At 40.0% G+C, this 72,089-nt stretch overlaps 3 protein-coding genes across 6 annotated transcripts; all 3 read left to right on the top strand.

The window, feature by feature from the left end:
• Positions 1-28,000: 28,000 nt before the first annotated feature.
• LOC138894872 (uncharacterized) lies at positions 28,001-28,633 on the top strand. Its single transcript, XM_070179606.1, has one exon. The coding sequence runs from the start codon at positions 28,001-28,003 to the stop codon at positions 28,631-28,633; it is 633 nt and encodes a 210-aa protein (XP_070035707.1).
• A 16,282-nt stretch (positions 28,634-44,915) lies between these two features.
• LOC104085478 (ylmG homolog protein 1-2, chloroplastic-like) lies at positions 44,916-46,043 on the top strand. Its single transcript, XM_009589521.4, has one exon. The coding sequence runs from the start codon at positions 45,172-45,174 to the stop codon at positions 45,829-45,831; it is 660 nt and encodes a 219-aa protein (XP_009587816.1). The 5' UTR covers positions 44,916-45,171; the 3' UTR covers positions 45,832-46,043.
• A 6,567-nt stretch (positions 46,044-52,610) lies between these two features.
• Positions 52,611-64,313, top strand: LOC104085457 (AUGMIN subunit 3). Of its 4 annotated transcripts, none has more exons than XM_033653257.2 (18): positions 52,611-53,117; positions 54,501-54,537; positions 55,141-55,244; positions 55,847-56,042; positions 56,447-56,510; positions 57,151-57,251; positions 58,279-58,363; positions 58,548-58,602; positions 59,252-59,383; positions 60,367-60,436; positions 60,700-60,757; positions 60,845-60,900; positions 61,135-61,287; positions 61,860-61,971; positions 62,040-62,181; positions 63,128-63,203; positions 63,688-63,783; positions 63,977-64,313. In XM_033653257.2, exons 1-18 carry the CDS (start codon positions 52,942-52,944, stop codon positions 64,106-64,108), a joined length of 1,845 nt encoding a protein of 614 aa, XP_033509148.1. In that variant the 5' UTR covers positions 52,611-52,941; the 3' UTR covers positions 64,109-64,313. The 4 variants fall into 4 exon arrangements, with proteins under 4 accessions (XP_033509148.1, XP_009587797.1, XP_033509147.1 ...); XM_009589502.4 differs by having other exon boundaries at positions 57,148-57,251; XM_033653256.2 differs by having other exon boundaries at positions 56,447-56,513.
• Positions 64,314-72,089: the final 7,776 nt, after the last annotated feature.

Here is a 72,089-nt window from a genome sequence, read left to right as displayed (position 1 = left end):
ACCAAGTCTCAATTCATACGGTGCACGCCCACACGCCCGTCACCTAGCATGTGTGTCACCTCCAAAATACTCACATAATCCAATAATTCGGGGTTTCATACCCTCAGGACCAGATTTAAAACTGTTACTTACCTCAAATCGCGCAAAATCCTACTCTGCAATGCCTTTGCCCCTTGAATCAATCTCCAAACGCTTCGAATCTAGCCATAATCAGTACGATATAATTAATATAGGCTAAAAGAATCAATTTTACAAAAAAAATACGAAATTATAAGCCAAAATCCGAAAGCGGCTCAAACCCGACCCCGGGCCCACATCTCGAAATCTGATAAAAGTCACAAAACCCGAAAGCTCATTCACTCACGAGTCTAACCATATTAAATTTATCAAAATACGACCTCATTTGGTCCTCCAAATCCCCAAAAATGCATTATCCAATTCTCAAGCCCTAAACCCCCAAATTTCACTTCAAAATCTCGTTAATTAGGTGGAAAAATCAGTGGGGAATCAAGATTTATGATAAAAAATGAGTACAAGAAGCTTACCTCAATAATGCAAAAATCTTCTCCAAAATCGCCTAAGTCCGAGTCTCAAATGGTGAAATAAGACTAAAATCGCGAACCCTTGCTTTTAAACATTCTACCCAGACTTTTCGCATCTGCAGACCTACTGTCGCACCTGTGATGCTGTATCTGCGGTGAAAATGCCGCTTTTGCGGAAGTCACTTGTACCTCCAGGGCCCGCACCTGCGCTCCAGGTTCCGCACCTGCGAACACGCATCTGTACCTCGAGGCAATATCTCCTAGCTGCCCCCGCACCTGCGCCCACTTGTCCGCATCTGCGCCATCGTAGGTGCGGGAAATTCTTCGCATCTACGACCCCTGTCCTTCATGGCCTTGCCCGCATCTGCGATTCATGCCACGATTCTGCATGCTTGCACCTGCGGTGCCCATTCCGCATGTGCGGTTACACCAGTAGCAGCAGCTTTTCAGCTCCTTCATAAACTCAAAAAAATCAAGTCTGTTAACCACCCGAAATCTACCCGAGACCCCAAGGACCTCAACCAAATATGCCAACAAGTCATATAACCCAATACGAACTTATTCAAACCTTCGAATCACTCAAAACAATATCAAAACAGTGATTACACCCGGATTCAAACCTAAAGAACTTCTAAACTTCCGAATTCTACGAACGATGTCGAATCATACCAAACCACACCCGATTGACCTCAAATTTTGTACACAAGTCATATTCAATATTACGGACCTACTCCAACTTCCAGAATTGAAATCCGACCCTGATATCAAAAAGTCAACCCCCCAGTCAAACTTTCAAAAATTCGACTTTCGCCATTTCAAGCCTAAATCAGCTACAGATCTCAAATTCGCAGTTCGGACATGCTCCTAAGTCCAAAATCACCCAACAGAGCTAACGGAACAGATGAAATTTTATTCCGGAGCCGTCTTCATACCATTCCAACTACGGTCAAAGTCCTAAAACTCAAGCTTCCGTTTTAGGGACTAATTGTCCCAAAGCACTCCGAAACCAAAACAAGACCTCCCGACAAGTCACATAAGCAAAAACAGATACGGGGAATGCAGTAAATAGGGGATCAGGGGCTAATACGCTCAAAATGACCGGCCGGATCATTACAAAAAAATAGTAACTATATATAATCGATTAGATGGCTCTTTAAAGTTTTTAAATTTTAACTACATGGTCTATCTCAAAATGTTAGCCGTACAAATTGTATTTCTCTTTTAGGCGGCTTTTGTTCTTTTTTATCCTTATGGTGAGGAATGCAAAATATTCATATATTTTAAGAGCTTCCAATATATATATATATTCAAGCAAAAAGAGTTAAATCCTGAGACAAATGAGGTGGTTGGAGTTATTGAAGTACTATGACATAAACAATCTATTTAATTTTCATATCTGGAAATATTAAGTTGATAAATTGATTATTATAGGAATTTACTCATGTTTTAACAACTGTGCAAAGTGCGGTAAGTTCACTAACTAGTTCTACATAAAAGTATATGCTACTAATTTTTTTTTTCATTTTTTAGAGATGCCTACAATTTGTTGGCATCTAATACTTTTAGAAATTTAATTGATGTGAAAAAAGTTACATGTAATAAAGTAGGATTTCATCTAACAATGGTTTTATACGCGCAGAATTTAACATATCTAATTTAAAAACAAACACCGCCAAAGCAATCAAAGGAAAAATAAAAATAAATGTAGAGTGCGCGAATACCACATTAAAGTAAATTATATTTAGAGATAAATAATACTCCTTGCTGTTCATTTTATATCTCTGATGTTTAATTAGACATGAAATTAAGAAGAACAAAAATAAATTTTAGAGTTTGTGGTCTTAAACATGCGTAAGCGGATCCATGATTTGAAGTTTATGGGTTCCTACAACGATCTTAAATAAATATACAATAAGTAATAAGGTTCACTCAGTGGCGTACACATGATTTTTCGTAAGCGGTGTCATATTTATAATTTGGAGGTTGGAAAAGACATGGTTTGAAGATACGTTCTTCTTCTTGCATCATAGTTATTTGAATAATATTTTCGAGTTGTCAATCTTTCCCTAGAGTCAATCTTTAAGGAATTTAAATTAACTCCTTCACTTTGTCGATGTTACTCCAACCATTGGCCCTTTCTTCCAAGTTAGATGAATTTTGAGATTCTGAATTTAATTTTGAAAGTATGAAAGATGCTTTGGGATAATCTATTGAAATTTAAGTTGAATTATAAATTAAAATATTTAGTTGAGAAACCCCAAATAATTTTATAGAGTACACTCATAAAATAAAACAATTTTAAGAAATTCTAACAAAAAAGTAAAATAATTAAAAAAAGAAAAAGTAACAAAATAACTTAATTGATCCAAAAAAAAAAAGCCGGATTGTATATCCATCCCAAGAAATGGATTCTCCTCCGAGTAGTGGATCAAATCCGTCTCCATTTTAAAGCCAAAATCCTCAAAATAAAAATGAGGATTTAAAATCCCATAAGGTGTGTTCGATCTCCGTGACCTTGCCTAATGAAATCATGCGTTATACCAACTAACCAAGAAGAGTTTGATGACATGTGGTGTCACACTTATTGCATTTTGTAGTTATATGGTATTTTGCATATTATTTATATATACATTTAACAAAAAAATTACTACGAAGCGGCGGTGTCCCCTTATTGCATCCGCCCCGGGTTCACTAGTAAATATTTACGAATATTTAATAAATTCTTTAATAAATATACAAGATATATACGAAAGTTATTGTGTTCACGTGAACCAATATCGCCCTTATAAACATGACAACATACTTTAGTGATTATAAAAACATGTAATAAGTTAAAATGAAAAATTATTTGCAAAATATAAAAATATATTTTTCTTTATAAGAACAAACTAAAAAAAGAAAAGTGTCACATTAATGAGATAGAAAAAAAATATTTAATGAGAATAAAGCTTTCCACATGGTGTTTATACCAACTGAAACACCAATGGCGGCTCAATCAATTATGTGGTTTTGGTGAAAGTTTTACATATTTTATTTTGATGTTAATTCTTTTAGTTTCCTAAAATGCAAGGAAGTTAATTATATTTGGATAATCAATTTTTTTCACTTGATAGTATCCTCAGTAAGTATAATTCTCATGAGACATTGTTGATATTAAGCTAGATCTTATAATTTTAGTTTGCAAACTTTTTCAAATTTAGGCAACCATCTGTTATAATTCGGCACATAACCTACTGCGATTCTTCTTTCAGACTATTCCTCTTTGTTGGGAGCTGGCTAAGCTACAAGCTAAGATACATACATGTTGGAAGGTAGTAAAATTGTCATGTGACCTGTTATCCGGTGCCTTCCTAAGATTCCTTAGAAGGGCGACGTAAGTCTAAGCAATCGATGTTCGTGCAGTTACTATCCGCCAACTGATCCCCACTGTACGCTAGACGAGACTGTCACTGCCGTACGGGAAAACCAATATCAAGTGAGAGAACTGAAAAGAGAATTGAGAATGAAAAAAAGATTGATTGCATTAATAAAAGCTATTACGGAAAAATAACACGGTATCGAGGGAGAGAGACACACTACTACGAAAAATTGTTTGCTTGCTAGAAAGTTTGATTGCTTGATCCCCCCTAATAATGCTTAAAAAAATAAACCAAAGTTACATGACTTGACCTAACTAAGCTAGAGAGACATAATGGAAATACGGTAAGTAAAACTACTCTATATTTATAATGAAAAGGACTTAGATTCCTACATGGTAGAAGCAGGTCCGTTGGCAGCAACATTATCTTTAGCATCAGAGTCTGTGCGCGCGGCGCTGTCTGTGCGCAAGGCGTTGTTGGCATCTGCTTGCGGCTGAGCGCTGGTGAGGGCTATCATTGGGGCGACATAGGCACATGCGCGCTTGTCACTTGGCGCGGCCAGGACCACGTGTAATGATCTGACCGGTCATTTTGGGCATTTATGCTCCTTTCTACTATTTGAAGTCTTGAATACCTTCATACGATATATTATGACTTGTGTGAATTATCGGTTTTGGTTTTCAGGTATTTCGGAGTTAGTTTGGAAGAATGAAATCCAAGGCTTTAAAGCTTAGGTTAAAATAGTGACTGGATGTCGACTTATATGTAAACGACTCCGAAATAGAGTTTTGATGATTCCAATAGCTCTGTATGGTAATTTTGGACTTTGGAGCGTATCCGAAAAATTATTTGGAAGCACGTAGCTAAATTAGGCTTGAAATGTCTAAAATAGAAATTTAAGTTTGAAAGTTTGACCGGAGAGTTGACTTTTTTGATATCGGGGTCGGAATTTAATTCTGGAAATTGGAATAGGTCCGTTATGTCATTTATGACTTATGTGCAAAATTTGAGGTCAATCGGACTTGATTCGTAGGTTTCGACATCGAATGTAGAAGTTAAAATTTCTTAGTTTCATTAAGCTTGAATTGGGGCATGATTCGTAGTTTTAGTGTTGTTTGATGTGATTTGAGGCTTCGACTAAGTTCGTATGATGTTTTAGGACTTGCTGGTATATTTGGTTGAGGTCCCGAGGGGCTCGGGTGAGTTTCGGGGTAGTTTCGGACCATTTCTAAGCCATTTTTAATTGCTGGTTTTTGTCTACAGAGGTGTGCATCGCGATCACGAACATTTGGTCGCGTTCGCGAAGAGCAAACAGCAGTTTGGGGCCTTGTGAATCGCGATCGCGTAGAACAAAATCTCTGCTGCACTAACCCGACTTTGGAAGCTTATATCTCGCAATCTATAAGGAATTTGGAGATGATCCAAAAATGAAGGTGTAGCCCTTGATGTCTAGTTTTCAGAAAGTCAAACCATTTGTCATTTGGAGTTTTGTACAAAACGTTATGACCATTATACCAGATGTTGTCTGGAAGAGTTGGGGAGTTTATTTTTCGCGATCGCGAGTGATTTTCCTCAATCACGAAGGGCAAATTTTGGGCTAAAAATTTTTGTGCTTCGCGATCGCGAAACATTTTCCCTGATCGCGTAGAGTAAATGCCTAGATAGAAGCTATATTTTGAGGTTTCGGCCATTTTAACATATTTGGAGCTATGGAGCTCCGATTGAAGCGATTTATGTGGCGATTTTCACCATATGGATTGGGGTAAGTGATTCTAACTCGGTTTTGGTTAAATTATACGAATCTATTGTTGTTTTTATCAACATATTAGTGTTTTAGGTTGAAAATAGTAGAAAATTTTATAGACTTTAATTTGAAGATTTAAGGGTCGAGTTGATGTCGGATATTGATAAAATTGGTATGGTTAGACTCATGGTTGAATGGGCGTTCATATTTTGTAACTTTTGTCGGATCCGAGACGTGGGCCCCACGGGCAATTTTTGAGTTAATTTCGGATTTTTATTAGAAAATTAGTATTTCATTATAGAATTAATTATAATAATTGGTATTGACTGAATCGAATTAATTGTGGCTAGATTCGAGCTGTTTAGAAGTTGATACGCGCATAATGGAATTTCTAGAGCAGTGTTTAGCTTGTTCGACATTGGATTCGTCTTGTTCAAGGTAAGTAACTCTTCTAATCTTGGAGTTGAAGGTATGAACCCTGAATATACGTATTATGTGAATTGTTTGGAGGTGACGCACATGCTAGGTGACGGGCATGTGGGGGTGCACTATAGAAATTGTGACGTAATTGGTTCCGTGAAATTTTGTAATCAAATAATCTTGGCATTTTCTATGTAGTTTTATGTGTTAAATAAATTGAGCTGAGAATCATATTAAAAATCATGTTGAGTATATGTGCCAGTATTATTGAGACCCACAAAGGTCATAGTACTGTTGAATTATTTGTTTAAAATGAAATTTTCATACTCAGTCATGTTCATTCATTTCATATCATCTCTCAGTCTCTGTTGTTATTCATTGATTCATCATATCATTATTTTGGGCTAGTTTCATGACATTGTGAGCCCGGGAGATTAGAGAGATTGATGACTGAGTGAGGCCGAGGGCCTGATTGTGAAGATAATTATGGGATCGAGGTGCACGTCGCAGCATGCCAGATTGGCTTATTATAGCACGTGAGTTGTCTGTGCGGATCCAGATATTATACCATAGCACGTGAGTTGTCCGTGCGGATCCAGATATTGATACAATAGCACGTGAGTTGTCTGTGCATCACGTGAGTTGTCCGTGTAAATTATAGCGCTTGGGCTGAAGGAGCCCCTCCAGAGTCTGTACACCCCCCCCCCTTCCCCCAGTGAGCGCAGGCACCTACTGAGTGCGAGTGTCGAGCGATTGTGCGGACTGAGTGACTGGGAGGACTGAGTGACTGGGAGGACTGAGTGAGATGATACTCTGAGAGTATGCATATGGTTTTATCACTGAGTTCATCGCAATGACATGTACATATGGCATAGAGGCATAGAGATGCATTTTTCTCATGTTGTACGGTATCCACGCCATTCATGATATCTCATACATATTGGCATATGGGCATAGTGATGCATTTTTCCACTGGTTATCTGGAAAGAAAATGAAACATCTTAATTATTATTGAAAGGATTTTTGGAAAAATTACTGTTTTCAAACTTATTCATATTTTGGAAACTTCGGTAACGATTTGGGTTTTCACTGATGTACTTGGAAGGCATAACTATTTTCAGAAATCATGATTAAGCTGAGCATTTTATCTCTGAATTACTTTTTTTGTTACTTGCTTTATGCTGTTATGAACTGTTGTTGGTTATTGGTGGTGGACCTGACCTTGGTACAAGCTCGTCACTACTTTCAACCTAAGGTTAGGTTTGTTAGTTATTGAGTACATGGGGTCAGTTGTACTCATACTATACTTCTGCACCTTGCGTGTAAATATTGGATGATGATATTGCTGTGATCGACGGGAGCTGGATTTGAAGACGTTCATTCGTTCTGGTTGTAGCTGCCTCTTGTTCATGGTAGCCTTAGATTTATAAAAATCTGTTTATGTACATTTCGAACGGATGGTGTATTTATTTCATACCAGCTTTGTAATTTCTAATTTTAGAAGCTCATGATTTGTACTACCAGTCCTTGGAAAGTAAATTAGAGTCAATTAAATATTAATAGAATCAGATTATTGTTATTGGGCTTACCTAGCGGGTGAGGTTAGGTGCCATCACGGCTAGTTGGATTTTGGGTCGTGATAAGGTGGTATTAAAGCTCTAGGTTCATAGGTTCTACGAGTCATGAGCAAGTATCTAGTAGAGTTTTGCGGATCGGTATGATGACGTCCATACGTATCTTGGAGAGGCTACACGGCATTTAGGATAATTTCCTATCTTTCTTTCCTTATCGTACGAAATTGATTTAGCTTGAAACATAACTCTTTGAATTCCTTCCACGTATTCATATGCGCACATGAGCGCTCGGTATCAGGTGTGCATCACCGACTTGTGATTCTATGAACGAGGTTCGAGATGTGTATTATGTGTTTTGGTGATGGGCCAGTCTGGAGGACTTGAGGCCATGGTTGAACCATAGCTTAAGCTCGGTAGCTTCAGTTGTAACTTGTACATTTGGACTCATATGTCCGGTAATGTCCCTATGAGTGGAATTTGTGGCTCGATGAGCGGTGAAATGGCTTTGAGATGAGTATGATGTAACTGCGGGATGTGTTAAGACGATGTGAGTGTGACGATAAGTGTTTCTTTGGAATGTAAAGAGGGCCATTGGGTGCTTGATTTTCATTTGATGTGACGTAATATCTCGAATTGTGAGTGTGTTGAAGGATTTGTCATGCAGTTTAATTGTGGAGAGAATTAGATTTTCATGTCTTGTTAATGAGTTTAGACTCAGGAAGATTAAGTTATTGCATAGTAATTGTGGATGCGAAAGGGTATAACAAGATGCCAATTTGAGGCTAAGTATGTGGGTTATCTCCTGCAGAGTAATCTACGTAGGTGTATTTCTTATAATGTTGATTGGAGAATTTCTTTTCTGCCAGCGGGGCGTATGTGTTGAGACTTGAATTTGAATCTGGTTGAGAAAGATGACTTGAGTGTTAAGGGGATGGATGCGAGCTTAGCGGACGATTGAGGTATTTTTATGGTTGGTGTGGTATGAGCTTGAGAAGAATTTTTGTTGAACTGACCGCGATATTATGGCAGTAATAGAATACGGATACTGCGAATTATCGAGTGTTTTAATTGATGACTTCGAGCCAAGTGGGGGAGCCTGCTATTGACAATTTAATTCATGGTTATGTGTCAAATTTTTTTGTTTTGGTCTGAAGTATACTTGGGAATCAGTGATGACGTGCAGAGGTGGAGTTCGAGAGTGACTCGAGTAAGGAAATTTCTAGATACGGGTTATATTGCGCTTTATGAGTATATAAAAATCGTGGGATGAGTGAGTTGTTATTTGTGAATGATATAGTGCGCATGGAGTATGAATTTGATAGGTGGTATTAAAGTAGATTTACTTCTTTGAGTGTTGTTGTGCTAATGGGGCACGTGTCTTTTGGCCCATTTGGGGGATGTAATTTGGATTTGAACAAAGGGGGTGACTCTCGAGAAAGTTCTAATGGATTCAAGATTAATATGTAACAATTGAGAATTTTTGGCAGATTTGTTTATGGCTAAAATCTGAGATTTAAGTTGGATGGTGTCGAGACTTGTGACATTTTTGTATATCATTATGGATTTTATATTTCGGTATCAGGAAGGTGAATGAAACGTCCTTAGAATCAAATAAGGTATTTTCAGAGTGAGTATTTCGGTTGTGGTATTTATAGGGGTAATTATGATGTGGTGAGACTCTACAGATGTTTTGGTGGCAATATTCTTGGGTTTTGGTGACCTACGTGATTTGGTCGAGTTAGAGGAATTTAGTTCTAATAGCTTGGTTATGTGCAGATGGATTTTAAAGTGTTCTTGATGGTTTCTACCATGGTTTGAACCAGATATTTTCTACTGGTGTGGGAAACGTGTTGTGTATTGTGATTTTCTCCTGGAAGGAAGCAAGAGGAATGTTTCTAACTAACCGAGTATGTAATTTGCTGGTGACTCAGAGTTGAAAATGGGATTCTTGTGCTTGTCACATGAAGGCATAATAGATGTGATGTGTTGTGCAAGTTTAGGATTTATATGTACAAGGTGACATGTCACGACCCAAAATCCCATCCGTCGTGATGGAGCCTATCTCAATACTAGGCAAACCGACAATCTCAATAAATCACGTATTCTTTTAAATTTGAAAAGAGAATGATTAAATTCAGCGGAAGAAGTCTCACAAGTACAAATATAAATACTCCCAAAATCTGGTGTCACTGAGTACATGAGCATCTAATATGATTACAAGTCTGGAAAAGACGGTCTATGATAGTCTGAGACCAAATACAGTAAACAAGGAGATAGGGAAGGAGAGGCAAGGTCTGCAAAACACGGCAACTACCTCAAAATCTCTGAAAAAATCAACTGCGCGAAAGAATCAACACTCGCTATGTCCGGGAACACCTGGATCTGCACACGAAGTACAGGGTGTAGTATGAGTACAACCAACTCAATAAGTAACAATAATAAATAAGGAACTGAAGATAGTGACGAGCTACACAATTATTGTTCATTTTCAGTAATTCTAATAAAGAATAGACATGCTTTCAAATCCAGCATTTTAAGTCAAATCAATTCTATGCAGTTCAAGTTCATGTATTTCGGATATAAAATCTTTCAAAAAATTTTATAACAATGACAAATAGCAATTAAGTGCAACAACAAATAAAAAGCAAGTACAACCTCTAAGGACAACAATCACTCACTGGGCTCCCAGTCCTCAGCACTCACACTCAATGGGTACCCGCGCTCACTCGAGGATGTACAGACTCCGGAGGGGCTCCTACAACCCAAGCGCCATAATTCGCACGGACAACTCACGTGCTATAATATCCTGCACGGACAACTCACGTGCCATAGTATCCTTACCTCACCGACAGGCCCTTGGCCTTACTCAGTCCTCAACCTCTCTAGTCTCCCGGCTCTCGAAAATCACAAAGATCAACCCAAACAAAGATAGCATAGTGTATCAAAAAAATCAAGAAGGACTGAGGTATGATGCGCAAGTAAAATCATGGCTGAGTATAAGACAACAATTAGCAAATAATTCAACAAGTATGCGACCTCTGCGGGTCCCAACAGTACTATCACATAGCCTAAGCATGATTTCTAACATGATTTACAGTCAAATTTCTTCAATACATAGAGAGCATTTAGCTAACAACAAGTTATTCAACTTTACAGTTTCATAGGACGGACCAAGTCACAATCCCCTCGGTGCACGCTCACACGCCTGTCACCTAGTATGTGCGTCACCTCCAAAATAATCACATGATACAAAAATCCGGGGTTTCATACCCTCAGGACCAGATTTATAACTGTTACTTACCTCAAACCGTGAAATTTTTATTCCGCTAAGTTTTTTCCTCGTGAATTGTCCTCCGAACGCCTCGAATCTAGCCACAAATAATTCGATTCAGTCAATAAAATTTATTGGAATTAATTCAATAAGAAAGTGCTAATTTTCCATAAAAATCCGAATTTTAGCTCAAAAATTGCCCGTGGGGCCCACATCTCAAAATCCGGTGAAACTCACAAAATTTAATAACCCATTCAATTATGAGTCCAACCAATGTTTTCTCTGAAAATCTCCCAAAAATCGCCTCTCCCCAAGCTACAATTTGACAAAAATGGAAAATGGGACGAAGTCCCCTACTTTATAACTTACATTTTTGTCCAAGCCCCAAGCCCTCGGCCTTCGCTCCTCGGCCTTCGCTCCTCGGCCTTTGATACTCAGCCTTCGGTCCTTGGCTTTCGATCCTCGGCCTTCAATCCTCGGCCTTCGATCCTCGGCCTTCGGTTTTCCAGCAAAATAGTAATTGCAGCAGCTTTTGATCCGAAACCTCCCAATCACAAACCATATATGAATTTCAATCATAAAATATGCTACGGACCTGCTCGCGCCCTCAAAATACTGAAAAGCGGTCATCTTGACCCGATATTAACCATGGTCAAACTCCCAAATTTCTTAACCCTACTACTCTCTCAACTAATGATCCAAAAAGAAAATACACCCAAGCCCCTTGGGACCCGTCAAATCATACAAACAAGTCCTAAAACATCATACGGACTTAGTCGAAACCTCAAATCATATCAAACAACGCTAAAACCATGAATCATACCCCAATTCAAGCTTAAGGAACTTAAAAATTTCCAACTTATATATTCGATGCCGAAACCTATCAAATCAATTCCGATTGACCTCAAATTTTGCACACAAGTCATAAATGACATAACAGAGCTATGAAAATTTTCAGAACTGAATTCTGACCCCGATATCAAAAAGTCAACCCCCCGGTCAAACTTCCCATAAATTCGACTTTTGCCATTTCAAGCCTAATTCTACTACAGACCTCCAAATAATTTTCCAGACACGCTCCTAAGTCCAAAATCACCATACGGAGCTATTGGAATTATTAGAATTCGAATCCGAGGTCATTTACACATAAGTTCACATCCGGTCAACTTTTCTAACTTAAATTTTTAATTTTGAGACTAAGTGTCTCGTTTCACTCCGAATTCCTTCCGGACCCGAACCAGCTAATCCGGTAAGTTATAAAATGAATGTAAGGCATAAATTGGGCAGTAAATGGGAGAAATGGGTTATAATACTCAAAACAGCCGGTTGGGTCATTATATTCTCCCCCTCTTAAACAAACGTTCGTCCTCGAATGGGTTTAGAATCATACTTGGAGTCTCAAATAGGTGTGGATATTTGCTCCGCATCTCCTGTTCAATCTCCCAAGTAACTTCTCCGACTGGCTGGCCTCTCCACTGTACCTTCACTGATGTTATGCTCTTTGGCCTCAGCTTCCAAACCTGCCGGTCTAAAATTGCCACCGGCTCCACATCATAAGTCAAATTACCGTCCAGTTGTACTGTACTGAAATCTAGAATATGAGACAGATCCCCAACGTACTTTTGGAGCATGGATACATGGAACACTGGATGAACACCTGATAGACTAAGTGGCAAAGCAAGTTCATAAGCCACCTCTCCAATCTTCTTAAGTATCTCAAAAGGCCCAATATACTTAGGGCTCAACTTGCCCTTCTTACCGAACCTCAACACACCCTTCATGTGTGAAATCTTGAGCAGAACCTTCTCCCCAACCATGTAAACCACATCACGAACCTTCCTGTCGTCATAACTCTTCTGTCTAGACTGCGTCGCGCAAATCCGTTCCTGAATCACTTTGACCTTCTCTAAAGCATCCTGAACCAAGTCAATACCCAATAGCCTAGCCTCACCCAGCTCAAACCAACCCATCGAGGACCGGGACCGGCACCGCCTCTCATACAAAGCCTCATACAGAGTCATCTGAATGCTTGATTGGTAGCTATTATTATAAGCAAACTCCGTGAGTGGCAGAAATTGATCCCAAGAACCCCCAAAATTAATGACACAAGCGTGTATCATATCCTCCAGTATCTGAATAGTGCGCTCGGACTGTCCGTCCGTCTGAGGGTGAAAGGTTGTACTCAACTGAACCTATGTGCCCAATTCTCGTTGCACTGCTCTCCAAAACTGTGATGTAAACTGTGTGCCCTGATCTGAAATGATGGACACTGGCACACCGTGTAGGCGAACAATCTCGCAAATATAAATCCCAGCCAACCGCTATGAAGAATAATTAGTACCAACTAGAATAAAATGCGCAGATTTGGTCAACCGATCTACTATCACCCGAACAGCATCAAACTTTCTCAAAGTCTGTGGAAGCCCAACTACAAAATCCATAGTAATACACTCCCATTTCCACTCCGAAATTTCAAGTCTCTGAAGCAATCCTCCCGGCTTCTGATGTTTATATTTCACCTGTTGACAATTTAAATACCGAGCTACAAATCCAACTATATCTTTCTTCATTCGCCTCCACCAATAGTGCTGCCTCAAATCCTGATACATCTTCGCGGCACCTGGATGAATGGAGTACCGCGAACTGTGAGCTTCCTGGAGAATCAACTCACACAAACCATCTACATTAGGCACACATAGCCTGCCCTGCATCCGTAATACACCATCATCTCCAATAGTGACTTCCTTGGCATCATTGTGCTGAACTGTGTCCTTAAGGACAAGCATATGTGGATCATCATACTAGCGCTCTCTAATGCGATCATATAAAGAAGACCGAGAAACCACACAAGCCAAAACTCGATTCGGCTCTGAAACATCCAATCTAACAAACTGGTTAGCCAAGCCCTGACCATCCAAGGCTAAAGGCCTCTCTGCTACCGGTAAGTATGCTAAGCTGCCTAAACTCTCCGCCGTACGACTCAGGGCATCGTCCACTACATTGGCCTTTCCGGGATGATAGAGAATGGTAATGTCATAATCCTTAAGCAACTCCAACCACCTTCGCTGCCGCAAATTAAGATCTTTCTGTTTGAACAGATGTTGTAGACTCCGGTGATCCGTATAAACCTCACAATGGACATCGTACAAATAGTACCGCCAAATCTTCAAGGCATGAACAATAGCTTCTAACTCAAGGTCGTGGACTGGATAATTCTTCTCATGTACATTTAACTGTCTGGATGCATAGGCAATCACCCTACCATCTTGCATCATCACTGCGCCGAGATCAATACGCTACGCGTCACAATACACAGTATAAGACTCTAAACATGTAGGCAACACCAATATTGGAGTTGTAGTGAAAGCTGTTTTGAGCTTCTGAAAGCTTTCTTCACATTCATTCGACCACCTGAATGGAGCACCTTTCTGGGTTAATTTAGTCATAAGCGATGCAATAAATGAGAAACCCTCTACGAAGCAACAATAATAACCGGCCAAGCCGAGAAAACTCTGAATTTAAGTAACTGAAGATGGCCTGGTCCAACTTTGAACTGCCTCTTTTTTCTTCAGATCCATCTTAATTCCTTCACTGGACACTATGTGTCCCAAAAATGCCACTGAACTAAGCTAGAACTCAGACTTAGAGAATTTGGCATAAATTCTTTCCTCTCTCAATCTTTGTAATACAATACCCAAGTGTTGTGCATGCTCCTCCTGGCTACGTGAGTACACCAGGATATCATCAATAAATACTATGATAAATGAATCAAGATATCGATGGAATACACTATTCATCAAGTGCATAAATGTTGTTGGGGCGTTGGTTAGCCCAAAAGACATCACAAGAAATTCATAGTGGCCATAACGAGTTCTGAATGTCATCTTTAGAATATCCAAATATCGAATTTTCAACCGGTGATACCCAGATCTCAAATCAATTTTGGAGAACAACCTCGCTCCCTGAAACTGGTCAAATAAGTCATCAATACGCGGCAAGGGATATTTATTCTTGATCGTAACTTTGTTCAGCTGCCTATAATCAATGCACATCCTCATAGCACCATCTTTCTTTTACACAAACAGAACTAGTGCACCCCAAGGTGACACACTAGGCCTAATAAACCCATTTTCAAGGAGTTCCTGAAGTTGCTCTTTTAATTCTTTTAATTGAGTTGGTGTCATACAATACGGAGGAATAAAAATGGACCGACTGCCCTGCACCAAGTCAATACCGAAATCAATATCCCTGTTGGGTGTCATACCCAGCAGGTCTGCAGGAAATACATCCAAAAGGTCTCGCACGACCGGTACTGAATCAATAATAGGAGTATCAGCATCAACATCTCTCACAAAGGCCAAATATGACAAACATCCCTTTCCAACCATACGTTGGGCCTTCAAATAAGAAATTACCCTGCTAGGAACAAAATCTTGAAAACCTCTCCATTCAACCTTTGGCAACCCCGGCATCGTCAACGTCACAGTTTTTGCGTGATAGTCCAGAATAGCATGACATGGAGACAACCAATCCATACCCAAGATTACATCAAAATTAACCATACCGAGTAATAAGAGATCAACTTTAGTCTCTAGTTCCCCAATAGTTACCACACACGACTGATACACACGGTCCACAGTAATAATATCGCCTACCGGTGTAGATACACAAATAGGTGAAATTAAGAGCTCACAAGGCATATCCCGATAATGAGCAAAATACGATGATACATATGAATAAGTGGAACCAGGGTCAAATAATATAGAAGCTTCCATGTGGCACACTGAAACAATACCTGTGATCACTGCATCTAAAGCAACAACATCTGGCCTGGTAAGAAAAACGTAGAATCGGGCATGACCGCCACCTGATCGGCCTTCCCCTCTAGGGCAACCCTTAGCTGCCAGACCCCTACCCCGAACTGGCTGGGCGGGTGGTGTAACTGCTGGTGCTGGTGCCGTTGGTCGAGAACTCTGCTGTAGAGCCCCACTCAACAGCCTAGGACAATCTCTCTTGAAATGACCCAATTCTCCACACTCAAAACAACCCCTCCTCTGACGGAACTGCTGCTCCTGATAACCCGAAGAATTACCTGTAGAAGCCTGAGCGGACGAGGCAAGATGAGAACTCCGTGCTGGTAGTACACTGAATGAAGACTGGCCTGAGTGAGCACTGTAAGAACCATGGCTAGTTGATGCACCACGATGAGCTGGATGACTCGTCTGAGCGTGTATGTAAGAGCGACTCCTACCGTGGTAAAACTGACCCCTGAAGGAACACCGCTGAAATCACATAACCACGAGGCCTCTTAGCCTCTCTCTCAACCCGCTAATGGTTGTGAACCATCTCAATCTGTCAAGCAATGTCGACAACCTCGTCGAAAGTAGCACCAGACACTCTCTCTCTAGTCATGAGTAATCACAGCTGAAAAGGGAGGCCATCTATGAACCTCCTGATCCTCTCTTTGTTAGTGGGAATCAACCAGATAGCATGATGGGCCAACTCTGAAAATCTCATCTCATACTGTGTCATGGACATATCACCCTGACGAAGTTGCTCGAACAGTCTGCGCAGTTCCTCTCTGCGGGACTGAGGCACGAACTTCTCCAGGAATAGACCGGAGAACTGCTGCCAGGAAAGGGGTGTTGCGCCGACCGGCCTACGCCTCTCGTAAGCCTCCCACTATCTGAAGGCAGCCCCAGAAAACTGAAAAGTAGTAAACGGGACCCCACTAGTCTCCAGAATACTCGCTGTCCGAAGCATCCGTTGACACTTATCCAGAAAACCCTGAGCATCCCCTAACTCAGCATCGCTGAATGGTGGAGGTCGAAGCCTCTCAAATCTCTCAAGTCTCCTCTGCTCATCATCTGCCATAACAGGAACTATCGGGGTCTGAGCAGCTTCAACTGGCTGGGCTGGTAGTGCCCCTGGTATATGAAGTCCATGTACTACCTGGTCTGGAGTACGGGCTACAGGGGTATGAGTACCTCCCCCGTCTTGAGAAGTGGCAGGTGCGGCCTGAGCCAAAACCACCTGATCAAGACCAGTGCAAACTGTCAATATCTGGGCCAAAGTCTCCTGAAGGCCTGGAATCTCGATGGGCACAACTGGTGCCTGAGTTGGTCCTGTCGGCTCAGCTATATCTGGAATTTGCTCCTGAGCTGGAGCAACTGGCGGTACTACAGGTGCTGGTCAAACTGTGGTACAAGCTACACATCGACCTCTACCTCGGCCTCGGCCTCTACCACGGACCCGGCCTCTACCACAGCCCCGGCCTCTCGCGGCCCTAACTGGTGGCACTGGTGGCTAACCGTCTGATCCGGTAGTACGTGTCCTCACCATCTGTGAGAGAATAGAATAACAGAAATTTAGTTTCTGGAATCAACAAATTCGCACGACAAAATACAAGAAAGTGAAATATTCCTAAGGGTTCTGCAGCCTCTCGAAGATAAGTACATACGTCTCCATACTGATCTGCAAGACTCTATGAAACCTGCTCATGACTCGTGAGACTTATGTAACCTAGGCTCTGATACCGAATTGTCACGACCCAAAATCCCACCCGTCGTGATGGCGCCTATCTCAATACTAGGCAATCCGACAATCTCAATAAACCACGTATTCTTTTAAATTTGAAAATAGAATGATTAAATTCAGCTGAAAAAATCTCACAAGTATAAATATAAATACTCCCAAAACCTGGTGTCACTAAGTACATGAGCATCTAATATGATTACAAGTCTGGAAAATACGGTCTATGATAGTCTGAGACCAAATACAATAAACAAGGAGATAGGGAAGGAGAGACAAGGTCTACGAAACACGAAAACTACCTCAAAATCTCCGAAAAAATCAACTGCGCGAAAGAATCAACACGTGCTATGTCCGGGAACACCTGGATTTGCACACGAAGTGCATGGTGTAGTATGAGTACAACTAACTCAGTAAGTAACAATAATAAATAAGGAACTGAAGATAGTAACGAGCTACACAGTTATAGTTCATTTTCAGTAATTCCAGCAAAGAATAGACATGCTTTCAAATCCAGCATTTTAAGTCAAATCAATTCTATGCAGTTCAAGTTCATGTATTCCGGATATAAAACCTTTCAGAAAATTTCACAACAATGATAGATAGCAACTAAGTGCAATAATAAATGAAAAGCAAGTACAATCTCTCAGGACAACAATCACTCACTCAGCTCCCAGCCCTCAGCACTCACACTCAATGGGTACCCGCACTCACTGGGGGTGTACAGACTCCAGAGGGGTTCCTATAGCCCAAGCGCCATAATCCACACGGACAACTCACGTGTTGCACGGACAACTCACGTGCTATAATATCATGCACGGACAATTCACGTGCCATAGTATCCTTACCTCACTGACAGGTCCTCGACCTTACTCAGTCCTCAACCTCTCTAGTCTCCCGGCTCTCGAATATCACAAAGATCAGCCCAAGCAAAGATAACATAGCGTATCAACAAAATCAAGAAGGACTGAGGTATGATACGCAAGTAAAATCATGACTGAGTATAAGACAGCAATTAGCAAATAATTCAACAAGTACGCGACCTCTGCGGGTCCCAACAGTACGATCACATAGCCTAAGCATGATTTCTAATATGATTTACAGTAAAATTTCTTCAATACATAGAGAGCATATAGCTAACAACAAGTTATTCAACTTTACAATTTCATGGGGCAGACCAAGTCACAATACCCTCAGTGCATGCCAATACGCCCGTCACCTAGCATGTGCGTCACCTCTAAAATAATCACATGATACAAAAATCTGGGGTTTCATACCCTTAGGACCAGATTTATAACTGTTACGTACCTCAAACAGTGAAATTCTTATTTTGCTAAGATTTTGCCTCGTGAATTGGCCTTCAAACGCCTCGAATCTAGCCACAAATAATTCGATTCAGTCAATAAAATTTATAAGAATTAATTCCATAAGAAAATGCTAATTTTCCATAATAATCCGAATTTTAGCTCAAAAATCGATCATGGGGCCCACATCTTGGAATCCGGCAAAACTCACAAAATTCGATAACTCATTCAATTACGAGTTCAACCATACCAATTTCACTCAAATCCGACTCCGAATCGACACCAAAATCTCAAAAATTTGTTTCTATGATATTTCTATAATTTTACCAAATTTTAATCTCAAAACACTAATTAAATGGTGAAAATAAATGATAAATTCGGGTAATCTAACCATAATTGAGTTAAGAACACTTACCACGATATTTTCTCTGAAAATCTCCCGAAAATTGGCTCTCTCCAAGCTCCAATTTGACAAAAATAAAAAATGGGACGAAGTCCCCTGCTTTATAACCTACAGTTCTGTCCAGGCCCTCGGCCTTCAGTTTTCCAGCAAAATAAAAATTGCAGCAGCTGTTTAAGTCCAACTTTTGATCTGTTAACCATTTGAAATCTCCCGGGCACAAATCATATATGAATTTCAATCATAAAACACGATATGGACCTACTCCCACACTCAAAACACTGAAAAGAGGTCATCTTGACCCGATATTTACCATGGTCAAACTCCCAAATTTCTTAATCTTACTAGTCTCTGAACCAATGATCCAAAATAAAATTACACCCAAGCCCCTCGGGATCCGTCAAATCATACAAACAAGTCCTAAAATATCATACGGACTTAGTCGAAATCTCAAATCATATCAAACAACGCTAAAACTATGAATCATACCCCAATTCAAGTTTAAGGAACTTAAGAATTTTCAACTTCTACATTCGATGCTGAAACCTATCAAATTAGTTCCGATTGACCTCAAATTTTGCACACAAGTCATAAATGATATAACAAAGCTATAAAAAATTTCAGAACTGAATTCTGACCCCGATATCAAAAAGTCAACCTCCCGGTCAAACTTCCCATAAATTCGGCTTTTGTTATTTCAAGCCTAATTCTACTACGGACCTCCAAATAATTTTACGGATGCGCTCATAAGTCCAAAATCACCATACGGAGCTATTGGAATTATCAAAATTCGAATCTGAGGTCGTTTACATATAAGTCCATATCCAGTCAACTTTTCTAGCTTAAATTTTTAATTATGAGACTAAGTGTCTCGTTTCACTCTGAATTCCTTCCAGACCCGAACCAACTAATCCAGTAAGTCATAAAAATGACTATAAGACATAAATTGAGCAGTAAATAGGGGAACATGGTTATAATACTCAAAACGACTGGCCGAGTCGTTACATGACAGTTCAGTCTTGAAGAGAAGGTAACGAATATTGGACAGCATGGTCAGTTTCAGATATTTTGATGAATGTTATACCTACTCAATAATTCCTGAGAAGGGTGCGCATTTCAGAAGGTGCGTTGTGTTTTGACTTACGGATGTTCATCGATATTGCAATACTCACCTGGTTGATAGACTGTCGATATTCAAATTATTGTTGTGGCACGGAAGAATTATGAAAGTACTCCTCATGGGATTATCATGAATGGAAGATGTGTTAGTCATTCTAGTGCTGGAGTTGGGATCAGTTACGGTGATTCATATGTTCGATGAACTTGGAGACTGGGAGTTCTCAGAAGTATATTGTTTCGGGTTGCGGCATGTTTGAGGTGGGTATTTTATTTTAACTTAGTGGAGGCACTAGTTGCGTTAATTATTTGTGATAGCTACACACTATAAGTGTGCATATATGTGGGGTTTGAGCCAATGTGCGGGCATTGGTGTAGGTATTTATACTCGAAAGAATGCTTAGGCTATGATATGCCTAGAGTTGACTGTTAAGCATAAAGTTATAGCGTTTCTCGTATTCTTACCTTTGTTGAGAACCATCTGGGTTACACTTGAGGTTACAAATAGGCTAATTCCCTGAATAAATAGGGTAGTTACTATTTCTGCGTTAAATTACCGATTTGAAGTGTGATAGCAGACTTTGCACATGCTTACACTATGACGTGTTATTTATACCAGTCCAGGAGTATGAGGATCTTATTTCATTATCATATATAAGTGTACTTGCTTAATTTCTCATTTATGATATGCTGGGACTGGAGGCCTGTGACTATACCGGGTGATTCATATTATTGGCACGTGAGTTGTCCGTGCCGTGTGTGGAAATTTTATTTCTATGATAATTTATCTGATTCATTAATTTCTTTCCTCTACAATTGTGCACATACGCCTACGATTATCCTCTTCACGAAATTTGAGGAGTTGGTTGTACCATTGTAGTTGTGGTGGTGCTTGTTAAACTTGCAATATGGTTCTCTTCCTTGAGACATCTCCCATATTTGGGTACACAGATTGTGCAGTGGTGGCTGGAGTTATATTGATGTGGCGTGTCTGTGGGATAGTTGTGTTTAATAATATAAGGCCATTAGACCTAGAATGGGTACTATCAAGTTTGATTACAGTATATTCGGGAGTATAATATTGAAAGTCGGCTTAGGAAGTGATTATGGTTATAGTTGGGGCGAGAAAGCTCCATGACTTGTTGATCTGATAAGGGGTCATGAGATTTCCGCGTGTTTCTTTCATTATCAGCAGTGTATGAAGGTTTTGGAACGAGGTTTTATTTGATATGGGGTTTAATATCAGTACCGGGTTGGTTTTGGAGTAGTTACTATGATCGGGAATGGTGCTACGAGCATGCAAGTGGTGTAGTATGTTATGTGATTGTATCCGTGGTTATGGTTATGGCTCGATGCAGATTGTTCAGACTTATACAGTGTATAAATGTAAGATTCGGGTCTTGTAAGAAATTCAGAATGTTGGGAATTGAATTCCAAGGGTTTTACGGACTAAGGTTAAAGTAATGATCTTCAATTGTGTTGTGTTGTTAGGCCTATATGGCATAGGGTGACGTGGGATCACCCCCCGGGCATGTGCGTCGTAAGGTGGAATAGTGATTTGATGGCTTGGAAACAACTCTTGGCACGTTCGAGGACGAACGTATGTTTTAAGTGGGGGAGAATGTAATGACCCGACCTGTCGTTTTAGGCATTTATGCTCCTTTCTACTATTTGAAGTCTTGAATACCTTCATACGATGTATTATGACTTGTGTGAATTATCGGTTTTGGTTTTCAGGTATTTCGGAGTTAGTTTGGAAGAATGAAATCCAAGGCTTTAAAGCATAGGTTAAAATAGTGACCTGATGTAGACTTATGTGTAAACGACCCCGGAATAGAGTTTTGATGATTCCAATAGCTCCGTATGATGATTTTGGACTTAGGAGCATGTCCGAAAAATTATTTGGAAGCCCATAGCTAAATTAGGCTTGAAATGGCTAAAATAGAAATTTAAGTTTGAAAATTTGACTGGGGAGTTGACTTTTTGATATCGGGGTCGGAATCCGATTCTGAAAATTAGAATAGGTCCGTTATGTCATTTATGACTTGTGTGTAAAATTTGAGGTCAATCGGACTTGATTCGATAGGTTTCGGCATCGAATATAGAAGTTGGAATTTCTTAGTTTCATTAAGCTTGAATTGGGGCATGATTCTTGGTTTTAGTATTGTTTGATGTGATTTGAGGCTTCGACTAAGTTCGTATGATGTTTTAGGACTTCTTGGTATATTTGGTTGAGGTCCCGAGGGGCTCCTCGGGTGAGTTTCGGGGTAGTTTTGGACCATTTCTAGGCCATTTTTAATTGCTGGTTTCTATCTACAGAGGTGCGCATCGCGATCGTGAATATTTGGTCGCGTTCGCGAAGAGCAAACAGCAGTTTGGGGCCTTGTGAATCGCGATCGCAGAAGCTCTTTCGCGATCGCGTAGAACGAAATCTCTGTTGCACTAACCCGATTTTGAAAGATTATATCTCGCAATCTATAAGGAATTTGGAGATGATCTAAAAATAAAAGTTGTAGTGCTTGATGTCTAGTTTTCAGAAAGGCAAACCATTTATTATTTGGAGTTTTGTACAAAAAGTTATGACCATTAAACTAGAGGCTATCTCAAAGAGTTGGGGACTTTGTTCTTCGCGATCGCGAGTGATTTTCCGCGATCGCGAAGGGCAAATTTTAGGCTGAAAATTTTTGTGCTTCGCAATCGCGAAGCATTTTCCGCGATCGCGTAGAGTAAATGCCTGGACAGAAGCTATATTTTGAGGTTTCGGCCATTTTAACACATTTGGAGCTATGGAGCTCGGATTGAAGCGATTTTTGTGGCGATTTTCACCATATGGATTGGGGTAAGTGATTCTAACTCGGTTTTGGTTAAATTATACGAATCTATTATTGTTTTTATCAACATATTAGTATTTTGGGTTGAAAATAGTAGAAAATTTTATAGACTTTAATTTGAAGATTTGAGGGTCGAGTTGATGTCGGATATTGATAAAATTGGTATGGTTGGACTCGTGGTTGAATGGACGTTCATATTTTGTAACTTTTGTCGGATTCGAGACGTGGGCCCCATGGGCAATTTTTGAGTTAATTTCGGATTTTTATTAGAAAATTAGTATTTCATTATAGAATTAATTATAATAATTGGTATTGACTGAATCGAATTAATTGTGGCTAGATTCGAGCCGTTTAGAAGTTGATACACGTAGAATAAAATTTCTGGAGCAGTGTTTAGCTTGCTCGACATTGGATTCGTCTTGTTCAAGGTAAGTAACTCTTCTAATCTTGGAGTTGAGGGTATGAACCCTAAATATACGTATTATGTGAATTGTTTGGAGGTGACGCACATGCTAGGTGACGGGCGTGTGGGCGTGCACTATAGAAATTGTGACGTAATTGGTTCCGTAAAATTTTGTAGTCAAATAATCTTAGAATTTTCTATGTAGTTTTATGTGTTAAAGAAATTGAGCTGAGAATCATATTAAAAATCATGTTGAGTGTATGTGCCGGTATTATTGAGACTCATAGAGGTCATATTGCTGTTGAATTATTTGTTTAAAATGAAAATTTCATACTCAGTTATGTTCATTCATTTCATATCATCTCTTAGTCTCTGTTGTTATTCATTGATTCATCATATCATTATTTTGGGCTAGTTTCATGACATTGTGAGCCCGGGAGACTGGAGAGATTGATGACTGAGTGAGGCCGAGGGCCTGATTGTGAGGATAATTATGGGATCGGGGTGCATGTCGCAGCATGCCAGATTGGCTTATTATAGCACGTGAGTTGTCCGTGCGGATTCAGATGTTGATACAATAGCACGTGAGTTGTTCGTACATCACATGAGTTGTCCGTGCAAATTATAGCACTTGGGCTGAAGGAGCCCCTCCGGAGTCTGTACACACACCCCAGTGAGCGCAGGTACCTACTGAGTACGAGTGCCGAGTGATTGTGAGGACTGAGTGACTGGGAGGACTGAGTGAAATGATACTCTGAGAGTATGCATATAGTTTTATTACTGAGTGCATCGCATTGACATGCACATATGGCATACAGGCATAGAGATGCATTTTCCTCATGCTATACGGTATCACGTCATTCATGATTTCTCACACATATTGGTATATGGGTATAGTGATGCACTTTTTCACTGGCTATCTGGAAAGAAAATGAAACATCTTAATTATTATTGAAAGAATTTTTGGAAAAATTACTGTTTTCAAACTTATTCATATTTTGGCAACTTCGGTAACGATTTGGATTTTCACTGATGTAATTGGAAGACAGAACTATTTTCAGAAATCATGATTAAGCTGAATATTTTATCTCTGAGTTACTTCTTTTGTTACTTGCTTTATGTTGTTATGAATTGTTGTTGGTTATTGATGTTGTTGTGATCGACGGGAGCTGGATTTGAAGACGTGCCTGCGTTCTGGTTGTAGTTGCCTCGCTTGGCGTTGGAAGGCTTGCCAGGACGTCATGAGGCGCGTCCAAGGGGCCATGGGGCATGACTGGAAAGCCGCCCATGATAGACCTAGTGATCCTAAAACTTCGTTGGCATATTTTTTTTTCCCTGATAAATGCTACTTATTTCTTTTGGAAAATGTAGGATATTATGATTTAAAGGTCATTTGCCAAGAATTCTACAATGATCGGCAGAAAGCAGTACGTGTAAGAGTGGGTGATTTGCTACCTTCTACTAACGACCGGTATGAGGAGCAAATAGTAATTACTGGTTCGGGGCTTGGGGATTGCTAAATTTGACGTGCAGCAATCAGCATTGTCTATTGCCATGTTGGTCGGGGTTCTAATATTGTGTATTGATGTTTAGAAATTTTTGTAGTTTTTGTAATTTATTATGGTTCTAATATTCTGTATCGATGCTTATAAATATTTGTACCGACTCCATTCACTTTTATTTAACTACTAGTGTATTAAAAATATATTTTCACTTTTACTTATCTATTTTAACAACTCAAGAAAAAAACAATCTTCTTTTCATGTTTAACCCTTATTAATAACTATTTATTTCCCAAATCATTTCCTAAGACTTTTTGAAATACTATCATTATTATTATGGTAAAACTATAAAATACGTACTTCATTTATTTCTTCTTTAAAAAATGGACAATTAAAAATAAAATGAGAAAGTAATTCTTTAATTTTGTCAGAAAGGAATAGGATTATTGAAACTCAACTAACGCGCGCCTCTAACTGCCTCAAGCTAACTGCCTCTTCCACTTTCTTAATTCATGGAAGAGGCGCATCGATTTCTTTATATACTAGTGTATTTTGTAATCTACTAATCCCACAAGCGCTCATAATCAACTATATTTGATTCATTTTGTCATCATCTACTACACCGTCCCCCTTCGCCGTCCTCCTCCCTTGATTCTTTAACAATACTTGATTCATTTTGTCATCATCTACTACACCGTCCCCCTCCACCCTCCTCCTCCCTTGATTCTTTCTTGATCGGCAAAATGGCCCATAGCGATCAATTAATGCGACTGATTCTTGATGATTTAAGGTCTATGGAGAATTCTTGAGTGTATAATGATAGAACTTTTGATTCTGATGATTTAAAGGAGGTTGTTGGAGTCGACACCATGCGAGGCTGCTGGGTGTTCAAAGCAAAACTTGTGCCTTTTGCTAGTTCTTCGTCTGTGGCAGTGCGTAATGCCGACAACCTTTATTTATCTGTCAAGATAATTAACCATGAGAATAAGACTCAAGAAGAAGATCTCCGTCGTGCACTTAGCAAGGACGTATTAACAAAACTTGTGGCCTAAAGCCAAATTTTAATAAGGGGCATTTTTTTTCTTTATTCCTATAGTATAGTTATCTTACAAAAAATAGTATACCTATTTACGTTGGTTTATTTTTTCTTCGCTCTTTATGCCTATAGCGTAGCTATCTTATAAAATATTATATTATATTCACATTATTAAGAAAATTCATGTTAATAAGATGTTAGAACGTATTCACAACCTAAGATCTTACTGTGTAAAACGTTATTTACCAATATGAAGATTTGAGTATCTTATTCAAATTTCTATAATATTTCTATTGTTAAAAAGTAAACAGTTTTTCTTTCTACTTTTACAAGGACTTTTTAGTTTTTTTTTATAAATTTCAATATTTTTTAAGTGAAAATAAGATAAAAAATTCACAACTCCCCTTGAGCCCGCCCTTGGCGCTAAGATCGCATGATCATTTGATTAAGGAATCACCCGAATCTTATTCTTGCTAGCGACAGTTTTTGTGCAAGTGAACCGTAGGAACTCTAAAAATTTCTATTACATTACAATGCCATATAGTTCTGAAGGATTATTGCGTCATATTCTTGAGACAAGATATCCAAATGGCCTCCCGGAAAACATTGTTACATTGCATTGTATAGTCACCCTTGTATGGGTCAAAATCTGATCTAAAATATTTATGGTAATGCAATAGTAAGGAAAAAGTCAGCCGAGATCAACCAGGGAGTAGTGATATTCAAGACGAGGACAATATCAGCGGCCGCAGTCGACCTCCAACAATAGAGTGACAACGTCTAGTTTTGGAAATATAATTTTAAAGAGAATATTCTCTTTAAAGTTATAGTGGCCATCGATACCGTTGAAGTTTTGTTGGGGGCATCTTTCCCATAAATAGGAAAGAAAAATAAGAGAATGGGATATACGAAAAAATTCATTCTCTCCTTCTCTCTCTTTAAAAACGACAAAATAATCTCTAATCAAGAGATTGGTCATTGTTTTCACCAGATCCGCTAACTGCTAATACAGATCCTAGATCTGCCTATTATTTGTGATTCTCAGAAAAATCATTTTTATTCAATCTATCTTTTATTGGGTGAATCATTCCTCGTACCTGTTTAAGTATCATCTATTGGTATTTATAGTCATTTACATCCTATCCGCATTCTTGAAGTTCTCATCTGAAGATATTATCATTAACTAGATTTAACCTGCTATTACGTAAATTAATTAGCTTAACCGAAAATTATATTTTTGGTCGAACAATTTGGCGCCGTCTGTGGGAATTTTCTAGTTAATCTTTTTAGTTTCTTTTAGATCTACAACCGACACCGATTAATAAAAAGAAAAACTTTTTCTCTCTGTATATATAGATCTAATATGGCAGATAACAGAGAAGAAAGAACGAGAATGATGAGCAACATCCCAACCAATCTCATAAGCATCATCTAAGAGGACTCAGAAGCAGTGGACGAGGACGAAACGCCCGGTGTCTCCCCCCAAGCGAGGAGGGTCACTCCTTCCCCACCACAGCATCACAAAATCCCTTGGAAATACAGCCTCCACATTCGCGGTATAGGAGACGCCGCCAGCAATAAAGAAGCTCCTTGAAGCCTGGCTAACTTATACACTAACTAGCATCCTTCACAAGCCCGTTTAGGACGCGGTCGCAGTAAATACGAGAACTCGTGCTATACCGCCAGTGGAAGAGAAACATGATCAACCTCCTTCACCCACGACGACAAGTATTACTCACAATGTTGTTAACAATGCAGGCAACGCCACTCTCACAACCATTCTGAAAAGGATGGAGGAAATGGAAAACGAGAACAAGGCACTTCGGGACCAAATGAGAGAACACTAAGAAAGGGTCGATAAAATACCGGGCGCTCCTAAGTTATTGCCGAAGAGAGATGTCAGTCGGTTCGTCGAGTAACCGTACAGTGATAGCGCTGCCCCACATGCTATACCAAAGACCTTTAAAATGACGCCTTATCTGAAAATATACGATGGCACAACCGATCCCGAGGATCATGTAACCCATTACGTCATCGCCGTGAAAGGCAATGACCTCACCAAAGAACAAGTATCCTCCATTCTACTAAAGAAATTTAGCGAAACCCTCATGGAAGGTGCATTAACCTGGTACTCACAACTGCCAGCACGTTCCATCGAAACCTTTGAGGAAATAGCCGATAAGTTCGTGATGGCCCATGTCGGGGCCAAGAAGGCTGAGGCAAAAGTGAAAGACATCTTTGCTATCAAACAGTCCCCAGGAGAAGGACTAAGGGACTTCCTCGCCCGTTTTAACCGAGTAAGAATGACTTTACCCAATGTATCAAAAGGAATGGCTGTAGATGCTTTTCAAAATGGGCTGAGCAGAAATGGTTCAAGGGCGACAAGAAAATTATTAAGTCGGCTTATAAAATATCCACCCACGACATGGGACGAAATACATAACGCATATTGCACCGAGGTGCGAGCAGATGAAGATGATCTCAACGGGCCAACCCATCGATTGACTTCGCTGCAAGCAGAATCCAGGAAAGATCAAAGAAATGATACTAGAAGAAACATCATGGCCTCACGATCTAATCGGGAACGACATCTCTCATAGTCAGAACTACCGCTATACCTTCACCCCCGCCATGAAGATGGCTCGCCCAGATCAAGAACGAGGACTCACCGGAACGAAAAATGTATGCCTCATTTATTGTCCGCCCATAACTTTTGTGTGTCATGTACAGAGATAGTCTATGCCTTGGAGAAGCTTGGACCAAAAGTAAAATGGCCACAAAAGATGAGGTCAGACCCGAATACCAGAAAACTAGATGCCCTCTGCGAGTTCCATCAAGAGCGAGGACATAAAACCAAAGATTGCATCGCCTTGAGATAGGAGGTCGTCAAAATGTTACAACATGGTCACCTCAAAGAATTATTGAGCGATCGGGAAAGAACCAACTTTGCCAGAGGACGAGAACAGCGAACATCGAAACCTCCCTCGCCGGCCCGCATCATTCATATGATCATAGGTGGCGAGGACGACGCCTCTATCAACAGTGTGAAGTTCACCACGACTCACAAACTCAAACGACCGCTCACCCACAAATGATACGATGAAGTCGAAGAGAGTATCATATTCGATAAATCAGATACCGACGGTTTGGGTTTCCCTCACTTTGATGCCCTTGTTATAACCTTACGAATTTTAGATACCGACGTAAGGTAGATTATGGTAGACGACGGGAGCGGCGCGTGCAACATCCACTATCGAGTACTCGCACAACTGAAACTTAAGGACAGGATAGTGCCATGTTGCATCACCCTAATAGGTTTTAACAATGCAGTTGAGCGAACCTCAGGCGAGATCACACTCCATGTCTTGGTAGATGGCATCACTTTGGAAACCACATTCCACATCATGGATCAGGACACGGCTTACAACGCCATAATAGGGCGACCATGGATACACATCATGAAAGTTATACCATCCAGTTTGTTCCAAGTAATCAAATTCCCGACTCCATAGGGGATATTCAACATACGAGGAGAGCAACGCACATCCCAATAATGTTATCGCATCGCCCTAGATTGAACAACCACCCAACAAGCGAGAGATAGAGAGAAAGAAGCATAACAATCAACATGGTCGATATCGATAAGCGATAACAACAAGGACGTCATCGGAGACCCCGACACGGTCAAAGCCGCAGGATCGACAATAGAGGACCTCGACCCCATCCAACTAGACAACAACGACCACATCAAGAAAGCCTATATCGGCTGCAAACTTCAAAAACAGGGTAAGTTTCTTGAATTTTTAACTGCTAATGCAGACTTGTTTGCTTTTAGCCATGCAGATATGCCAGGTATCCCTAAGGAGATCGCCACGTACAAATTAAATGTCAATCCACTCTACCCCCCCCCCAGTGAGGCAAGTTCAACGTAAGTTCAACTCCGCAATTAATGACGCAGTACGCGAAGAAGTGGAAAATTATTGGAAAATGGTTCCGTAAGAGAATCAAAGTACCCCCAATGTGTCGTCAACATAGTCATGGTGAAAAAGAAGAACGACAAGTGGTGGATGTGTGTAGATTTTACCGACCTGAAAAAATCTTGCCCCAAGGATTCATTTCCATTACCTCATATCTACCAACTCATTGACGTGACAGCCGGGTACGAGCTTCTAAGTTTCTTGGATGCCTACTCGGGTTATAACCATATCCTTATGGAGGAAGAGGACCAATAAAAGACCACCTTTATCACCCACCAGGGACGTACTGCTACAGGATCATACCTTTCGAAGTGAAAAATGCGTTGGAAACTTATCAAAGGTTGGCAACAAAGATTTTCAAAGAACAACTCCGAAAAATAATGGAAGTATACATCGAAGACATGCTGGTCAAATCCAAAAGGAAAGAAGATCACATTGACCACTTAAGAGAGGCCTTTGGTATACTCAAACAATACAGCATGAAACTAAACCCTGAACAATATACATTTGGCATGGCCTCAGGGAAGTTCTTGGGCTTCCTAGTATCATAGAGAGGTATCGAGGTCAATCCCAACCAAATCAAGGCCATCGAAGGGATACCAGAGCACTTGACCACCAAAAAACAAGTCCAGAGGTTGACTGGCCGTATCACCGCTCTTTCGAGGTTTATCTCACGGTCCTCCAATATGTGCCACACATTCTTCAGCGTACTCAAAAAGGAGAACGGCCTCCAATGGACCCCTTAGTACGTCCAAGCCTTGAAGAAGTTAAAGGTGTATTTGTCCTCGCCAACGTTGATCTCAAAACCAGAACTGGAACAACCACTCCTCGTTTATCTCGCAGTGTCCGAAGTGGATGTGAGCGCATTCCTAGTCCAAGAAAATAAAGGTACGCAATTTCCTATCTATTACATTAGCAAAACACTAGTCGATGCCGAAACAAGATACCCCCATCTTGAACAGTTTGCCTTGACCTTAATCGTAGCTTTACGAAAGCTTAGACCATATTTTCAGTGCCACCTCATCTCGGTCGTCACGACTTTCCCCTTAAGAAGTATTTTGCATAAACCTGATCTATCGGGCAGATTGGCCAAATGAGCCATCGAACTAAGCGGGCATGATATTACATATTGGTCACGAACAGCGATAAAATCACAGGTCGTCACCGACTTCAATGCAAAAATAACAAGTGAAGTTAAAAAAGAAGTCGTCCACACTACTTCCCAAACCCAAGACCTCTGGGTCCTGTACACCGACGGTGCGTCTAACGCGTTAGGATCTGGGCTGGGACTCGTACTCGAAGTCCCAACAGGTGAAGTAATTCGCCAGTCCATAAGGTGCCCGGACAAGACTAACAACGAGGTCGAGTATGAGGCCGTAATTGCAAGACTGAGACTAGCACTCAAATATGGGGCAAAACGGCTAAGGTTGCGCTGCGATTCTCAGCTCGTGGTGAACCAAGTCACAAAGACTTTCCAAATCAAGGAACAAAGGTTGCAAAAATACTAGACCGAAATCTGCAAACAAATACATGAGTTCGACGAATGTCAGCTCGACCAAATTCCTCGAGCACAGAACATCGAGGCGGACAACCTCGCCAAATTAGCAGCAGCCACCAAAAACATTGCAACTGGAGACCAAAATGTGGTTCACCTCCTCAATTTGTCGATAGATCAAATCGAGGTAAGAACCATAAACCTGACTTTGGACTGGCGCAACCATATTATTACTTATTTGTAGGACGGCATGCTCCCCAACGATTAAAAAAAAGACCAAGAAGTTGCGAATGCAAGTGACCAGATATAGCATCATTCACAGCGACCTGTATAAAAGGGCATATGGCGCCCCCCTGGCGATATGCTTAGGCCCAAATCAGACGTTGCGCGTCCTTGGAGAAGTCCATGAAGGGCAGTGCGGAGCTCATTTTGGCAAATCGAGCTTTGGTTAGATGCCTCATATGGGCAGGATACTATTGGCCTACTATGAAAAAAGAGGTCGCAGATTTCACAATAAAATGCAAAAAATGCCAGAAGTACACCCCGATGATCCACCAAGCAGACAAGCACCTCCATTCGGTAACTTCCCCTTGGCCGTTCATTAAATGGGGAATGGATATCGTGGGGCCCTTCCCGGTGGGACGAGGTAACGTACGATTTCTTTTGGTTTTAACTGACTATTTTTCTAAATGGGTAGAAGCAGGAGCATTCGTACAAATATGCAAGCAGGAAGTAATCGCTTTCATATGGAAAAACATTGTATGCCGTTTTGGCCTCCCCAAAGAGATCTGTTGCGACAACAGACCATAATTTATAGGAAAAAAGGTCGCCGAGTTCTTTGACAAATGGCACATCAAAAGAATACTTTCAACACCGTATCACCCCGCGGGTAACAGACAAGCGGAATCCTCCAACAAGTCCATACTGAACATCATGAAAAAGAAGCTTGAAAACGCCAAGGACTATGGTCGAAAATATTACCGGAGGTACTCTAGGCCTACCGAACAACGCCAAAGACGAGCACAGGAGAAACGCCATACTTGCTAGTCTATGGGACTGATGCAGTAATGTCGGTCGAAGTCGAAGAGCCAAGCCTAAGATAATCCCACGAAAGCGGACCCCAAAATGATGACAGCAGAATGTAGGAACTCGATAAAGTCGAGGAACGAGGAGATATGGCATACATAAAAATGGTCGCCCAAAAGCAACAAACAGAACACTATTATAACAACAAGGCAAAAATCAGGCCACTCAAAGTTAGGGACTATGTTCTTAAAGCTAAAACACAAGCAAGCAAAGATCCGCGAGAAGGCAAACTAGGTACAAACTGGGACGGCCCCTACAAAATCACAGCAACAGCGAAAAAGGGGTCATTCCAGCTGGAAACGATGGAAGGAAAGCAACTACCAAACAAGTGGAATATTACACACCTCAAATACTTCAATTTCTAAAGGGATGATGCCCCCTAAATCATACTCTTTTTTTCTCACTTGAGTTTTATCCCAATCGGGTTTTCTCGATGAGGTTTTTAACAAGACGATGATGGAGACACTTCGTGAGTGAAGTTCAAAAAGACGAAATCATGGGTCGACTAATTCATTGCTAGACCTCTCAAAGCCTTTCAAGGACGACCAATAAAGGGACTAGATAAACTGGGACTGCGATACCAGCCAATGCCTGGAAAATATGTAAATTTCTCCAAGTGTATGAGCAAAATACAAATATATGAAAATTTTCCTATCCTCTCCAAGCGATGGTTACATTCGACCTCGTTCGAATTACCATATTTACGGCCCTCGGCCATCAAATTTATTAAGGTTACGTTTGACCTCGTTCGAATTAACACCTATACGGCCCTCTGCCATAAAATTTATTAAGGTTATATTCGACCTCGTTCGAATTAACACCTATACGGCCCTCGGTCATAAAATTTATTAAGGTTATATTCGACCTCATTCGAATTAACACCTATACGGCCCTCAGCCATAAAATTTATTAAGGTTATATTCGACCTCGCTCGAATTAACACCTATACGACCCTCGACCATCAAATTTATTAAGTTTATATTTGACCTCGTTCGAATTAACACCTATACAGCCCTCGGCCATAAAATTTATTAAGGTTACATTCGACCTCGTTCGAATTAACGCCCAAACGGCCCTCGGCCATAATATTTGCTAAAGTTACATTCGACTTTGTTCGAATCAACACCTCTACGGTCCATGACCAAAGCCAAACATAGGCTATACTCGACCTCGTTCGGCCTACTTAAGCAAAGTTATTATGACTAAGACAACAAAGCAACAAAATCAAAGGCTCAGGTACGAGCAACAAAACTAGAATTTCATACTTAGAATATTCTTTTTACAAAGGTTCAAAGAGGCGCCCACAAAAATACATGCACAAATCTGCAACTAAACAAAATGAAGAAAAAATAACTTATCGCCGCCTGATCCAGCAACATCATCAGCTTAATCGCCAAAGCTATCTCCATCTACACCTCCGCCACCACCGTCGCCATCGGGATATTCATCCTCATACCAAGCGTCATCTTCAATCCGATCCACGCCCGCATCTTCCTCATCATCACCGGCCTCTGGTGTAGCGGGGCTATAGCCGCAAGCAAACCAAGCTTTACGCACCTTGACACGAGCATCCTCGAAGACGGCCTCTGAGATGGATCTTGCCCTCATCAGGTATCTGAATATATCGAACTGCGCCTCGGCGTGAATCCATTCTTCGTATAAATCTCGAGGGACATCGGGAAACTCATAAACATGAGAAGAAGATGGTCGAGCCAGCAATTGAGCCTTCTCTTCCTCCAAAGCAACGACTTGATCACTAAGGCCAAAAGCCTCATTTTCCAACTCTCCAATTTGCTCATCAAGCCGCTCTTCTTCGATCCTAGCCGTCTCCAAATCATTCTCCCGTTCGGAACGAAGGACGCGAACGATGATCTCCAAAGCCTCTGCCTTCCTCGCAGCCCCCGACCAAGCAGACTCTGCCTTTTCAAGATTCGCCGCCTTCTCAGAAACCTCACCACTCAAAGTTGCCACTTTATATTCACACTCATCGATCTAGACACGCAATGAGACCACCTGGGCTTGAAGATCGCCGCACTGGGCTTCAACCCCCCTACTGACTTCCAGTTCCTCCTCTTTATCCCTTAGCAGTTAGCACCCCCTCAAGGACACTACATTTTTTGATGACCCTAACTAGCTCGTCATCCTTTTCCTTGAGCTCGTCTATAAGAGATCAAAAATTTCCACCTTTGCCAAATCGTCTACAGATCTCGCGGTACTTACCACGGTACTCGCGATATTTTCTCTCCATCTTCTAAAAAATGACCTTTCGCCTCTCCTCTCTTCGGGCACTCTCAATTTCCAAGATAATAGTCTAAAAGAGAACAAAAAAGAGAGAAATTTAAAAATAGAACAGACTTTGAAAGGTAAAATAAGAAGACCAAAAAGCTTACCCTCAGAGTGAGGCCAGCTATACTCCTCTATAAGGTAGCATCTTTCAGCTTTTTAAGGGTTTTATCCTCTACATCGGAATAGAGAGGACCAAGGAAAGGGACAACATGCTTTGTATTGACCAGCAAGTCTCGATCCATGGGGATCGCAATAGTCCGCGTGGACCCTTCCAACTTTACGTCTAGTCGAGTAAACCATCCCCCATCATCCTTACCTCATCGACATCCACATCGGAGCTTGTCTCATAGCCCTCCTCGACTACACTTTTCCCTTTGATGTCGTCTATGGAAGAACCCTCGGTCGGTCGCGAGGCTGATAGCTCATCCCGCCGCAAGTTATCGGCTTCCATTATTACTTCGGGAAGGAACATATCCACTGTGGCCTCAGTCGAAGACGGGATCACAGGCGATAACTCAGCGTCAGCTTTAGGTTCTATAGTCGCCTTCTTTGGGTACCAAGGATATCCGTCGCCGGATCCACTGCACGGGAAACCCCCTCGCCAACATCCACTGACCTCCTCTTACGGGGAATCAAGTTCATTGTTCGGCGATGACTCCTCCTCGTCGTCCACAAGATGAATCAAAGGGGAATAGGACGGTGTGGAAGCAGCAATAGAAGAGCAAACTGAGGCAGATGACCGAGCAAGCCTAGTTGTGGCCACAACAGGAACAGACTCCAAAGAAGCAGCTTTTCTTTTGTGAAACGCAGGAGGAGGAGCCTTCGGCCTCGTCGAGGACCCTCGTACTGAAAAAAAGAAACTAAGTTATACAGTGAATCATGACGTTCAAGAAATCATGCGGTCAAAGGAGAAATAAAAACAACCGACGAACTTACCAGTGAAGGAAAAGGCAGGCCCAAATCTCTTGAGAAAACCCGGCCACTCACGAATCCCCACCGTATGAGGCAGAATCCGTCCAACCCAGTCAGAGATGTTCCCAACCAAAGGAGGAGGCACAACCCTATCTGGACAAGGAAAGGAATACGTTTGAATATTTTTTACAACTACAAACAGATAAATTAAATACATTTTGAAAAAGACAGGTACTTACAACCACGGTTCCAGGTCTCTGGAAAGTCGTTCACGTTGGTGACTACGTCCTCGGTCTTGACAAAGAAGTAGTTGAGCCAAAACTATCGGTTCGCTTTGTCATCCATCTTCACCACCAAACATTTACCTCCTTGGTGGCGAATATGCAACATCGTCCTCATGTACAAGCTAGGGGCGAAGAGATGCATCAGGTGGCAGAGTGAGATCTCTACCCCAGCAAGTTTGGCAAATTTCGGGAGCATCGTGATTCACTTGTAAATATACGAAGAGAGTTGAGCCGGGCAGATACCATAGTAGCGGCAAAACTCCTCCGCCAATGGGAGGAGAGGGAGAGTATAACCGACCTGGAAAGGATAAGCATAAAGCGTACAATATCCTGGATGATGGATTTGCACCACGTCACGTCTTGCCGAGATCAAATCAACATGAGAAGGGATATTAAATTTTGTTCTATGTTCAGCCAGATCGGCCTCCCCATCACTGACTCATTTCATGCTCAGTTTTGGGCGCCTTCGAGAAATCGGACCTCGCCTTCTCACTGCGAGGAACTATTTCCTCTACTATTGGAAAATTCTCTTCCTCAACGCCCACAGAAGCCCTATCGGCGTGATGAGGTACAAGCATCGCCAAAAGGGTAGGATCAGTTGGCATGCCAGAAATGGAAGACACTTTAGTCATATTGATTGAAGGAAGATACACAAACAAAGGAATGTTAGAAACAACAAAAATCAACCAGAACCAGTAGGGAATTTCAAATGATGAAGGAAGGAGAAGATGCAGAATATTTTAAGGCAAGAGTTTTCGTAAAGATTGGAACATTACCCACACACCCCTATTTATAACAATTCAGGCACCGAAACCAAGGAATTAATTTTAGCATCGTAACCAAAGCGGCAGGATAAGTCAAGAGACGCGCGTGAAACGAAGCGACACATTGGAAAACCGCATCATAATGACGTCTGTCACCATGACATCATCTTCGCATGACACATATGTCACGACCCAAACTAACCCCTGTCGTGATGGCGCCTATCGTGGAACTAGGCAAGCCGACTCATTTCCAAAACAAACCGATATTTTCATTTCAAAGATAATTCCAATGTTATTTAACATAAAAACCTTAGTGAAGAAGTTCCAATCAAAATAAAAGTGCGGAAGGAAAAGCCCGACATCGGGGTGTCACTAGTCATGAACATCTACTACAATCTGTCTAACAATATCAAGACTAACTCAGCCTGGAAAAATAGCTAAATACAACTAGAGGAAGATAAGAGGGAGAAGAGTAGGGGCTGCGATCGCCAAACAGCTACCTTGCTATCTCCAAGAAAATCTGCAACCAGAACAATCAATAACCACTACTGTGTCCAGCTACACCTGAATCTGCACACAAGGTGCATGGAGTAACGTGAGTACGCCAACTCAGTAAGTAACAACAATAAATAAAGACTGAGCAGTAGTGACGAGCAATAAAGTATATAACATTCATATCGGGAAATCTCAGTAAAATACCACATGCTTTTAAAATCAAGATTTGAATCAAACATCTCGTTTAACCCAGTTCCAGTAAAAATTATTTAAAGATATTTTTCAACAGTTTTCAGACAGAGGAAAAATGCAAAGGTGAGCAAAATGATGAAATCATAAACAGCCCCTCGGGCAAAACATCACTCATATACAGCCCCTCGGGCAAACCTCGCAGTCACTCGTGCCACTCGGGCATACCTCACAATCACTCTTGCCACTCGGGCATACCTCACAATCACACATGCCTCCTAGTCACTCAGCACTCGGCACTTACACTCAGTAGGTACCTGCGCTCACTGGGGGTGTGTACAGACTCCGGAGGGGCTCCTTCAGCCCAAGCGCTATAATCTGCACCGACAACTCACGTGCTGCACGGACAACTCACGTGCTATAATAATAAAGTATGCTGCAGGCGGGCAGCCCCAATCCACACGCATCCTCACAATCAGGCCATCGGCCGTACTCAGTCATAAATCTCTCAAGCCACTCGGGCATTTCAGTAAAACAGGGCATTCAGCCCAAAATATTTATATGCATCAAAATAGAGTCGTAAAACTAAGTTATGCGGTAAACAAGTATAAACATGACTGAGTATAGATTTTCAATCGAAAATAATGAGAGGATAGTAAGAAAAAGCCCCTAAGGGTCCAAACAGCACTGGCGCAAGGCCCAAACATGGCATTCAGCCCAATTTACAGAAATTCTTTCTAAAACATATAAGTATCATATAGTTTCAACAAAGTATGCAACTTTATAGTTGCTACGGGACGGACCAGTCACAATTTCCAATAGTGCCCGCCCACATGCCCATCACCTAGCATGTGCGTCACTAAAAATAGTAGAATGATACAAAATTCGGGGTTTCGTACCCTCAGGACTAGATTTACAATCGTTACTTACCTCAAACCGGTCAAAACTCTACCCCGCAATACTCTTGCCTCTAGACTCGGCCTCCAAATGTTTCGAATCTATTCACAATCAATACAATACCATCAATACGCGCTAATGGAATGAATTCCACAAGAAAAGCTACAAAATTAGACCAAAATCCGAAATTTGCTCAAACCCACCCCCGGGCCCACATCTCAAAATCCGACAAAATTCACAAAACTAGAAAGCTTATTCACTCACGAACCTAACCATACCATCATCAAAATCCGATATTGTTTGATCCTTCAAATCCTTAAATTACTCTCCAAAAATTTCAAGCCCTAACCCCTCATTTTTACTAATTACAATGATTAAATAACGAAAAATCACCATATATACGAGTATTAGGGCTCAAGCAACTTACCTCACTAATAGCCCTTGAATCACCCTTCAAAAATCCCTCCAAAAGCTCCAAAAATCGACTTGAAAATGGTGGAAATGAGCCAAATTCGCAAAGGGTTCTATTTATGCTTTCTGCCCAGGTTTTTCGCACCTGCGGAAACTTTCACGCTTCTGCGCCACCGCACCTGCGGAAAAATCCATCCCAGGTGCGGAACTCACTTAGGAGCCCAGCTTCCGCATCTGCGGCCCAAAACCTCGCGCCTGCGAAGGCGCACCTACGCGTTTCCTCCGCTTCTGCGAAGCCTGCCCAGCATCCCCCTTTCCGCATCTGTGCCCCAGGTTTCGCACCTGCGGGCTTGCAGATGCAACCTCCAACTCGCACCTGCGCAACCTGCCTAGCCCAGCATTGCCCGCACCTGCGCACTCCCCACGCGCACTAGCGGCCTCGCACCTGCGACTCTTTCTTCCGCAGGTGCGAAAATAGCAGTAGCAGCAACTTCAACTGCATTTTTCCATCTTCGACAAATCCGTTAACCACCCGGAATCACCCCGAGGCCCTCGGGACCTCAACCAAAAATACCAACAACTCATATATCAACATACCAACTTAGTCGAACCTTCAAATCACTCAAAACAACATCAAATCATCAAATTACCCTGGGATTCAAGCCTAAGAACTTCTAAATTTTCAAATTCTGCAACCGATGCCGAAACCAGCCAAACCACGTCCGAATGACCTCAAATTTTGCACACACATCACAAATGACACTACGAACCTACTCCAACTTCCGAAATTCCATTCCGACCCTGATATCAAATTTTCCATTGCCGACCGAAATTGCCAAATTTCTAATTTCGCCAATTTAAGCCTAATTCTACCACGGACCTCCAAATCACATTTCGGACGCACTCCTAAGTCTAAAATTACCTAACAGAGCTAACGGAACCATCAGAATTCAAATCCGAGATCATTTATACATAGGTCAACATCCGGTTGACTTTCCCAACTTAAGTTTCTACTTAAGAGACTAAGTGTCTCAATTCACTCTGAAACCACTCCGGTCCCGAACCAACTAACCCGATATAACATAATATAGTTGAATAACATAAAAAGAAATAGAAATGGGGAAAACGGGGCTATAACTCTCGAAATGACCGGCCGGGTCGTTACAACATACCCTGAGGATGTAATTCATAAAGAGGCATGTATCCATCTCACCCCGACCATCATGACTCACTCACATCGCCTAAACATGTCAATTACCTTACACACTATCCGCTCAACAAGCCCACCTGAAGTCGGCCTCGATAAATGGAGGGACTAACTGTATGGGTCAAAATCTGATCTGAAATATTTATGGTAATGCAATAGTAAGGAAAGAGTCAGCCGAGGTCGACCAGGGAGTAGTGATTTTCAAGACGGGGACAATAACAGCGGCTGCAGTCGACCTCCGTCAATAGAGTGACAACGACTAGTTTTCGAAATAAGATTTTAAAGAGAATATTCTCTTTAAAGTTATAGTGGCCATTGATACCATTGGAGTTTGCCGGGGGACATATTTCCCATAAATAGGAAAGAAAAATAAGAAAATAGGATATACGAAAAAACTCTCTCTTTCTCTCTCTTTAAAAAACGACAAAATACTCTTTAATCAAGAGATTGGTCATTGTTTTCGCTAGATCCGATAACTGCTGATACAGATCCTAGATGTGCCTATTATTTATGATTATCAGAAAAAAATATTTTTATTCAATCTGTCTTTTATTGGGTGAATCATTCCTAGTACATGTTTAAGTATCATTTATTGGTATTTATAATCATTTATATCCTATTCGCATTTTGAAGTTCGCATCTGAAAATATTATCATTAACTAGATTTAACCTGCTATTACATAAATTAATTAGCTCAACCGAAAATTGTATTTTTGGTCGAACAACCCTCCAAAATAATAGTATACTATTAGTTACAACAACAACAACAACAACAACAACAACAACAACCCAGTAAAATTTCACTAATGGGGTCTGGGGAGGGTAGTGTGTACGCAGACCTTACCCCTACCCCGAAGGAGTAGAGATGTTATTTCCGAAAGACCCTCGGCTCAAAAAAAAATAAAAAGACAAAATGACAAAATGACAAAAAGGAAACAATATTAGTATCACAACAACAATCATAGGATAAATAGGAACACCATGAAATCCAGAAGAAAGATGCAAAGCAAAGGGAGACAATATTAGTAAATATTAGTATCACCACAACAATCATAAGAAAAAATAAGAACACCATGAAATCTAGAAGAAAGATGCAAAGCAAAAGCGATAGCTAGTAAATAGGGCATGCATTGAAAAGCGAAATAGTAAGCCACAACATTGCCAATAGCTATCTTAGACAAAAACCCTACATGGCTAGTCCCACAATAGTACGAAGTAAGGCACGACTCAACTGCCTCCTAACCTACAACCCTAATACTCGACCTCCACATCTTCCTATCAAGTGTCATGTCCTCGGAAATCTGGAGCCTCGCCATATCCTGCCTGATCACCTCTCCCCAATGCTTTTTAGGTCGCCCTCTACCTCTTCTCGTGCCATCCACAACCAGTTGCTCACACCTCCGTACCGGAGCATCTGGGCTTCTCCTCTGAACATGTCCGAACCATCTAAGCCTCGCTTCCCGCATCTTGTCATCAATGGGAGCCACATGCACCTTCTCTCGGATATCATTATTCCTAATCTTATCTATCCTAGTGTGCCCGCACATCCACCGCAACATCCTCATTTCTGCCACTTTCATCTTCTGGATATGTGAGTTCTTGACGGGCCAACACTCAGCCCCATACATCATGGCCGGTCTAACCGCCGCTTTATAAAACTTACCTTTGAGTATCGGTGGCATTCTCTTGTCACACAGGACTCCAGATGCTAACCTCCACTTCATCCATCCTACCCCAATACGGTGTGTGACATCCTTGTCGATCTCCCCTCCCCCTGGATAACCGAACCAAGGTACTTGAAGCTGTCTCTACTCGGGATGACCTGCGAATCAAGCCTCACATCCACGCCCTCTTCCCCTGGCTCAGCGCTGAACTTACACTCCAGGTATTCTGTCTTCGTCCTGCTCAGCTTGAAACCCTTAGACTCAAGAGCCTGTCTCCAAACCTCCAGCCTCTCGTTAACACCGGCTCGCGACTCATCAATCAGAACTATATCATCGGCGAATAGCATGCACCATGGCACATCCCCTTGAATATGGTGTGTTAACGCGTCCATCACCAGGGAGAATAAGAACGGACTGAGCGCGGAACCTTGGTGTAACCCCATTACAACCGGAAAATGCTCAGAGTCGCCTCCTACTGTCCTAACCCGAGTCTTAGCCCCATCATACATGTTTTTAATCGCCATAATGTAGGGAACCGACACACCTTTTGCCTCCAGGCATCTCCAGAGAATTTCTCTAGGAACCTTGTCATACACTTTCTCTAGGTCAATAAACACCATGTGCAGATCCTTCTTCCTCTCTCTGTATAGTTCCACCAACCTTCTAACAAGGTGTATAGCTTCTGTAGTCGAACGACCCAGCATGAACCCGAACTGGTTGTCGGATACAGACACTGTCATCCTCACCCTCGCTTCAATCACCCTCCCCCACACTTTCATGGTATGACTCAGTAATTTGATACCCCTATAATTGTTACAACTTTGAATATCACCTTTGTTCTTATACAATGGAACCACCGTACTTCACCTCCACTCATCCGGCATCCTCTTCCCCTTAAAAATGATATTAAACAACCTAGTCAACCACTCCAAAACTGCTCTCCCCACACACTTCCAAAATTCCACCGGAATCTCGTCTGGCCCGGTCGCTCTGCCCCTACTCATCTTATGCATAGCTCCCACGACCTCCTCAACCTCGATACGCCTGCAGTACCCAAAGTCACGGTGACTCTCGGAATGCTCCAATTCCCCTAACACAATATCCCGATCCCCTTCTTCATTCAGAAGTTTATGAAAGTAAGTCTGCCATCTCCTCTTAATCTGGGCATCTTCCATCAATACTCTACCATCTTCGTCCTTGATGCATCTCACTTGGTCCAAATCCCGAGCCTTCCTCTCTCTCAACTTGGCCAGCCGGAATAACTTCTTTTCCCCACCTTTTTTCCCCAGTTCCTCGTACATACGACCATAAGGCGCAGTCTTAGCCTCTGTGACCGCCAACTTAGCCTCCTTCTTAGCTGCCTTATACCTCTCCATGCATACTCGCCTCTCCTCTTCACCTATGCTCCCCACTAACTTCAAGTACGCCGCCTTCTTTGCTTCCACTTTACCTTGGACCACTTCATTCCACCACCAGTCTCCTTTGTACCCATCAGATACGCCCGTCGAGACCCCTAACACCTCTCTCGCTGCCTCCCTAATATAGTCTGCTGTCGTTGACCACATAGTGCTCGCGTCACCACTACTCCTCCAAGCTCCCATAGCCGACAACCGCCCCTCCAACGCTTGGGCTTTATCCTTAGTTAAGGCTCCCCACCTGATTCTCAGTCTTCCTCGAGTAGACTTTTTCCTCCTCTTTAATATAATACCAACGTCCATCACCAAGAGCCTATGCTACGTCGCGAGTATCTCATCCGGAATCACCTTGCAATCCTTGCACAACCCTCTGTCACACCTCCTGAGGAGGAGATAGTCAAGTTGGGTCTTCGCCACCGCATTTTGAAAAGTAACCAAATGACCCTCCCTCTTCTGAAATCTAGAGTTCGCAATCACCAACCCAAAAGCCTTAGCGAAGTCCAACAACGATGTATCTCCTCCGTTCCTCTCCCCAAAACCGAAGCCTCCATGCACCTCGCCATAACCACCTGCAGTCGACCCAATATGCCCATTGAAATCCCCTCCTATGAATAGCTTCTCAGCAGGCGGAGCCTGGCGCACTATCTCATCTAACTCTTCCCAGAAGCGCCGTTTAACCTCCTCATCTAGGCCCACATGCGGCGCATAGGCACTAACGATGTTTAGGGTGCACTCTCCAACCACCAACTTAATAATCATCATTCTATCATTCACTCGTCTAACCTCAACTACAGACTCTCTAAGTTCCCTATCCACCAAGATGCCCACTCCATTCTTACCTTTCTGGACTCCTGAGTACCAAAGTTTATATCCGTCCACGTCCCTCGCCCTCGACCCTACCCACCTTGTCTCCTGGACACACGCTATATTGACCCTCCTCTTCTGGAAGATCTTCACCAACTCTATAGATTTACCCGTCAATGTACCTACGTTCCATGATCCAATTCTCAACCTACAGACACCCTTATTCCCTTTACCTCCCTTGCCTCCCGCCCCACCCCCTAAACCCTGCCCTACCTCCCGCCCCACCCCCCATTCCCCCCGAGGACATGACCTCACTCGATCATCCCAGACCACAGCCACTATACCTACGGCAGAGTAAGGGGAATCACTATCACACAAGGCAACAGACCAAAGCAAAAGAATACAAATTGCAACAACAGGCACACTAATACGGTAAATAAACTAGTACGAGGTAAGATGCCCGCAATTTAACTCATACAACAAAGGGAAATTGGAAAACGGGAGGTACCAACTCCCGCGAGCAGAATAGAAAATTCAAAGCAAGAACAATAGAACCTGAAGTCACTACGAGTGCCGAGAAAGGTGTTGTCCACAACAGCTATGTTTTGAAAGTTCCCGCCAGCTTTGCCCGCTTTGCTCGAGGCTCGCCGGAAAATTATCTCAGCCGCCACCGTCGCTAGGCTAGATCAGTGCACCACAGAATAGGGGGACAGGGGTGGAAGAGACGGGGTATAGGGGAGAGAAACAAAGGAGAAGAAGAAAAGGGAAATAAAAAAAAAAAAAAAAAAAAAAAAAGGGGAGGGGGCAGATCTGAAAAGCAGAAAAGGGGGGAGGGGAGTAAGGGGGAAGAAGAAGAACGCAAGAGAGAGGAAAAGAAGACAGGGGTGGGGTGGGTGGTGGTGGGCTGGGGTGAGGTGGGGTCTTACCTGACAAAGCGCTTATAACTGTACCACCAACGCGAATAAACTGTCCAGGAGATTGAATGAGACGAAGGAAATTGGAACAGGAGTTGAATGCGAATATGAGTTACTCAAAGCAAAACAGTGAATTTTTGAGTATACTATTAGTTAATTATTAAATTATGAGTGATTTTTTGTTATAATTTATACTCCGTATATAATATAATTATTTTATATATGATGTGATTGTATAATTAAACAACGAACTCCTGCCTGCTGGCACCTACCAAATCTTAGCGGGTCTTTTAGGAAAAGCATTCTATCCCTCAAAATCTCAGCTTTGAGAAATTCCAATGGCTTCTCAAACCCTAATTCTCCGAAATCCAAATCTTCCTTCCCCCCTTCACAACAACATCACTATCCTCTCCCCTCGTTCATCCCTTATCTACTCAAAACCCAGAACCATTTCCCTATTCTCACGCCCAAATTCACTCAAAAAATTCACAATTTCCGCATCATCCGCAACTGTATCCACAAAGTCAAGTATAGCTTCCCCCTTAATCACTCGCTCAACGCGCACAATTACAACCTTGGCAGCTGTCACTTTAGCAATCTCAAAGCTAGTTTTGCAGAAAATCTCCAATTTGGGCTGTAATGGATTGGGCCAATCACTGGTTTACTCTGCTGGGCCTATGTTTTTTGCTGCCCTTAAGAATCAGCCCACAACCGGAGCATTGAATACCCCTTTCACTGTGGTTGCAGCTGGAATGGCGAAATGGCTTGATATATACAGTGGGGTTTTGATGGTTAGGGTTTTGCTTAGTTGGTTTCCTAATATACCTTGGGACAGGCAGCCATTATCAGCTATTAGGGACCTTTGTGATCCTTATTTGAATCTTTTCAGGAATATAATACCCCCAATTTTTGATACATTGGATGTGAGCCCACTTTTGGCTTTTGCAGTGTTGGGTACGCTTGGTTCGATTCTTAATAGCAGCAGGGGAGCATACTGAGGCAAATTGGTAATAGCGAATTACAATTATTATCTTTGAGATATTTGGTCTTTTAGTACGTGTGTATTAGATTTTGAGGGTTCATTGGTATTGTAGTGGTAATGTATCATTAGAGAAATTTTAGTACAACTCAAATATTATTTTTCTGGATGTATACTTGAATGAATAGCTAATTAATGGGTTGAGAATAAAGTGGATGTTTGCCTTTGAAACTTTTTTTTTAATACTACATTGTCCTAGTAAGACAAGTGATCATGTTCTTGCCATCTAAATTTATGTATTATTTGGGGGCTAAAGTTCCAAGGCTAATGCTAGTAATGTTATTTTTTGGGGGGGATGTCAAAAGGGCTAAGCTAAGGAGGATGAGTAAAGTGAACGCCTTTCTTTGAATATTAGCAAAATCCTCGTAATTAGGTGTGTTGATCAAAGAAAGAACCTATGATCTCATTTCAAGTAATGTTGATTGATCAAGTCGGTGTGTCAAATAGAAATTAACTTCAAAACCATGATAGTGTTTAGATGAATTTTGAGCTTACATTTGATAAATTCTTTTTCAACATGCATGACCCTATTATTATAGCTTCTTTTTTATGCGATTCAATTTTCCTTTTAAGCTCTGTTTGCTCTATATGATTGAATTGCAAGATCGAGTAATATGCGGAGCAAGAGAGTAGTTGCTCTTATTCTATGCCCCTTCACTTTTTTTATGAATCTCTAAGATCCTCGGAAACAGTCTCTCTACCTTCCCAATGCAAGGGAAAGGTCTGCGTACACACTACCCTCCCTAGACCCAACTCGTGGGACTGTACTGGGTATGTTGTTGTTGTTGTTGTCGTCGTCTTAGTGTTGTTGATCAGGGGTCACTATGGTGTTCCTATTTGCAAGGACTTAGCACTTCTAGTTCACTACATTGGGCTGCCTTGATGTGGGCAACTGACACGGATAGTATCATACTAATCATAGCATGCTTACCCTTAGGCATTTTAATTGTGCAAGAGTGACTTTGTTTCTTTGTTGTTGCTTGATGCACTGTTCACTTTCAAGTGCACAATTATGTGTTAATGCCCTATAGTTACCACTCCGTTATCCTGCAAAATGATGCACATTCTTTTTGCTAGTATGATTTTTATAAAACTGCAATAAGTGTTCCCCAAGGTGCTTCCTTGAATACAAACATTTTCACTTGGCGTCATTTGTGATTTTTTTCTGGATTCTCATGTGTGCTGATGTTCTCTAAATGTAAATGGTTATTGTCTTCTTGATGTGGTATATTAGTTGCACAGACTTTACTTATATAAGAAGATACTGTAAAAGAGTTTATATTACAAATGTAGTTTACCAGCTATAAAAGGCAACTTACCATCTTTTTGCAGGTTACCAATCTAAGATTGCTATAGAAAGTTAATCGTAAATGGCCATTAGGTGTCCTAACCATATAAAAATTCTTTGACACTGTCAGTGTATATGAAAGTTAAACTTTAGTGGCAATATGTTGTGCTTCAGTTATGAGTACTGGAAGGATCAGCAATGGAAACCATAGGAATTGGAAAACAATGCATAGCCTTCTAAAATGTCAGATATAGTTAGCCCTTGCATAATTTCTTCATTTTATATTTTGAGCACAAAATAAACTTGTTCTGTATTTGGAATCTCAAATAAGGCAGTCGTTCACAACGATGAAGTATTCAAGCATTCCAATTTGGGTGTGTAACATTCTACTTTAAATGATTCTCCGTATGCAATTGAATTGTTGCATGTTTTCAGACCAAGAAAATATGCTCTTTTTGTGAACAGTTGATGATCAAAAATTTGATGCTACTTGTGTACTGTTTTTTCAGATCTTATTGCACTTAGAGGCGGAGCCAGGATTTTAACTTTATGAGTTATGAATTTAAGATCGCGGGCAATTATATGGGTTCTGAATTTAGTATTTTTTGCATATTTAATGAAATTTTTAATACAAATACACTATTTGAGCAAAAGCTACTGGGTTCGGTCAAACCATACTCGGGCTTCTAGCTCCGCCCTTGATTGCACTATCTTCTCCAAAAAGCCCCCGTCTGAAACGGGTGAAATTCAAAAATAGCCAAGTTTACAAGTGGTAATTGAAAAATAGCCACAGTTTCAAAAGTAATCGAAATTTAGTCATTTTTCATGTAAAGATGAATCTGAACGAAAATACTATTCAAAATCCGAAAAATATTTTAGCATAATATATTGGAGTTCGAAGTTTTTACATGTGAACTTCCAGCATATACTAGAACTTCATCATAATATACTGGAGTTCCAGCATAATATGCTGGAAGTTCATACTCCAGTATATTATGCTGGAACTTTCCGTGTGCTGGAGTTCCAGCATAATATACTGGAAGTTCATACAGAGGTGCACCAATTTTCAATATATTATGCTGGAACTTTCCGTATTGCAGCAAAATAGTGGCTATTTTTTAATGATTTTGCAAATACTGACTGTTTTTCAATTACCAGTCCGAAAACTGGCTAACTCGTGACTTTTTTACGTCTGAAACTGATTATTAGGGTGAATTCAGTTTAAAAGTTCTCTACCTCAGCGAACATTTACGCCGTGCAGCAATTGCAGATTTGATGCTTATCTTCCTTTTTATGTCCTCTCCTTTTTAACTTCAAAATTTTGGTCACCAATGAGGTACTTTTTGCGTCTGTATGCCCATTATTAATTGTCTAATTGATCAAACTTATTGAAGTTTGAATATATTGAATTGTTATTAAGATGGAACTAAATGTAGATTTAACCCAAAACACATGAATGCTAACTGCAATATACCTACGGCCAAGTGTTCATCTTATTATTTATATTTATCTTTTTTTTTTCAATATACAACTTATACCACGTCAAATAACAAGCTATTATGTTAAATTTAAGTTGCAACAAAGGAAAAGTACTGTACTAGTTATCCAAGGCTAACAGTGACTTCTAGCACAAAAATTAACGCATATCCAAAATGAATGTCTGAAATCCAATGGAAGCAAAAATACTAAGGGGTCGTTTGGTTGGGAAACAAGTTATTCCAAGATTAATTATTCTCGGATTAATAATAAAAATAAATTATAATCTCGGAATTAGTACGATAATTTTTATCCCAATTAAATGTGGGATAAACTCATCTCAAATTTAATATCGGATTAATTATTCCTTATCCCCATTAGCAAATTAGTCTTAAGCGAAGGAATGAATCGATTTAAGCTCAAGTAAGGAGAAACACTTTTGTACCAAGTAGGCCTTGGACTATACATTCTTTTAAAGCAGGGTACTTCAGTCCAAATACTCATACAACTTTTGCTTTCAAAATCATTTTTAAAATTTTTGTTTCTGGACGAAAGTTAATAAGATCATTTACGATCTTGCAAATCCCTCTCTTTCTTTCTCTAATTTTTGTTGACCAAATTCTGCAAATATTCTAAGCTTGTTTTCTTATCCAGCCAACTAAATTACTCAGATCTCATAATATGCACTACACTTTTAACTCTGTGCACTTTTTTCCCTGGTCAGGAACTTGACAAAAAGTTTACAACTTGGAAATTAGTTTCCTTAAATCACGTTTCCAATTATACATAAAAAGCGTGAGATAGACAGTTTTAAAAAAAAATAGTTCTCCATTAAACATTTAAATATTAGCTAAAAATGAAGACATCAGAAGGGGAAAAAAGGAAAATAATAGAAAAATAAATACATGTGATAAAGTCCTTTTTTATGACTTTTTTATTATAAGGTCACTTAGACAAGTACAAATTGATATAATAACAACTAATTATAAAATATTGTGGATGTTTCAATGGCCATTTAATTTTGCAAAATGTCAAAAAATAACATGATTTAAGTGAAAAACATAAACAGAACCAAAAGCAATATTTGTGCCCTAATTCAAAATTGGAATTACAGTCTAATGAGTGTAACTTTGACTTGTTTATTTAGTTGTGGGTCCTAATTCCTCGAAAACGTAAAAATAGCACGGGCTAGTCAGTTTTCGGGTCGGTAATTGAAAAATAGCCAGCGTTTGCAAAGTCATTGAAAAATAGCCATTATTTTGCTGCAACACGGAAAGTTCCAGGATAATATACTGGAGACTGATGCACCTGTGTATGAACTTCCAGCATATTATACTGGAACTCCAGCACACGGAAAGTCCCAGCATAATATACTAGAGATTGAAGCACATGTGTATGGACTTCCAGCATATTATGCTGGAACTCTAGTATATTATGATGGAGTTCCAGTATAAATTCTATTTTGCTGTATTTCAAATAACGGGTTCCGCCAAGAGGTAGTGGAGAGATTTTATGTTGACCAGCCAGTTAGAGGTAGGGGTCAGACAGCTAGAGGTGGAGGTCAGACCGTTAGAGGTGGAGGCCAGCCACTTAAAGGCCGTCCCAGAGATGTAGCTCCTAGTGGTGGGGCCCAACCCCGATTTTATGCTTTTCCAGCTAGGCCTGAGGCCGAGCCATCCGATGCTACTGTTTTAAAAGGATTTTTCGGGGCGAGCCCCAGGGCGGCCCTGGGGCAACGGTGTAAGGCAAAAGTCTCAAAAGGCGTGCGCCCAGCAATTTGGGGCATACGCCCGGGCGTTCGAGGCGTATTTTTTTAGTGAGGAGTAAGCCCCAAAGACTTTTTCAAATTAAAATAAAATTTGTTGAATAAGTCTTTCATATAATACTCAAATTCTCAAAAATCAATTTGGTAATTACTCAAAAGGTTTAAAAACGAACTCAAAAGTATTAAATTTAAAAGTCAAGACCTTTTTTATTAATTGAAGCCCTAATTCATGATCTTTCCCAATTTTTTATCTTGTCCGCTAGTCTGCTAATATCTCCCAAAAACAACGAATATATTTTTTTTTTTCAAATACAAAGAGAACTACATTCTCCTTCGTAGCAGCAAGTTCAAAGTTCAAATTGCAGGTTAATCATATTTTTTGTTCCTCCATATAGAAAACTTTATTCTTTTAGACTCAAATTACTTGTGTTTGTAAGTAACGTATAATAAATTATTTTGATTAGTTTTTTGTGGGGATGGAGCACGCGCGCGCATGTGCGCGCGCGCACACACACACACACACACACTATATATATATATATACACACACTTCACATATTTATAGTTTTCTTCAATTTTTATGCAATTTTACCTGTTTATAAATATTTACTGTCATTATATTATTTTATAAGATATTAAAAATTAAATACTTATGGGGCTTATGCCCCGTGCCTCGGGGCTAGCATATGTAAAACGCCTCTCCTTACGCCCACGCCTTTTAAAACACTGGCCGTGATCATAGGTATTGTTCCAGTTTGCCAGAGAGATGCTTTAGTTCTTTGATCCAGGATCTACTTATTCCTATGTGTCCTCCTAAAATATATGGAATTCCATCATAATATACTGGAGTTCCAACATAATATACTGGAACTCCAGTATATTATACTTGAAGTTCACATGTAAAAAATTCGAACTCTAGTATATTATGCTAGAATATTTTTCGAATTTTGAATAATGTCTTCATTCAGATTTATCTTTATATGAAAAATGGCTAAATTTTGATTACTTTTGAAACTGTGGCTATTTTTCAATTACCACTTGTAAATCTGGCTATTTTTGAATTTCACCCCTCTAAAACACTCACATCCTATATAGCCTGTTGGGTCCACCTGCAAAAATCAGTTTATTTTGATAATTGTTTGGGAAAACTACCAGCTATGTCCATTTATAAGTAGCTCATTACAAAAATTGGCCAATTTATAAAATATTACTAATATTAGCCAATTAGCTATTTGTAGCATAAAATGTCAAAATGTTTGCTTTCTTTTGAGTGAGTGCTATTAGAATAGATTTGGTACATCTTAAGGAGCTTGAATCTCAGTTTTGGGATGATTTGGTGAAGTTTTGAGGTGGTTTGAATTGAAAATTCGAAGTAAAAACTGAACATGAAAAAAAATGACATGTGTATCACACGGTGTATCATTTGTGTATCACATATGTATCATATATATATCAATTGTATATCACATATATATCCATGTATACCTGTGTGTGAGATACATGCATGATACATGTGTCGCACAAGAATTTTTTGAACTCGATTTAATTACGAATTTTGATACAAAACCAGTCCAAATCACCTCCAATCTTCCTCAAATTTTATATATTGATTTATCTATATGTTTTCAATGAATTTCAATTGAAAAAGTTCCTTTTTTGATTAGATTTTTGGAATATTGTATATTATCTTTTTGTATTTCATCACATTATTTGCTACCTCATACATAAAATTTCCTTTCCGTCCTGCACCTAATGTTGCTAATCACGCTTAAAAATATGGAAGATGATTTTTTACATGTAGTTCTTTGAGATAAAGAACCGTATTTATTTGGTTTTTCAATTTTTATATGTGCTTGGCTAGTTTTGGTAAGTCTATGACTAATGGCTAGAGTTTGGTAAGTTTAGACTTATTTGGGACATTTGTGTACTTTTTTTTAAAAGTACTTTTGGCGAGAAATAATTTGTGTTTGACTAACTTAAAAAGCATAATTAGTGTTTGACCAATCTTTTAAAAAGTACTTCTAAATATATTTTTATCAAAAATCCTTTTCAAAAAAATAGAAACTATTTTTTTTTGATTCACCAAAACTGCTCCTGCTTCTATCCAACAACACTTTTATTTTTCGGCCAACACTTCTACTTTGTAAAAAGCATTTTTTTTTTGATTTTTTTTGGAATTTTGACTTGAAGAAGCTTGGCCCTATGTTTTCCTCCTCATCAACCAGGAATCCACTCCCAAACTCCAACAAAAGAAAATTAAGGCTAGTGATTTTTGTTTTCGCAGATTAATTGTCATATTTATTTTTATTTTTATTTTTCTAAAAAAAGAGAGGAAGAAGAAGAGGGAAAAAGAAAATTAAATTTGAAACACCATCTCTAATTCAGTTAACAGGTAGTAGTGCGAGTAACATTTCAAATTTCTATCGTCAGACAAAAATCTCTCAAATTAGGTCAGTGCCGGCGCCAATCGGCATCTCTTCCGGCGGCGTTTCTAACCAACTGACACTCCGATCTAAACATCTACAGCACAACAGTGAAGCATGAACGGTGCGCGATTATGCGCATTGCTTGGGGAATTGGGTTACGAAGGTCACGAATCACTTGATCCTGATAGTTTCGAGTGGCCTTTCCAATACGACGACGCTAGACCAGTCCTGGACTGGCTTTGCTCTAGCCTTCGCCCTTCTAATGTCCTTTCCCCATCCGAAGTTACACAGTAAGTCACTCTTTCATTTTTTTCCTATCAGTTTATCTTCCTACATTCTACAAAATTGCTTTGGTTTGTGTGTATAATTTCATCTATGCGTCCAAAATTGAGATAAAAATGTAATTTAGATCTCAACTTATTTGTGGATCGGAAGCTGTACTAAGTATCAAGCTAGTATTTAAATTTGTTGTTTGCTACATCTGATTATTGTGTTTTTTTCTTCTAATTTTCAAAGTTACCAAGCAATGTCACTTTAGCTACATGATTGCTTTGGTTGTGTGTATAGTTTTGTGTAAGGGTGAAAATTGAACGTCCTAAGAGATAGTGGAAGTGGAAATTTACACTTCTATATTAGATCGGAAGCTGTACTAAGTACCTATTTTATTGTTAAATTTATTGTTTATTCATCAGTTTAATGTGTTCTCTAATTTGTAAAGTTAGTAAGTAGTGTCATTTTAGCGCCTTGTATGTACTCTTTTACATAATTGATTTAGTTGTGTCATGTATATATTGTTTTATCTGATTTTTGAAGGAAATTTAGAATTCTATTTATTAGGATACTGGATACTGACTACCAATCTTGTAATTGAATTTGTTGTTTATTTATAATTCATTATGTTTTTGGTTCAATGTTACTAAGCAATTTCATTTCGAAGTCTTATATATCCTTAATGGGCATGATAACATAATTGTGATTACTTTACTTTCGGTTTTATCCTGAATGAATAGGAGGATATTTGCAAGACTTTGTGTGGTGGACTTTCCTTCTTTCCTTTTAAAAAAGTATATTTTGGCTTGCACATTGGCAATAGAAGCTTTAGAATATATTGATTAGATGTAATTGTCGAGTTTATAGTTTCATGGAGAATACATAGTGATAATCATGAGTTTTCTACTGAAAGTATTTTCAACTTTCATTATCTCGTGAACTTGCTTAGGATTGAGGCGTAATAGTAGTAATAGCTGTATTATCTCTTGAACTTTCCTCTAGGTATGTATTTTGTTCACGAATTGGTGTATGCGTTTATTAGTTACTAATATCTTTTTAATTCAAATCTCACGATCATGATCACTATAGGCCTATGTTAGTTTTTCACTTATTTTTCCCTTTCTTGATAAAAAGTAGTCATATAAAAAAGAGGAAAGAAGTATATACTGGTCGATATGACTCTATCCTCGTTCTCAATCAATCAGAATCGGAAGTGTTTCAGTTGCTTGAAATGACATCTCTTGACAACACATTACTTACAGAATTCATCTTGTTGTTACAATTTTAGACTGTCTAGTCTATTCTTCTAGGCAATTTTGTTTTCTTGTGTTCATCGGAATTCTCTAGTTCAATAGATGGGACACGTTATTGATCCTTACAAATATTTCCTCTCTGTAAACTAGGTACGAGCAGCTTTTACAGGAAGAGAAGCTGTTGGAGGTACGGTTTCATGCCTTTTCACATCCTCAACTTACCCCCCCAAATCACAAAAAAATGTGGGCAACACTATCATTTCATATTAAAATAAAATTTTGTTCAGTCTGGTTGAAACTCAAGAATTTGGTGGTATAGTTAAACGTTACTTAGTGCCTCCTATGGTATATCTGACAGATGCTGATGTATATTAGTTAGGGGGTTTGGACTATGCGTATCCTTATCTCAGTTGTTAGAAAGCACATCCCTATTTGTCAAGTTTTTTCAAAGTTCACTTCGGGTGCCTTTTAGAAGAGGAAAAAGTTTCCGGAGGTTCACAATTGCAAGATGAGTATCGTAATATCTATAAACTGCATAGTGAGTTTATGGTAAATGATTTACGACTGATAATTACTTGTCATCTGTCAACCTTTAGATTCTTTTGCCTCATTGTATCTTTTCATTCTGTTTGTTTGGGGGGGGGGGGGGGATCGTGGACTTTCATAAGGGGATATGTAACTTCAAGTTTTCATTTAATAGAAGTTGAAGGTATTTTCTATCATTTCGTCCTTTCTTCAATCTTGCCACTATGTGTATACAAACACCGTTATTTGTGCCATGACTTCTCAGGGAGAAGATCTAGACTTTGCTTATGACAGCATTTCAGCCTTCTCAACAAGGAGAGAAAACCAAGAGGCAGTTTTCGGAAGTGAAGAAGGATTGAAGGATATACGGTGGTGGCTATTGTCTCTTAGATCTGTTGTTCTTTATTGCTAAACATTTACTATTCTACCCTCGAAGTTTGAGTGCGTGTATACATGCTCAAATTACATTTTTGACTTAATATTAGTTTCTGAACTAGTCACATCACATTGTGGTGTGCCTCAACTTTATCACTGTTCCAGCATTTTATTTACTCCTGATGCAAAAGAAAATTAGTCAAACAGTTATTTATGAGTTCACTCCTCAGATATTAAGTTGTGTTTCTGGAGATATTATGGAATGCACGATGCAACAGTCCCCCCCTCCCCCCCTGCGGATCTGATCAATCTTCACTTCTGGATAATCTTTATTCCACAATTAGAAACTGCACCTGAAGAGACAGCTTAGATACCGGAGAGTTGATAAAAGCAGTTTAGTGTGCACAAGATATTATATCTTCCTAAGTTTTTTTGGTAAATAGTAAAATGTAAAATAGTTTAGGATTTTGTTTTCTTAGGAATAATTCTGCTTATGCCTCATCTTTGCTCCTTTCTTAAATTGAATTGGTTTCAGCATAATTGTTTTTACGTTTGCTCTGTTTTTCTCTAATATTGATGGTTTGCTTGATCTTCAGAGATGCAACTTTAGCATTAAAAGCTGAAGAATTGGAGTTGCAGAAACAGCTGAGACGATTGCAGTCTCAATATGATATGCTCACGGGCCAGGCTTCTGCATTGATTCAGGGGAGAAGGGCTCGAGTTGCAGCAACTTCTATTCTCAATGGACAGCAGGCTACCACAGATGATAGCCTTTCAGCAAGGAATCTAGAGGTATGGCAGTTAAATGCAAGTTATTTTATCTTATTTGCAGAGTTGACATGCAGTCTATACAAACAATATCATCTCCTATTATGGCTGCACATGTAAGGTTGCTATTGATGGTAAAATCTGTTGATGCGAGGATATTTTAAAGACAGTATGGCCTGGCAATTAAGTAGGCAGGTTCACAGTAAACTCTTACTTTGCTTTACCTGCAACTCAACCAGACAAAGCTCAAATGCTATTTTGATGGCTGACAACTTGAGAAGAGGATGAGAAAAATAGTAATTCTTGGCTTGTTTAAGTGGCAGATTGAAGATGTTAATCTGACAACTGATAATTTCACTGGAAAATGTACATATAATGATATTATGTTATAATTTTATATGGTTCCTAAAATGCTTCACTGTACACAGATGAATGCAGTTCTTGGAAGGATGGCTTCTACTGCGCAGGAGTTGGCACACTATCATTCAGGGGGTGGTACTTCAATTTTTTTCATATGACTGTTCAGAAAATTTCTCTTTGATTAAAGGGTTTGTGTGCTATATATTTTAATTAAAAGATTTCCTAATGCTTTGGTTTTGAATGTCACTCTCCTGTAGATCTTTTGTAGGTTCTACTGCTTAAAATGTAAGGACAACTTAGATTCTCCGAAAAAGATGGGATTATATTTTTATAAGAAGAGTGTTACTGGTTATTGCTTTGCTTTTAATGATGTGTTTGTGCACATATCTTATGTATACTCTATAAATATGCTGCGTATCTTAATCAGACTAGCGGTAAAGGTCTATCACTTAGCTCAATTGGATGTCAAGGTTCCAACTTGATTAAGATTAGCAGGTCAAATGAGAACTTGAGTTGAGCAAATTCTGCTTCCCTTTCCGTGTTATATTCTATGAACTATGATTCATCTTCGCCTAGAAGGTAATTGTTGGAGTGCCCCAAGCCCTTAAAGATTCTTATAGAGTTCCTTACACAATCCACGTGGAACAATTAGTTACTTAACTTCTTAACATAATTAAAATGAGGGAGTTAAGAATCTAATTTGAATTCTTTAGCTAGTTTTTACTATTGTGACTATTCTTTGATATTACAAATTCTTTTTTTATTGTAGAAGATGGAATATACCTTTCTTACTCGGACTTCCATGCATATCTGCTGGTGGACGCATTTTGTGTGAAAGAGTTAAATCAGTGGTTTACCAAGCATCTAGATACAGTACGTTTGGAATTTTATTTTCTTGGTTCTTTCCATTGTGAGCATTTTTATCTTCTTGACCCTGATACACCATGGTATCATAATATATTACAAGATGTTTAGCAAAGTGTTTCTAGCTCCAAAGTAAATAATGTCTCACATATTTGGGAACTCATCAAATCTTAGATATTGAATTGAACTTGGATTATGTCAGAGCAACATACAGGGTAAAGCTTGCAAACAATTTTGACTTAATGCATAACTGTGAACTGATTTTGCTTAGTGTCTCCCTGTTGCTTCTTACCTGTTGTTGATCCATGAATTCTTTTAGGTCTGACTTCCATAATGCCAAGAAGTTTGTAAAATATTCACCTTTAATGTATCATTTCCTTCCTTGGAACTTCTCTTATTTTTAAGATAGAATTCATAAAATGAGCCAATACATGGTCTTATTTTGAGTTCTATCTTTTATGTTGAGTTTATTCTCTCAGCTCTACAAATATGGGAAGGCTTACTTTGGGACTTGTGTTTCTTGCTGTATAGTACTTAATATGCAATCTTAACTTTAGATGTTGAACTTTATAGTATATGCAGTACCGTCAATAAATTGAGCTTAGGATGACCAGCCTGTACCTTTCCTGCCAACTTTGAGAATGTCCCTTTGCCTGGCCAAAGCCCTGAACTGTCCCTTATAATCCGCTCTTTCCAGATTCTCTAGGATCTCAATGACTCAAATGTTTGTGCTTTTATGGTACAAATTTGATTTTAGGGTCTGGCTGATTGTTAGCTGAGAATGTCAGGTTGAGTTTTTACCTAAAAGCCATATCGAATGGTTTATGTTGAGTCTTCAGCTTTGTGCACACGTAGTGGTTATCCCATTTGGTGGGTTGGCCTTAGATGGCCAGGCCCGTGTCATCCAGCCAACCATTACAATGTTCGTTAGCATAGCTGAAAACCTTGGCCTTTCCCATTTAATCTGCTCTTTCCAGATCTATTTTATAGGGTTTCAGTGACTTGACGTTGCTATTATTGGTTCATTGCGGTTTAGGGTCCTTACAGATTAGTTGCAGAGGAGGGAAAGTCAAAATGTTCATGGGTTAGCCTCAATGACATATCAAACGTTTTACTACGAGGTATTTACATTCGTATACCTCCTTTCACAATAGTTTTTTCTGCAAGTCAAGCATATGTTTGTGTTTGGATTTGCTCGTGTACTTACTAATAGAGAGGCTTCTTGTCCTAAGAATTCGGAGAAGCTTTGCTATTCTGTGTGGTTGTTAGGTTGATTTTGAAATATGTTTCATTGTGACATGGCAGATCTGGAAAAGTCACACCACCAGCGTGTTTCTGAACTGCAACGCCTTCGCTCCATGTATGCACCATTTCTTTTGGTTTAGTTTAAGTGAAGTATGTTTTAGACTAGAAGTGTAAAGATGTCTTTCATGACTGATATATATAGGAGTTCTCTTTCTGTTTAAATGTTTCTCAACTTTTTATATTACCTCTTTCCAATTGAATGTTTTGGCTTTATTGGGATGTATCCTAATATTATGTGACATTCCTGAAACAGGATGCTTAGCCATCTATATTAATTGTCATATAACGTCAGAAATTGAAGAGATTTTACTTTGGTGGTTCCTATAGTATGCAAATATAGAAAAGTAGTATGGGTTCGTTTGGTACGCGGGATAAGGTGGGATACGTTACGGTTTAAATTTATACCATGTTTGATTGAGGATAAATTTATACCATCAACCAAACACCAGACTTAATACTGGATGTCCCACCTTATCCCATCAAACTTGGGATTATTTTATCCCACCTCCCAGGTGGGATAAAATGGTCCAGATCCCGGGATTATTATCCCGGGATAACTTAGTCCGCTTACCAAACGACCCCTATCAGTTTTAACTACTTGAAAGTACTTCCCTGTATTCCAACCATGATTGCCATGAATCATCTCTGAGGCCTTCAAGGAAAAGATTGTTAACCCCACTTCATGGTTGCCTTTTTTGTGACAGATTTGGCCCAAGTGAGAGGCAATGGATAGAAGCTCAAGTTGAGAATGCTAAGCAACAAGCTATTCTTACTGCGCTTAAGGGTCAAGTGACATCAGATGAGGCTCACATTCATCTGGACCTTCATTCTCTTCGGTTGATGTCATCTTCACTCTTCTGCTTATAGAACTGATATTCTTTCTTGTTGTTTGTGTTCATGGTGTATTGCTCAAATTTGGATTATTTCACTATGCTCTTAGTGACATATGGCCGTTCGATTTGGCTATGAAGCATTTTGTATATTTTACTCTTAGGGGTAGCAGTGTAACATCACATCTTAGTTATTTCAATTGCGTGTTGCATTCTGAAAGCTTGATTCTTACCAAAGGAGTTTATTATATTTGCTTAACAGTTACTAAGGCTTGTGATAATGTCAAGACTATTTAAGGAAAATTTCGTGTTTCAGTTCTGCAAAAGGATGGATGACCTTCCGATTAAACTCAAGTCGTCCACTCCCCCCCCCCCCCCAAAAAAAAAAAGAAGCAAAAATAAAGATATTTTATACAACTTGAAGCTGGAAACTAATGTGTACTTAGAGGGTTAGGAATTGCTTGCACAATCCCGAATAATTTTTTGACTTCTGTTCTGTCATTGCATGGCATTTTGTTTTTCTATACGTTAACTATCACATTCGCGTGGAAGAATACTAGCTTCTACCCGCAGGAGAGAGAGTGGGAGACCTCTTGCAGTATTTATCATAGTTGCATTACAATTTCCCTATTGGTCGCAATTTCAAACTTCCCAGGATGAAGCCATTGTATATGAAAATAATCATGATAATTCAACGAACCAAAGAAAATCATAATAACGAGGAATAGGTTAACAGAAAGAACTGCAATGTTGAAAATATGTATTGAAAGCTAGCTCCTTTTCATTTTGTGACATCCCCAAATAGTTTTATTTATCTACAACCTGTTGGCAAACTTTGTAGTTGTTGGTCTATCTATCTTTATTCAATGATACTCTGCCTTCTAGTAAACATTGTATTTCTGAAAATGGATGTCCTAATTTCCCTTTCACTGAATGTTATATCCTTGCTTGCGGGCTACTTTATCATCAAATTCTTTATCTCTGTGCAGGAGAAAACATGCTGAACTAGTTGGAGAAATTTCAATTTTATATCGCAAAGAAGAGAAGTTATTATCAGAGGTTTGTCTAGCACCAATAGATTATCTTGTCTGGTCATAGTCCAGCTATTTATTACATAATTTATATAGTCATGAAACAAGAGAAGTTGTCAGATAGCATTACCAGATTGTTGATTAGATGATGCGTCAATATCAGTTCAAGTGATTGATACATGATGAACAAACATATTCTAAATTTCATTACAACCTCTTTAAGAATCCCCTGATGTCTTTAGCTTTTGATGTTATAGTTGGGCATATTATCTACTGCAATTCTTCTTTCAGACTATACCTGATCTTTGTTGGGAGCTGGCTCAGCTGCAAGACACATACATCTTGGAAGGTAATAATATTGTTGTCTGACATTGTGATCTTAAATTTTTGTAGCATATATTTTTCTGATGGATGATATTTTTCCTGGAATATGTAGGGGATTATGATCTAAAGGTCATGCGCCAAGAATTCTACATTAATCGGCAAAAAGCGGTATGTGTAAGACAAAGTGATGTGTTTCCTATACCGTTATTTTCTTTATTTCTTCAATTAACAACCATCATAAGGAGCAAATATTAATGGCTCGCTTTTGCTAATTTGTCATGCAGCATTTTCTAATATCATTTTGTTCCGGGTTCCAATTGTTAGTTACCTCTGGGTATCTAATTTAGTATATTGATGCTTAGAAATTCTTGTAGTTCTTACCTAATTATGGTTTCTTTGCAGTTCATAAATCATTTAATTAATCATGTTGCAAGGCATCAATTTCTGAAAGTAGCATGTCAGTTGGAAAAGAAGACCATGCTTGGGGCATTTTCATTGCTTAAAGTTATTGAGTCTGAGCTGCACGGATACCTGTCAGCAACAAAAGGCAGAGTGGTATGTATATGTGTAGAATGAGTCATGTCACAAGACTTGAATTAAACTTGAAGAACCTTCACAAGTTTGATTTTGTTCTTCGCTTCTCCCATATTTTAAGCGTTATTCAACTTTCAATACTTAACGTCCCTAGCCATTCAAACGACTTTTGACTTTCATAATTATTCTTTGGTTCTTTTAAATTGAAGGATAAAAGGGATGAAGCTGGAACATCGAATATAAAATTCTCTTTAGTCTTTACAAAAAGAATGGCATGTTCACGTGGAACTTAAAATCTGAATTTTGTGGAAGCACATAAAATTTAGCTGAATAGAATTGAGTTGATACAACAGATTCATATAGATGACTCCAATTAATTTGAGATAGAGGGTAGAAACTAGAATTGGGAGGTGGTGTTACCGGTTGATGCATGTTTAAGAGGGCAATGTAGGAGGCCGATTGAAATATGGACACAAGATGGTTATACCTTTGATTCCTCGTAAAAGAAAATTTTCGTTTTTATTTGGACATAGGAGTACCGTTTTCATGTTTGATTTCTTTAGTTGTCCACTCATGCAACTCTTTTGTTTTAGGGTCGGTGCATGGCACTGATTCAAACTGCTTCTGATGTTCAAGAACAAGGGGCAGTGGATGATCGTGATACATTTCTTCATGGCATCAGAGACCTTCTAAGTTTATATTCAAGTAACGGATCTGGACTTGGAAATATTACTTAACCTTTTTTAGTTGTTCATACTAATTGAATTTTTCAGATATTCAAGCTGGTCCATCAACATATGTATCGGCACCTGGCATTGTTCAACATATATCAATCCTTCGTTCTGATCTCATGTCTTTACAATATGACCTTGAACACACCCTTCCTCAGGATAGAGATACATGTATAAACAAACTGTAAGTTCTCAATTCTGTCGAATTATACCAATCTCTATAACTCCTCCTGTTATTTTGACAATATTAATCGTGTTGGGGACAGCTTTGAAACATTAGAATTATATTTAGTGCAAAATATGCTCTTACATGGCCCAATATTGCACTGGCAACATATTGGTTATCCGCTTTATTCTAGTTTTTATTGCTTTTTATCCTAAGCCAACACCAAATTATCAACCATATGTAATCCTGATGAATCAGTGCTGACGGAAAAATAAATCCGTCAAATACTAGTTTTGTCTGCCTATCAATCTGCTTCTAGCTCATTATAATTGTATAAGGTATTTGCGGAACACATGCTTGCAAATCGTCAAGCTATGTAGCGTCTCTTTCTGATTTTCTGACCAGTTGTCAGACATGTCTTTATTTACAAGTGATGACTTGCTGGAGTTACAAGGACCTGTAACTAGGATCTAGCTTACATATTTGAGTTTCCTAGGATGCTGGTTGTGAATGTCTGGAAAGATCCCTGAGGTTGTGTTTGGTGATTGTATGGAAGATGGGAGTTTTGGACCAATAGTGTTTAAGAAGTCTGTTGAAATCTGTTGGGTTGGTTATCTACTGGAATCTCTTAAGAAATTGCCATAAGGTCACCATGAAGCAAGGGTGGCCAAGAATCATTCCATTTTGCATAAACCATATCTCTTTCACCTTCGTAGGGTTCAATTGATGCTTGAACCTACCAGCTCATGATCTATTTTTGTAGTTTGAGGTCTTTGTCTAATTGATATTTCAAAGAAGTTAATATGCTATCTGAACTCTATGAGTTTCCTTAGCTTTTACATTCTGCAAGGAGTTCTGCACCGTCATAATGACATTTCAGTGATGTAATTGATATTAATGGTGATTTGAATATATAAACATGTCATGGTGTCAAAACATCTTATACCCTTACGTCATATATTAGGTGCACCCTTCTTCAAAGTTTGCAGCAGCTATTGTTTGCTTCATCAACAACTGCGCAACCAATTTTAACTCCTCAGGTAGATTTTTTCCCATTATGCCTTTGCTGTATGTAAATATGGTCCCCCCCCCCCCCCCCTGTTTGGTCAAAAGGCTTCGAGATTTAATTTTCTTCTGACTGCTTAATTAATCACTTTATCCAAAGTGGAGTTTTTGATTCTTCAACTTGGACTAATACATGGAGAACAATATATCATGCTATTGAAAAGAAATATGTTGCTCTCTGATATACCAATATACCACTATCTTTTGCTTCTTGAAAAGAAATATGTTCTTGATTGCATAGCTTACCTCACTTTTTAAAGTTATATGAATAGTCATATAAGATGGACCTCCACTATACCTCCTACTTTGCGACATGTTAGGTTTCTCTGAAATTAGACCTATAATATTTTTTGTGCATAATATCTGGATGGTTACTCGCTGAGCACATCGGTTCCTTTTTCTGTTCATCTCTGAAGATTTTTAAGCTCATATTTCTCGTTTATGTCCTTCCCTCTATAGACACTAATGAAGCAGCTAGCAACATTGGAAGACTACAATAAAAACCTTTCTCGCGCCATTGAAGATGTGACCAGTGAACATCTGAAGAAGAATGAGGTAAGCTTTTAGTTTGAGTCTTCTTATTTCTGTCTCTAAATAGACACCATTGCTAATTTCTGGTGCTGTTTTATTTATCAGATGGTTCCTGTATATTTGATATCGGTCAAGAAAAAGCACGTTATCACTCCTTTTTATGCTTTATATTTCTTGAAGACGGAAACTAATAGATGATATCCTCGTCATAAAACAGATTTACAGACATCAAAAAGCCGAGAAGACAATCGAGAGGCGAGTTTTTGTTGATTTCTTCTGCTACCCTGAGCGCTTAAGAAACAAGGTCATGGAATTTGCTGCAAGTGTTGGGGCTTTGCAATCGTCATAGTTGCTCTTCCTTGTATATTGTGCTTTGTACGTAGTCGGTTTCTTCATTTTTGATGTATTTGTGCATGTGTATGTAGCCCTGTTTCTTCTTTCCTGCTTTCAGTCCAACATTTTTCAGCATTGTGATGGGACTTTTAACCTCATGATTCATATGGTGCAACTACTAAATACGTAACCTGCACTAATTATCTTGTATGACTCCACAAGGAATATTACTATATTAAATTATCAGTAAACGTAGCTATGGAAGATAATAAAATATAAGGTCACATGCTAACCATTGTCCTTAGTCCTTGAAGTGAAATCCTTGTTCTCATGTTACATGGTGTAGACATTGTTATGGAATTCCCGTGGATGCGTTATCCACAGTTGTCAACAATTTTCTCAAACAAATCTTGGAAGCCATGTAGATGTAGTTAACTCCATGCCGTTTAAATTAGCAGTAACTGATAAACACGAGATAGGCATAAAACGTAAGATCCTTTGCAAAATTTAGGTGTTTAACTAATACTCCGTTCGGACCTAGAGAGCTACTTTATGTCTTTTTCTGGATGAAATACTCGTTGCATTGACAAAGAGAGACTGTATACGGGTGAAATTAGACCCATGAGACGGTCCGATTTCCGATAAAATAAATTGAGTAAGGGACGTGATGACAAGGAGTTGGAATCGAGGAAAGGGACTCATTGAGACAGGTTCCGGGGGCACGGCGCCTGCCCTCGAGAATATTGGGGCCGTGACCCCGGTATAGGTCCAAAACTTAAAAGACTTCAAAGAGCATTATTGGGCGACCGAACATGATTAACAGGAGGCCGTGATATCCGTGACCGGCCGGATATCGCGGTGTGGATCTCGGCACGTACCGGCGGAAATCAGGTGATTAGTTAAACGGAAGATTTTTTTACCTTTTATGGAATTGTACCTAGAGTAGGACTCCCCTACTATATAAAGAGGGTATGATTATTTATTAGGGACATTGTAACACGCATACCAAGAAAATATACTATTATTCTGTTATTCAAAGCTCTTACGTTTGTTGGTCAGTGTTTCATTATTATAAGCCCGGGATCGAAGACGGATACCTCATTGAATCTGCCCCAAGTCTAGAATCACCCCCTCCCCCTTTATTTTTAAGCAGTTTGATAATTTATTACATCTCTTATTTATTTATTCTAGTAATTTTTACCGTTTGTATTGAATAAATCCACGTATCTTTAAAACCACTTATAAGTTTAATTGTTATCCGTTTTTTAGGGTAAACAGTTTGGTGCCCACTGTGGGGCTAAGGATAATAGTGGCAATTTAATACAAATTTTCATAACGCACCCTATTTTACACTTGTTCTTTGAAGTGTCTTTAATTTCAGGTCAAAGTTTAAGATGTCGAACTCCCAATCTGCCCCTCTAAACGTGGATGCTGAGTCCGGTCACCATGGCGAGAACAACAATATGGTACCCAACAACGAGGAGCCCCATGTCGATCCCAACAGAGTTTTGACCGCGGACCCGATCGACGCTATCTCACATGTGGACATCAACACGAATTTTCCTACTGATCCTGAGAATAGCGTTCGCGGGGGAGTTCGATCGGTAGTCCAAAATGCACATGATGGTGAATGAGATGTGATCAACTTGCGAGTGATCTTCGAAATGCTATGCCCCCAGCAGAGTTGAGCCCATCACTCGCAGAAATGAACCAGCCACGGAGAGGCCGAGTGAAACTGAACCCGAGACTAACCCCGAGATCAGAAAAATGCCCGAGGAACTGACGAAACAGGTAGAATCGGGAGAAAAGAAAATCGAAGCCAGTGACAAAAAAGTGAAAACCTACAATTCCAGGGTCGACCAAATCCAAGGAGCACCATCGATATTGAAGGGCCTGGATTCTAAGAAGTTTGTTAAAAAACCTTTTCCTCCGAGCGCAGCTCCGAAGCCAATCCCAAAGAAGTTCCGCATGCCAGAGATTCCTAAGTACAACGGAACAACTGACCCAAATAAGTATGTGACCTCCTACACGTGCGCCATCAAAGGGAACAACTTGGAGGATGATGAGATCGAGTCCGTCCTGCTGAAAAAGTTCCGGAAAACTTTGTCAAAGGGAGCTATGATATGGTATCACAACTTACCCCCTAATTCTATTGACTCGTTTGATATACTCGCAGACTCCTTTGTGAAAGCACACACCGGGGCCATCAAGGTCAAGACCAGAAAGTCAGACATTTTCAAAGTGAAATAGAGAGATAATAAGATGCTTAGGGAATTCGTGTCCTAGTTTCAAATGGAACGAATGGACCTGCCTCCAGTCGCGGACGATTGGGCCATTCAGGCCTTCACCCAAGGACTCAATACTCGAAGCTCATTGGCTTTACATCAGTTAAAGCAAAATCTGATAGAATATACGGCTGTAACTTGGGCCGACGTACATAACCGGTATCAATCAAAAAATAGGGTCAAAGATGATCAGCTTGGAGCCCCTTCCGGGTCCGTTTATCCCGTTAGAGATATTGACAGATCCAAAAGAGACATTGATCGTGAACCAAGATCAAATAGGGACCGATATCAACCATACAATGGAGACTAATAAGTAGGGATTTTGCCTACTTATTTGCACTCTTTTACTTTAGTTTTAGCTCAAAAATGCTTAAAGGTATTCCCGAAAACTGATAAAATGTGCTTACTTGCAGGAGCATAGGAAAAAGAGTCATCACGATGAAATTCAACTCAAGAAGGAGTATTTTTGGACAAGGACTCAAACCAAGCAAAAAGAGCAAAGTGCGGACCGCACAATATTGAGTGCGGCCGCAGGCTATGAAGGACCTCTGACAGAGTTCCTTTGCAAAGTGCGGACCGCACAATTATTGTGCAGCCGCAGACGATGAGGTTCAGAGAGAAGGAGTTCTGAGTCCATGAAGAAGTGCGGACCGCACTATTATTGTGCGGCCGCTGAATTTAAGAGTGCGGCTACACTTAAAAATGTGCGGTCCGCAGAAGTCCCTCCTATCAAGCTCAAATTCAAGAGTGCGACCGTACTCAGAAATGTGTGGTCCGCAGAATCTGAAGATGTGCGGCCGCAACCCAAAATTGTGCGGCCGCAGAAGTCCATCATGTCAAGACCAACTTCAAAGTGTGGACCGCACGCAGAATTGTGCGGCCGCAGAACCTCCGCAGGGGCAATTTTGTCCGATAATTTCAGCAGTGTATAAATAGTTCTTTTTGTCAAATTTAGGTTAAGTTTTGAACTCCAGAAAGTAGAAAGCCGTTTTTCTTTTACTTCTTTGGGAAACTTTGTATTAGTTTATCATTTTAATATTGGATTTTCATCCCTTTATCATCTATTATGAGTTTAATCTTATTTTCTTCCTTATTTTCTTCAATTTTGCCTATGAGTAGCTAAATTTCTAGCTAGGGTTGTGACCCAACCCTAGTGTGGGTACCTAATGGGTGTTTGATTTAGGGCTTGTTTAAGGTTGGGTGTATGATATTTAGCCTAGTTCTTGCTTGGATTTAGGAATTAATGGTTGCAAACATTGATTCATGCCTAATTGACTTAGTCTCTACTTGAGAAAGAGAGACTAAGTTTAGGAAAACTTGGCTAACAAGAAATTGGGGTGAACTCAAGAAATTGATAGCCCCAATTAAAGGGTTGACTCTAAAGATAGTAAGACCCGACTTGAGCATATATCAACGATTTTGTGAATCACCCATTTGGACTTGAGAAAGCCAAATTGAGCAAAGCCACTATAACTACTGAGAGGTATCGAGTGGGTAATCGCGTGTTGATTGCTATATTACACCCCGACCAACGAAACATACCCTAAATCCCACAACCCGTTAGATAACCACCTTGGTGGAAGTCACAACCCTAGATCTTTTATAATCTTGAAAAACACAACACCAAAAATATCGTTCTATAACTTTACATTTACAAACAATGGCATAAATTTTAGAAGTAGAAAGAAACAACCAAGTATGTGGAAGTGCATTTTAGGCACGTCATACACCTAGTCTAAGTATATACCTAATCCAATATAATCTCTTTGAGAAATCGACCCCGACTCGAAGTTGGGTAATTATAATTACATCGACTGCTTCACAATTCCAATCGGTGGTGTGAATTTGGGCGACATCAAATTTTTGGCGCTTTTGCCGGGGAGCTAAAAACGGATTTAGCTATATATTTGGTTTTGTGTGTGACTTGTATTCTTTTCCTTCCGGGTTACTAACCTTTTTGTGAATCGATTGTAGGTACAAAAATGACTCTCAACAATGATCCTCTCGGAAACTTGCCTTTGGGGAAGGAAGTGGACGATGACCAAGTTGATGAGGTTCCTCTTGAACCTCAAGCAAATAGGCGAGGCTGACCACCTCATGACAATATTCCTGTCCCTCCCCCAGCTCCACCAAGAACGGCTCCACATCGAGTGTTGCCAAACGAAGGATACACAAGTGCCATAGTCCCTCCCCGCATTAGGGCGGGAAACTTCCAAATCACCAATGTTATGCTCACATTGCTAGAGCAATGACGATTCTTCATCGGGGCTTCGAGTCAAAACGCATACAAGCACTTGAAAGGGTTTGTGGACACTTGCTGGGGAAGTAAACAGACCAACGTCTCCGAGGATGCTCTAAGGTTGAGGCTATTTCCCTTCTCTCTATAGGGGAAAGCCTTGTATTGGTTAGAAAGATTGCCAAACCATTCTATCCATACATGGGATGAATTGGCGGAAAAATTCATTGCCAAGTTCTTTTCTCCCAGGCATATAGCTACTCTTCGAGACGAGATTCTAGCTTTCAAGAAAGAACCCAATGAGCCCTTGCACGAGATTTGGGAGAGGTACCGTACTATGGTGAAAGAGTGTCCGAATAATGACATGACTGAGGCTATGATTCAACAAACCTTCTACAGGGGGATCAATACTACCAATCAATGCGTGGTCAACCAACTGGTCAGTGGGAATTTCATGAAAACACCATATGCCGAAGCTTGTGAGATTTTAGACGAGATGGCGGATACTTCATCGGCATGGCAAAGTAGAGCCAATGTTCCTCAAGGTAATCCAAATGTGATTCACCTACACAAAGAATTGCATGATCATGGGCAAGCAATTGCCGAGTTGACCACAACAATGAATCAATTAGCCAAAGCTCAACTTCAACAAGTTCAAGGTCCTAAGCAAGTAAATGCAATGGAAGGTGTCAACATGATGGTGAACAAGTGAAGGCAAAAGGTTCAACAAGTGCAAAACCATGTGGAACAATTTGTGCAAGATGATAGTAGGTTTGACCAAGACGAATCATACAATGAGCAAGAAGAAGAAGTGCAATATGTGAACAACTACCAAGGGTAAATAAACAACTCTCAAGGCCCGAATCAACAATGGCGATCTCAAGGAAATCAAGGAAATTAGAACAATCAAAACCACCAAGGTAATTGGAGTGGTGGTAACAACAATCAAGTTAATTGGAACAATAACAATAATTAAGGCAATTAGAATAATCAAGGAAACCAAAGCAATTGGTATGGAAACAATTAAGGATATTGGGGAGGCAACAACCAAGAGAATCGGGGGTCGGGCTTTCAAAGGCCCCCGATGTATCAACAACCAAGCAACCCGCCTCCTTATCCGTCTCATGGTTCTAGATCTTCCAATAATGAGATGGGACGGATTGAAAATATGTTCAAACAAATGATGGAGAAAACTGCCGACTCCGATGCTCAACTAGCCTCTCACAACACTTCAATCCGCAATTTGGAGGTTCAATTAGGGCAAATCTCGCAAGCTTTAAACACTCGTCCTAAGGGGGCACTACCTAGTGACACGGTGGTGAACCCGAAGGGTGGGAACAACACGGGACATGCCATGGCCGTAACCAAAAGAAGTGGAAAAGGTAGGGAGGCAACAACCTCAAACCAAAGAAGAATTGTGGATGATGATGTAGTGATTCAAGAAGATGAAATTCCAAGCAATGTGGTTTAAGCTAATGAAGAAGTGAGAATTGATATTGATGAAAATATGGAGGAGACTCAAGAAAAAGTGAACCCGTCTAGGGAACACATGATTGACATAACGAAACTGGTAGTGCCAAAGGCCAAGGCACTAATGCTAAGGCCTCCTCCTTCATACCCTCAAAGGCTCGCCAAGAAAAATAGCGAGAACCAATTCAAGAAATTTATTGACATGATGAAGAGCTTATCCATTAATGTGCCATTGGTTGAGGCGTTGGAACAAATGCCCGGCTATGCAAAGTTCATGAAGGATTTGGTGACAAAGAAAAGATCAATGCATCATGAGACTATCATGATGACGCATCAAGTGAGTGCTATTGTTTACTCAATGGCTCCGAAATTGGAAGATCCCGACGCTTTCACAATCCCTTGCACTATTGGGAGCGCCGACTTTGCCAAAGCTCTATGTGATCTAGGGGCGAGTATCAACTTGATTCCCTACTCGGTGTTCCAAACTTTGGGAATTGGGCAACCAAGACCTACATCTATGAGGTTACAAATGGCGGATCGTGCTATGAAGAGACCATTGGGTATTATTTATGATGTGTTGGTTCGTGTTGATAAGTTCATCCTCCCGGTGTACTTTGTGATTCTTGATTGCGAAGTGGATTATGAGGTACCTATTATCTTGGGTAGATCTTTCCTTGTTACGGGGAAGCATATTGTTGATGTGGAAGCCGGTGAGCTCACCTTCCTGGTGGGCGATGAAAAGGTGGTTTTATATGTATGCAAATGTATGAGGCAACCTAATAGCAATGAAGTTTGTTTGTTTGTGGACTTAGTGACTGAGGTGATTGTTGATGATGCTAGTGTCATGATGAATGTTAATGATACTTTGGAGGCCATATTGCTTAATCATGATGATGATGTGAATGAAGGCTATGTGGAATGTGTAAATGCATTGCAAGGAATGGGGTCGTACACTTATGAACCTCGAAAATTGTCCTTAGATCTTGAGAACCGGAAGACTCCTCCAACAAAGCCCTCAATCGAGGAGCCTCCCATTTTGAAGTTAAAGTCATTGCCTCCACATCTCATGTATGAATTCCTTGGGCCATGTTCTACTTTACCGGTTATTCTTTCCTCTTATTTGACTAACATGCATGTAGACTCTACTTTGGTGGTGCTACAAAAGAGAAAGAAAGCTATAGGATGGACATTGACGGACATTCGGGGTATAAGCCCCGCCTTTTGCATGCACAAGATTATTTTGGAGGAGGATGCCAAACCCTCTGTTGAACATAAAAGAAGATTAAATGAAGCAATGCAAGAGGTGGTGAATAAGGAGATCATAAAATGGTTGGATGTCGGGGTTGTTTACCCCATTTTCGATAGCTTGTGGACCTCTCCGATGCAATGTGTCCCAAAGAAAGAGGGCATGACTATGGTCACAAATGACAAGAACGAGTTGATCCCCACAAGAATGGTGACCAGGTGGAGAGTGTGTATGAACTATTGGAAGCTCAACAAAGTCACTCGGAAAGATCATTTCCCACTCCCATTCCTTGATCAAATGCTTGATAGGTTGGCCTGTCAAGCTTTCTATTGTTTCCTTGATGGATATTTCGGCTACAATCAAATTCTTATTGCTATGAAGGACCAAGAGAAAACTACTTTCACTTGTCCCTATGGTACTTTCGAATTCTTGCGAATGCCATTTGGGTTATGCAATGCACCTGCGACTTTTCAACGGTGTATGATGGCCATCTTCACTAACATGGTGGAGGATTTTCTTGAGGTCTTCATGGTCGAGGAAGGCATTGTCCTCGGCCACAAAATTTCAAAGCATGGTATAGCAGCCGACAAGGCCAAAATAGAGGTGATCTCTAAACTCCCACCCTCTACATTCGGGTCATGCGGGGTTCTATCGCCGATTCATCAAGGATTTTTCCAAAGTGGTGAACCCCTTGTGTAAACTTTTGGAGAAAGATGCTAAGTTCCATTTCAACGAGGACTGTATGAAGGCATTCGAATTG

Source organism: Nicotiana tomentosiformis, chromosome 6 (genome assembly GCF_000390325.3).
Source record: "Nicotiana tomentosiformis chromosome 6, ASM39032v3, whole genome shotgun sequence".
NCBI classification, from domain to species: domain Eukaryota; kingdom Viridiplantae; phylum Streptophyta; class Magnoliopsida; order Solanales; family Solanaceae; genus Nicotiana; species Nicotiana tomentosiformis.
Note: the sequence above shows the minus strand (reverse complement) of the source record. Positions and strands in the feature narration are given on the sequence as shown.

Coding starts and splice junctions, on each gene's coding strand:
- LOC138894872 (XM_070179606.1), top strand. CDS start 28,001: ATGACGCCTTATCTGAAAATATACGATGGCACAACCGATCCCGAGGAT.
- LOC104085457 (XM_009589493.4), top strand. CDS start 52,942: ATGAACGGTGCGCGATTATGCGCATTGCTTGGGGAATTGGGTTACGAA. Junction 58,364..58,547: donor ATCAAACGTTTTACTACGAG/GTATTTACATTC, acceptor GTGACATGGCAG/ATCTGGAAAAGTCACACCAC. Junction 58,603..59,251: donor CTGCAACGCCTTCGCTCCAT/GTATGCACCATT, acceptor TTTTTGTGACAG/ATTTGGCCCAAGTGAGAGGC.
- LOC104085478 (XM_009589521.4), top strand. CDS start 45,172: ATGGCTTCTCAAACCCTAATTCTCCGAAATCCAAATCTTCCTTCCCCC.